Consider the following 72,089-nt stretch of genomic DNA (forward strand, 5'->3'; position numbering starts at 1 on the left):
ATTATAATTTTTAAATACCTATTTATATATTTTGAGTAAACATTTAAAACATTCATACGTACTCGTATTACGTTGTGTAATTTATTTCGGCGTTGACGTATTTTTTTTTTCAATTTTTACATTTATTATACGTTTTATAGATATATTATTATATTATTACTAGGGCAGTGAAGTTATTGCATTAAAAAAACATACTAAATTGATTGCATTATTGCATTAAAGTATATTAAAAATTGCATCGAAAAAATGTAATTATAATCAACAAAATCAATAAAACCAAATATATTAATACACAATAATAATAAAAATTAAATATGAATATTGCTTACATTATTGCATTACACTACAAATGATTTTTTTAAGTTAAATAATTTATTACATTTGAGTAATGGTGTAATTTTGTTTGTGCTTTAAACGTCAATTATTTTACATGATAGTATACTATATATATTACTTGTTGGGTGATACAAAATTTTAGAAAAATGAAAAATTCCATACAAGTTTTACATAATATTATTCAATGTTGATATATTTTTGATAACTAAAATTGCCCATATTATGTTTCAATATTACGCATTCTACACATTTATAAATAAATACATTTGAATAATAACTAACATTGGTAGGCATATTCTTAATTTAAATATTAATTATAGGAACATTTTAATATACTATAATATTATCCAGTATTATTATTAGTATTAATTGTTATAGTATGAGTAATTTAATTAATAACAGTTAATATTATACAGTTGTATTTAAAAAGGTTACTTTTTATTTTTATTTTTAGTTCTGGTTTTCTCACTGGACTCCAGTGTGTTGTCAATTTGCAATGGTTATTTTAAAATCCTATTTTCTTACATTATCTATACGTCTGAGATCATACCGTATTTGTTTTAACCGTTAGCTGTGTGTAATGTAGTTAAACTGTTGGGTAATATGTGGTGTTATCTGTGTTTATTATACTTTTTTTAACTACTGTTATAGGCAGGGCTAGCATTTCAAAAAAAAAATGTCGTTTTATGTTATTTACAATTAAAACGTTATACAATTTTTGCGTTTATCGTTATTCAGAATTAAAAGGTTATCCAAGTTTTGTGTTTATCGTTATTTATAACTAAAACGTTATATTTGCGTTATCGTTATTTAGAATAGTGTTAATACCTTAGCCGGATTCCCACGACTGGTGTACTTGTCAAATATGCCAATAATTGTAAATTTGACCAGTGCACGATTAGGGTGTTCACACAACTGGTGTACTTGACAAGTAGGTCAATACTTGAGCACTTGTACAAGTAGCCAAGTACACTGTTCCCACAGCTGGCTGTTATAGCAAATATTGGTGGTGGGGGCCACATTTTAATAATAATTTAAAATTTTATTTTTTATAATATTTTTACTTTTTTGTTTTTGTGAATTTTAAGTTAGAAATTTGTAGTCATAATCGTTGTGTGGTAAAGGCCTACTAAATAGTTAATTATTTAAATTTAAATTTAATCAATAATTTACCATGATAAGTAGTGCTCGAGTTGGGGGAGTCGGGGTACGTAGGGGGGTGGAATATCCCAACTAATTTTTCGGAAATGTAAGCTTACTCCTACTATTATTTTTAAGGGAAACGTAGGGGGCTTCAGGACACTTCATTATACTGTATTTTTATCAAAATGCGCAAGATACAATCAGAATTTTTCTTATGGAATATCGAATATGGATTATTTCATGACTACGGAATACGGATCTATAAACTAGTTAATATTAACCTATTATTAGTAAACTATTTTATCTATTAATCAATTTACTTTTATTATCCTTTTGAGTTTTTTTATTATTTATACTATAATATAGTATATAGAGTGATATTACCTATGTCTTATATTATCTTGTATTTTTTTTTTTTAAATGATAATTTATAAATATTTTTCATATGATTTCAAAAGGGTATTAGGGGTGTGTGGGGGCAATGGGGCATATCCTCCGTGGCCCAATAACGTTTAACAAGTGATGGGGTCTTTCTTTTTTAAAAAGTAAACAGTCCTCCTACTTTAATTTTGCCAAGTCAAGCACTCATGATAAGTGACAACGACAAAACACTAGCTAGTGTGTTCTTCGCATAAATTGTTATGTGTGGTAAACATTAAAAAAATGTCAGATGTCCAAAGAAGAGAAGGTGGTGGATGACGACAATACATCAAATTCGTATCAAGTAACTTCGTTGTATTTTATATCTATTTATATCTATATAGCTACCTAAATATGTAATAGAATATTAAATAGCCAAATAGGTATTTATGTATTCCTTACTCAAAAAAAGTTGTACTATCCAGGTATATTATGAGTTAAAACTGTTTACAGTTTTCATTCACCTATATTCTACATAGATACTATTAATTAATTAACTTATACTTATATTTTGTTTTTAATTATTTACAACATATGTCCATCTCCATTTAATACTTAAACATTATAACAGTATTATAGCAACCATACAAATATAAACTATTGTGCATAGATGATTTACTCTTATTCATGCATGTGAGTAGGTACTACGATCTACGGATCCACAATAATACATTGTACCTACAGTGTAGCTACTAAGTATTCAAGTAAAATAGGTACTTATATTATTAATAATATGTAACTACATCCAAATTTGAACTTAAAATATCAATCAAAAAGCTGTTTATATATTTTTTAGTTTTTTTAGTTACAGAATGAACTATATATACGTGGAGCATATTGCTTAAAATTTCAATCCTTAAAGTTATAAAAATAAATTCAACTTTTGAAATTTAAATGCTTATAAACATTTTTTTTATGCATTTTTAACTCAAAATAATTGGTATATATATTTGATTTTTACGAATTTTGACAAAATTCGAACTTCAGACGCTTATAAAAAATGACTGTAGGTATTTACGCTTTTTTCAAATTCTTAACTTACGAGAAACCTTGTATTACATTTTTAAGTTTTTTGACAGTGCAAACATTTTTTTATTGACATTATTTAAAAAAACTAATAATAAACAATAATTGAATATGCATAGGCATAATATGGAATTAGTTCAACATGAGTCATTAATTTTGAAAGGTTTTTAGGGATAATAATCTATGAAAATTTCATGTATCTATGGTTATTTTTTATAGAGTTACTCCAAAATCCAAAATCGATTTAAACTGATTTTGCGTAAAAATTCCCGTTTTTTCCATTTTTTCCGGTGCTTTTGGAAACTAGATAGGTACTTGGAGTTATAAATGTTTACCTCACGAATGCACCAACTAGATTAATTTTCACACTGGAAAAGATACTGAAGTTGAAAATAGAAGCATAATTTCGATCACTTATCATGTACACAGACAAGAAATATATTTTTTAAAAATCACCCACACATCATTATAAAATCATTACATTCATCGATTTGCTCAGAATCTAAAAATATATGGTCATATATAACTTTCTCTTCAAAAATTCACCAAATGGGTTATTTGATATCAAATATAAGGGAAGACAGATTATTTCTAGTTGGTACGCAGGTGGTTAGTTAGGTACCTATATTATGATACCAAAATAATGCTATTATTTTTTATTCATTTAATTTGTATATTACCTATCATATATTATTTGGATATGATACATTGTACCCATTCATAATAAAACGTGAATAAGTATACGTAGGTGGTAGGTCATATAAAATATGTAGTACCTACGTAAAATTCCAACAAAAAACGCTAATCGATCTCAAACATGTGCATTGTGCATAATATAAACATTGTCAACTATATAAACAAAAAAAAATTCTAACAATTGTTAATAGATGATTTATACTATATTTTGTAAATCGTTTTGTTTTGTTTTGCGGTAGTTAGTTATTTTTGATTACCTATCGCTTTCCGTTATAATTACGTTTACAAATTTCAATCGTTTTTTTTGTCAAGTATAACGTTATTTTAACGTTTGCTAGCCCAGGTTATAGATGGCATATTACGGTAACATTACTAACCACTGTGTGACGGGGAGTATAAGGCCATTCCCTCGGGGGTTTTTAACCTTTAGCCATATGTCGCGAGGGCAGCTCCTTCACGCCTTTTTACGATGCGGTCACATCCCTCCGACGGGTTTCGTCAGGGCGCCCAGGTGCCAGGCTGGCGGTCCCCCACCGGCTGCTCTCGTTCGAGATAGATCGGTGGGTTTCGTATAACCGCGTCAGCGAGCGCTGGATTCGACCCAGTCAAATAGCTCCCCTTCTACTATGGCGCTACTCCCGACAGCCCCCGCGGTAACAGTAAAAAAGTTGCATGGTACAGGTACTTGCATCACTGGTACAGGTACGTTGTGTCCGAAGTGACAGATTATACCTACTATAGGAGAGCATTTTTACAATAAGACATAGTTTACATAGTAGACACTTATGTAAACAAGTTATACAAGACACTTAGTTAAAGGTACTGAGTACAATTTAAACTTTAAAGTAGGTATATTGAAAAAAAATATGAATAGCAATATAATATAATGTATTTTACTTTACCGATGACCTGGAGCAAGCGATAAAATGAGACTAGTTCGGCATACGTGTATCTAGTAGACCGATAAGTAGTATAGAAGTGTATGTAGAAGTATAAACGATCAGTATTATATATTTTGTTAGTTAATCAAAATAGTTATACCTATATAATATGGCGGGGCCCCGTGATAATATTATACAATGAATGAAAGATGATACCGTCGTTACACAATTTAATATTAAACTATATAGTACCTATATAGTATATATTATAGTATACAGTATATAGTACCCAGTCCCTAAAATATCCAAATTTCCGTACTACACACATAATAGTCCCAAATCGGTCAAATCTAAATTATTTCTAGACAAACACTAGTATAATAATATATACCACCGTTCACTACTATAGGCTGATAGTAATAAAAATAGCTACTCTTAATACCTAACAATGAATAATAATAACCATGACGAAATAATTATTTAATAGTTATTTCGTCATAATAATAACTATAATAAGAGTATAAGGCGTAACAACACAAAATATTGTTTACTTTGTGTCTGTGTAGTAGATAATAATTAAAATGTGGTTTGGCAAAAAACCATTAAAATATAAAAAAAATGTGAAGATATAAAATTATACATTATATTATTATAAAGGTTTAATTAGAATAACACACTTTTCAATTTCGTACTACACACTATACACTTTTCGTACTACACAAATTGTGTCGTACTACACACAATTTTAGGGTCTGATAGTACCTATATAATATATATTTATTGTAAAATTAATGTGTTCCCATATAGGTACTGGAGAGTTTGACAGTGTATTATTATTGGATATAACGTTTTATTAATATTTGGACATTTAGTGGTGTATGGGTATAATTATCGGTAAAGTTTATTATAATATATTTACTTATATGTGTTGGAATTATTATATTATGTAAATTAGTTAGATCATCCATAGATAACATTTATTGAATATTTGATAGGTATAGTCAGTGATGTAAATTGTATAGTACAAATTGTATAATATTGTATTATACTAGCGTATTATACGTCATGTATAAAAAAAAACCAGTGATAAATGCTAGATCAATAATAAAGATGAAATATATGCAGTACATAATGGGCCAGAGATTTTGTATGGAATTGTCTAAATACTAAAACTGATGGTTATCATATGAACATAATAACACGGTGGAATGGAATTTGTTCATCTACAAATTTGGCAAAAGTTGCATCGGAAATTTGACAATGTCTACCTACTTCAGCTTCGACAGAGAGATCATTTTCAACTTATGGACTAGTGAAATATAGCTAAAAAGAATAGATTAACAACAGAGATAACTTCTAAACTAGGGTATGTTAAGCACAATCTAAAATTGCAAAAGAGTAATGATGGTGATTACTAATTAGGTATATTTTATATTTAATTATTAATATTTTTCTGATAAATTGTTTCAAAAAGTTATTTATTTATGTTTCTGTATTTTACAATAAAGTTGCTTTCTTTTTTTGTTAAAACTTTGTTTTTATTAGAACTATAATGTTTTGGGTCTACGCTTACTATTTGTGTAGCCAGTAGCCACAGTAAACACTGTAGTAAACCCAAAAGCCATTATACTATTTTAAATAAAAAAAGTAAAATAATAAATTATACATAGTATAATCGATGAGTAAAAACGTAGGTATTAATATAATTCTAAATAACAGGAAACATAGAGCAAATGTGAAAACAACAAGTTGTTTTACCGAGTCACAAAATAGTGCAATTCAACAATATTAGGGATGTATTAATACCCACAGCTATAATACGATATTAAACAATATCACGTAGAATAAATTATACATTTAGTGTAATTTATAATGGGTAATGTAGGTAGTAATATGCAATGTAAAATAGGCCTAAATACAGGAAGCGTTGATCAGAGGTGAAAACAACAAGTTGTTTTACCTACTCCCATCATAATTATTCAATTTGACATTACTAGGGAAGTAATATTAGAATATAGATATCACGCCACCAATACCGTATTGGCAATACGTCATTGTTAGAACCCGCATAAATACGGGTAGAGCACCTACTATTACTTAGAAGATAGTCAGCCCTCGTCGTAGGTCTATCAAGCTTACGACAGTGCTTATAGTTATTTTGTAATTCAAACTTGTAATAATAAAGTGTTATGTAATTGTCATATTTAAAAAGTCTAAAAAGTGTTATTAATTATTTACCTATCTTTCTCAACCACGACTCAAGACGACAACGAACGTGCTACGTCGTTTAAATAATTATTGTATTAGTGTTCAACGTGTCCTTCACGGCGATCACTACAACACTTACAATTAAATAATTGCATAGGTACTAATTAAAATTAATGAACTAATCTATTTCCATATACTTACTATTAGTTATTAATTTATTACCAGACTGCCATTACATAATTTAATAATCAAATTGCATCATTATTCATCAATAAACTGCAATATTATTATTGCACTCTGGTAGCTATATACTCATATTTAACATTAATCCAAACGCCATACGATTTTTGTAAAATACTGTATTATACACGTACAATATATGTATAATACACGTATTATACGATTGAAAAATAAAATACGGTATTTTTACATCACTGGGTATAGTATACGCCTTATACTTTATTGTAGAGGAATACAGTATAATAATTTGAATTTAAAATGAATAATTCTTTTGATATCTTCGAAACGACTAAAGGCAATCCTTTTGCTTACACAATGGTTATCAATACACCTGAATAACTAACTGAATTGATTGACAAATATGGTATTATTAAATTAATTAGGTGTTTAAAATGGTAATAATAATAATTATAACAATAAGCTAAAAAACACATCAGTAAAAAATACTGCCAATTCTAAAAAGTGTGAAAGGGAGTTTATGTATTTAGTACCTATACAGTATAATATAAATAATATAATTCCTTAGATTTGATACTCAGGTAGATAAGTTGACCTTCAACTGGCACGAAACTAAGGACTGGCCGCAAATGTCCTGACTGCATAACATTATGTCCCGGAACCAAAGAAAATATACTGAGAAGGATGTGAACAGACTATAACATAACTCAAAGTAATAATACTAATATTATAATGCATTGTAGAAACCCACCACCGACAGTAATAACAATATTATTCTAGAGATACGACCAGTTCTAACGCTGGCGAACAGATAAAATAACAATTACAACATAGCACTATATATTATTATCCACTCGTGACGACAGGAGTGGCTGTTTGCTGCCTGTGTGTCGCCACTTAGGTATCTCTGAGTTCTGACCCGTCTCGCGTTTATGAGAATATTGTCCAACTACTAACATAATACAAGAAAAAACCATATAAAATATATTTTATAGAAATAAATGGTCGTGATCGGTAAAGGTTCCATTACCTCGGGCGTATACAACAGTGAATAGCAGATAATCGTACCTACATCAAATGTAAAAGCAATTACCGAACCACAATCCGATTCATGTGGCACGGCCTGGTATATTATTTTTCTTTCCTTAAGCAGAAGAAAAAATACACATATGAAAATAATAATATTTTTTATCGCTCCACCCTATAACATTGATAGTAACTACGCGTTCGGATAACCGTCTGTTGTAGGTACCATAATGGCATAATATTTATCTTTTTCTATATTATATCACGAAAACACTTTAAATTAAAAGTAAAAAGGTGGATAAGTGGATATCGCTCTGCTGTACAGAAAAACGATTCTGAGCGAAAATGGTCAGTCAGCCTATGATATTATTAAGTATGTTTAATGATATTAAGGTCAATCAAGTAGTTTATATATAACCTATTTACGTGGAATCTTGTTTTAAATTTACAATCCTTAGCTACAACAGTTGAACATTTTATAGATTCTTAACTACAAAATAATTATTAAATTTCAAATTTGAAAAATGTTGTCAAAATTTGAACTTTAAAAAAATGTTGCCTATGTATTTATAATATTTTTCAACTGCTGTTGTAACTATATACCAGGGGCCTTGCATTAAATTTTCACGCTTTTTTACCCAACAAATAAAATTTTATTGATATTCATAGAAAAAAAACTAAAAAATTAAAATTTTAGATGGTCCGTAAAAAGCTCAAAAAGAGTCAAATTTACACAACACAAACACAAATTCAAACTACACAAACCAAAAAAACATATTGTATATACCTACCTATGATATATGAACTGATAAATACATACATATCAATATAATATTACGGTTGTCAGGTGTGTCAACTGGTAGAGGTAATCAAATAGCCACTTTCTTGTTTTGGTAATTCATAATTTAATGTAGCATACAAATACTAATACAGTTACTATATAATATAAATTAATGAATAAATAGATCCTCATTAAGTCATATGGTATACATGTAGGTTAGTTATTAATTGATTTTATGCTCGTGATTAAACATACCTATAGTATAGTCGACTCGACTCGAGCTAGGATATTTTATTATATAATTAATATTTATACGTTTATTTATTATAATATATACATGTACCTACTTACAGACCGATACAGTGGCTATATCGTGTATATTTATACCAAATCAAATGTATAAATACAAATACAAGGAAGCCACGGCGTGACCGAGCAGACGAAAGGACAAAATGCAGTCATAAATAATATAGGTAATGATAACGCAGTTTGTTGAATCAAAAAAAAACATGTAAATATATCAATATAAAAAATCGAACTTTTCGACGCATGTATTTATGTCTGTATACAGTAAACGGTCAGTCAGCAAATGATATACTTAGTATATTTGATGATATTATTGTGAATAAAGTAATTTATATATTATAACCTATTTACGTGGAGCCTTGTTTTAAATTTTCAATCCTTAGCTATAAAAGTTGAACATTTTATACATTTTTTAACTACAAAATAATTATTAAATTTTAAATTTGACAAATTTTGTCAACATTTAAACTTTAAATGCTTATAAAAAAAATTGTGCAAATGTATTTTTAATATTTTTCAACTACTATTGTAACAATATATCAGGAGCCTTTCATTAAATTTTCACGCTTTTTTACCCAACAAATAAAATTTTATTGATATTTATAGAAATAAAAACTTAAAAAATTGAAAACTGACTATGTCCATAAACAGCTCAAAAAGAGTCAAATTATTTTGTACATTTTATCGTGCATAGAAAATGCTAATATAAACATTCAGTGAAATTTTAAAGTATCTACAGTCATTCGTTTTTTAATTACAACAAAATAAGAAAATCGTTACATGAGAAATCGAGTGAATATCAAATGCTGTAAAAATATGAATTTCAAACGCTCATAAAAATTTAATTTAACTGTTTTGTAGACATTTTTTTTTTGATAAAGGTAGACAAACTTATGGATAATCTTGTATTAGATTTCAAATCAAAATAATTTGTTAATTTTTGCGATTTTTCCGTATTTTGTCAATATTTGAACTTTAAATGCTTATAAAATAAAACTGTGACTAAGGATGTGACTGAACATTTTATCGAGTATAGAAAATGCAAATATAAACGACCGGTGAAAATGTCATGTATTTACGTCCATTTGTTGTAGAGGAACACTAAAAACCAAAATCTATTTTGTGAAAAACTGATTTTGCGTAAAAATCTCGTTTTTCCTTAATTTTTATGTTGTTTTTCCCGGCGATTTTGAAAACTATTGGGTATTTTAAATGTTGACCTCCCAATGCACCAACTATATTCACTTTCCCATCGAACAGGATACTCAAGTAATATATCATAACTAATATTATATTTTATACCTATATTTGATGATATTATTGTGAATAAAGTAATTTATTTTACTATTAGGCTTTAGTACAACAATAGGTAAAATTAATTTTACAAAAAAATCTAATAAATTGATTTTGTTGTAAATTTCCCTTTTTTCCTTAATTTTTCTTTTGTTTTTGAAAAATACATGGAGTTTTCACTTTCTCATCGAACAAGATACTGAAGTTGAAAATCGAAGCATTATTTCTACTACTTATCGTGTACACAGACACAAAAAATAAAAAAAAACACACACATCATTGTAAAATCAATACATTCATCGTTCCACTCAGAATCTAAAATATTAATCGGAATATTGTTTACAATCTTAATAGTAGCATGATCGTTGAAGCCGCAACAATAGAAGTACGAACAATTGATTATTAGATGAAGAGCTGGAAACACACACACACTATCATTAAAATTTATGTTATTATATTTTTGTGGTCGTACAGAGTGATTATTTTATCATTGAACACTCATTATTTCAAGAAGTGTAAATGTTTTTGAAAATATTATTTTACATAGTTTCAAGCAGTTCATTAAACAATTTTATTTTTAAATATTTTTTTACCTGGAAACTGACAACATGTTCGCATACGATAAAAGCCGTTATAGGTCGTTAATACAAATTTTGAATTGAAAAATTACGACTAGTTTTTGGTAAAATTTAGATTAAATAACTGAATATATTCTAGAAAATTATGATTTACTTGACTATGATTTTCTTCCAGTTATGTAGGCAAGTGCTCCAATTAACAATCCTATGACAACGAATGACGTAGTTATAAAGTTCCCATGATCATTACAATATCCAAACTCGTACCTAACGTCCTAACTATTATAGTTATTGAAACAATATTATAAATTAAATCATAATCAGATTTAAAATGTAATTCAATAATTTATAAATAATAATATTAGATATTAACAATCGGTGAAAATACGTTATAGATAAATTACAATTTTTTGAAAAAATGTCTGAAAGGATTATTTAACAAATATATCAAATTATTTATATAAAAATATTTACAAACATGTTAAACTTTATATTTCCAGACAATAAGTGTTTACCTTTAAAAGAATCATCGCGTCTACATAAATACATAACTAGTCTAAAATGTAATAAATACGAAGACGACTAAATAAATATTTTGTCTATTTCTATTTATCATACTTAGACTACCTGGTATACCCAACTAAAAAGTTTTAAATTTAAATATTAATTTGTCGTCCTTTATTTATTTTTTCACACACTCAGGTACATCTTGTGTTTACCTAGTTCACCGACGATTGCCACCATTTGTGATATTGCTATATTATAATACTAATACTAACACAGCCTAAAGAGGACGCTACGTGGCCACTTGTTGTCTTCGTCTTAAAAGTGCGTAACATAGCAAATGTATGCTCAGGAGAACGCTTTAATTCCGTTAGTTTCAAAATTAGAGAGAATCGACGTAGGTATAATGAAATTTGATGATAAGTACAATATCTGTGTTTGTATGTGGGTTTTTTTTATGATGATTCAGTTTTTAGTAATAATATATGAAAACTGGAGTTACTATTGTTACGTGGTATATTTACGGTAACAATAAAAAAACGTTGTCTATCACTGGTATACCTACGTTGTATCCGAAGCGACTGATTATTACCAGACGGGGGTATAGGAGAGGATTTTGATGTTAGACAAGACACTAAGTTCTACCGAGTACAATTACGTAACGTATAGGTATTGAAATAAAATATCAATAATGTAATAATATATATTTTACTTTAACATGGAGCAAGCCATGAAACGAGACTAGTTCGGCATACTTATATCTAGTTAGACCCATTGGCGCAAATTGACTAAATTTTTTGGGGTGACTCAAGCTCCCCTCTCTATAGCCATATTGCTTAGTACCATAGAACATACAAATTAGTACTAATTACTAGATTTTAAACTGGGGGGACTTGACCGACATTTGGGGGGACTAAGCCCCCCCCCTATTTGTGCCAATGAGTAGACCGAACGATCATCATTATAATGTATACTATGTGGGTGATTAATCAAAAAAGGTATACCTATTATAGCAGAGCTTCGTGGACTGTGATATTAGTTCATTTTTGAAAAAAAGACTGTATTTTTTGTTTCAAACTGTTTTTTTCTGTTTAAAACGATGTTTTCTACAAAATAAATTGTTTGAGTTTTAAAAAGTTAAAAACAGTTTAAAACAGTGTTTTAAACAGTAAAAATAAATATTTAAAATTACTCATTTTTAATTTAATATGTAATTTATTTATATGCTGATATACCGTGTAATAGTATATGTTTCACTGAGTATTTATTAGGTACTTATTTTAAATCTTAAAAGTACTTGAAATGTATTTTTAAGTTTAAACATTTTCTGTATGTATGTTTCTTGTAGACATTATATTATGTATAATGTATATATTATTAACTATTAAGTAAAAACATTTTAAATTTAGTAATTTATTCAATACAATTTAAATATAAAATAAAAATGAAGGATGGTAATAGATATAATTATTTAATACTTCAACTTTATTTTCTGAACGATATCTATTATTATTTATTATTAATAATAAACCATAAAAAACACAATATTTATCTGGATTGTACACGGTTTTAAACATGTTTAAAACAAGTTGTATCCTAGACTGAAAGACACACGCATCTTTCAGTCTAGAATATATCATAAATATATTATATTAAATTCAGGGACACCATTTCATTGTTTTTTAAGGGTGTGCAAACAATTAAAGAGGCAACATTTTTCTCACCACCAGGCTAATCATTAAAAATAATATTTCTCGTGTTTTCACTACAGCATTTTTACTATCAAAAACATTCTAAGCTTTTTTACATAATATATGAATTAATAAATTAAATGTAAAATATTCAAATTTTAGGTAAGTACCTTAATAATAAATGCTGAATGATAATTATTATTTTAAATTTTTTAACGCATAAATTTGATCAAGTTACCTATATTGGAAATTAGGATATCAAACAGAATGGAAAATACACAATTAAAGATTGGCAAACTGAAGGCCAAGGCCATAGTACCAATGAGGCATAGGTCAATAATTGTAGATAAATAAATTAAAGTGTGTGCGATGCCCTTTTTGATGTTATCGCTCCACCAATGGACCCTTTAACATTAATTCGCAATCGGATAAACCGTCAGTTGTAAGTGCCATGATGGCATAATATTGTAAATAACAATTAGATAAATAGCTGGAAAAACACACAAACGTTTTATTTGTACTTACTAATATAATGAATTATAGTTAATGTTATCTTATTTTTATTATCATATTATATGCGGTATCGCCAAGTTGAATAATACGTTGATTAACAGGTCAAAGATTCGTAGTATCTCGCTACATACTAGTAATGTTTGAATAAATAGCAAAAAAAAAAATGCATAATATTTTGTAATAAATTCTAATAATTATTGTGTATTTACAACGCCCCAGGTTAATCATGAGCACGTCCGAATTTTGGGGGTGACATTCGTATGCGCACATTTTTTTACCTAAAAACTAACGACACGTTTGCGTACAATAAAAAACGTTACGTTGTTTGATTTTGCACTGAAAAATGATGACTCATTTCGATAAAATAGTGATTAAATCACTGATTATACTCTGGGAAATTATGATTTGCCTGACTCGTAATTTTTTCCAGTTATTCGGGCGCCAAGTGACAATACAAATACAACGGATGGCGTATAAAGTTACCATCAACATTATAATAGCCAAACACGTACCAACATATTATTATAGTTATTAAAACAATATTAAAAATGCAAATAGAATCAGATTTAAAACGTAATTCAATAATTAATAAACAATACTATTAGATATCAATAATTTGCGAGAAAATACGTCATGGATAAATAAAATTGTTTGGAAAAATGTTGGAAAAGATTATTGAACAAATATTATTATATTGTTTACAATATTTAAGACAAATAGATACAAAATACAATTAAAATTATACCACAGTATATTAGTTACCGACGTCCCTCTCACCTAAGATAAGGGGCTATATTTTAGCCGAAAATATTTAAGCCGAGAGACATTAAAATATTAAACTATTGCAAATTCTATAAATACTAATAAAATTTTATTTATTGGGTAGAAACGTATAAAAATTAAATGCAAGGCTCCTGATATATTGTTACAATTTCAGTGGAAAAATATTAAGAATAAATAGGCACAATTTTTTTTTATAAGTATTTAATGTTCAAATGTTGACAAAATTTATCAAATTTAAAATTTAATAATTATTTTGTAGTTAAAAATTTATAAAATGTTCAATTTTTATAGCTAAGGATTGAAAATTGAAAACAGGGCTCCACGTAAATAGGTTATATATAAATTACTTTATTCACAATAATATTATCAAATATACTTGGTAAGGCTGACTGACCGTTTTCGCTCAAAATCGTTTTTCTTATACAATGATATATATCAATGAATTCAAATTTAACACCGTCTTTTACAGTGACCCACTTGTAACCTACTGTACAGCAGAGCGACATCCACTTACTCACCTTTTTACAATTAAAATTAGATCTTTTTTTTTTATTTAGCTTCCACTACTAAGGTCATTTTGTCAAAATTCGAACTTTAAATGCTTATTAAAGAAAATGTTCCCTATGTATTTTTAATATTTCTCAACTGCTATTATAAAAATATATCCATGGATTTTCATCCAATTAATACAATTTTCATCCAATTAATACAATTTTATTGATATTTATAAAATAAAAAACTACAAATAATGGAAACTGAAAATGTCCGTAGATAGCTCAAAATAAGACAAAATATTTTGGTGTATAGAAAATGTTAATATAAACATTTGGTCAAAATTGCATTTAATCTACGGTCATATTATTTTGTTTTAAAGTTACACCAAAAATTAAAATCGAACAAAAACTATCTGAATTAAATCTGCTGATTGTAAATTTATATGTTATGCACTAATTGTAAGACGGAAACAACAAATATTTGTGTAGCGTCATCTTACGAATGGTATCTAAACGTTGGTCTTTGAACTGTTATGACTAATTTGTGTAAACACTTAAATACAAAATTCATTTTTTTTAAATGTATTTCAGTGGTTTGATAAAAATAATATACTATAACAGTACGAATATTTGTACACTTTTGTGTTCGATATTGTGTTTCTGTTCACTGGTGTGAACGTTCGATAAGTTATGAATATAATATATTGAATATATGGTCAAGTTTGTACAATAACGCCACGGATTATATAAAACAAAAAAAAATATTAATATTATATATATTTATACAGATTGTCGAATTTTACTTCTCGGAACAATTCATATCTACACGCCGATAAAACACACACAAAAGAGTAAAGGTCAGGTTGCGGATACCTTGAATCCCACCGGCCGCCTTGCCGTATTTAGGTATACAATTTACACGTTTATTTTAATTATTAATAATAATTAATTATCTATTATAACTTTCTCGGACTAAATTTATGTCCATGACACTCGCAAAGAATGTAAGAATGTAGATTTATATCTGTGAAAGAGTTTTTGAGTTTATTCGTTACAAACAAATAAATCCTCTTTATAATATTAGTATTAGTGATGTGAGTCTCGTAAATTTACCATGTAAAATTTTACCGGTAAAGTAAATTTACAAAAAAAATTTACAATTAACATTTTTTTTACCGCTCAACCAGTTGAGTGACCATTCTATTTGTATGTTATTGTATTTTTTATTAAGATATTAGGACTATAATACAAATCAGGTTTTTTATAAGATGATAATGACAGTTATACGTGATGCGAATTATTGTGATATGGTGTATTTGGTTACCACGATTTATTTTTATTTTATATTATACTATAATTAATAATTACCAATAGTTATTTTTAATAAAGGTATTAAATACTTATACTTTATTAGTTGTTTTATATTTATCTTGCATTCTTTACATAATATTCTGAAACAATTCATAGGTACACTATAAATTGAATTTTAATAGAAATTTACCAATTTTACCGTAAATTTGGTAAATTACCAAAAACATTTTTTACGTAAAATCCACATCTCTAATTAGTATAAATAATAGGTATCCTACTCAATTGTAAAATAGTATAATAATTAAAATAAATAACAATAAGCAACTTTAAAATAAAAAGGAATATTGGTATAATGAAGGACGTGTATACCTAACCTATAGGTAGATACTCATAAATTGAATACCGAGATTTTGAAACAAAAAAACAGAGAATCGATAATTACACTTGACCATTTTGTTTATTTGCGTTTATATTAATATTACACTTCTTCGTCCGGTATGTTTGTTAGATTTGGATCCCTGTACCAATAATAATGCGGAGATCCCTCCGACACGCAGATGTGTTGTTCCAAAGGTTCAGTCCCCTCTACCCAGTACATCAGGTAAAAATTGCACATTTCATCGTCGCTTGTCGTGCTATGAACAAATTAAATAATTATTGGAATATTAACCACAGTAACTGGATTATACTTGATGAGCCGCGTCGATCTTACCCAATTCTAGTGTAGGTGTTTCGCCTGCTTTCCATTGTACACCTGGCAGCCTATAGACAATTATGTATAAGTATACCAAACGTATAAGTTATATATAAAGGTGATCCATTTATCACGAAACACTCATTATTTCAAAAATTATTAATGTCTTTATTAAAAAATTATAATAATAATAATAATTTTTAACCTTATATTTTTTTAAGTTTTTAATTTTTTGAATGACAACAGAGTTTTAATTTCATGTTCCAAAGCAGAATATTTTTCTAAGTATTTTGATACATAAAAATCGAATTTAGGACGAGTAGTGTATGAGTTATAAGTAGCAATTTAAAATTTTGACGGGAGTAGTGGACAAACATTTTGCAGGGTAATCCCGTACCACTCCTCTCCGCCCGTCATTAAATATATTTGTAAGTTATAACTCATAAACTACTAGCTCTAAATTCAATTTTTATGAATCAAAATACTTAGAAAAATATTCTGCTTTTGAATATGAAATTAAAACTCTATGTTGTCTTTCAAAAAAGAAAAAAAAAATTAAAAAATTATAATGATAAAAAATACAATTTTTTTAATAAAAAAGTTTTTTTTTAACAAATTGAAACTAAGTAAAAATTATTTTTTCTCAAAAACGTTATTATCGGAAATAGGCGTTGCGTGGCGGTTATACATAATATTATAGTAAAATATCCAAGCCTGGGCATAAACGAGTTAAAAAGTTAAAGTTAAGTTAATTTTAACTTTTTAAAATTAAATTTTCATGAATTTAATTTTGAACTTAACTTATTTTAATTGATATAAACTTAATAAACAATGAGTTACTTTTAATCAAATTCAAGTTAAGTTAATTTATAATTAATTAAATAGTACATATTATAAATATAAAAATTATTATTGATGTTGCATATTATTTACATAACCATTTACTAGAATAGGAAATTATAAATATAGGTAAATTAATTTCTTGTTCCATTAACCAGTAAATACATATTATAGCAATAGCCATTTAGGTATATATTTTATATAAAGATTAGATATATACATACCATACCATACTGCGGCATACGAGCATATTGTTTTAATAATAATTAATAAATACTAATAACTAATAAGTAATATGATATTATCTTATTAGGTACAAATCACAAATGTACAATTCTCAAGAACATATAATAAAATATTTTAGCCATAAATAATTTATTTATTTATTTATTTATACTTAACTGAGTTTATAAAAATTAGGGTAACAGTTAACTTTAAACTTTTTAAAATGTTTTCCATAAACTTAACTTAACTCGATCGGTTAAAAATTATCATTAACTTTCCCAGGCTTGAAAATATCCATCACAGGTAGTTGACTTTCAAAAACTACTCACCAGTATATCACCAGACTCGACGGTAATATTGTTCTCAATTGGGTAAAACATTTGTGGAGTCATGGGATCTCGTTTTCCTAGCAGATCCCATTTTTGTACTCCGTTACTATTTTTCACTCTGTAACCAGCTACAATTTTACCTATATAAATAAAAAATAAATTGACATTTGTTGTGATATAGGTACATAGTATATAGTACACTGTATAACTAAATTACCCATACTACGGAGTACCCTATGCATATTTTTTAACTTTGTTTGGTAGACATATGAAACTAGACAATTGGATCATTGATCTTCCACAAACAGAACTTTAATATATGTATTGACTATTGAGTAAAGTAGGTAACTGAGTTGTATAGTGTACTATGTATATGTATTTTTAACATGAAAATAAAATGTGTACCAAGCACATATTGTGTAATACATACCAAGTTCATGGGTGTGGACCCTGTACGCAAACGGATGTATGACTTTACCAATCTCTTTGAGAGGACACGATGTTTCCATGTGTTCGATCGAATTTGGGGGGATTATTCCGTTTGTAGTTAGTAAGTATACTCCGGCTTGTTTATCTAATCTGTAGAAAAATAATCATTATATTCCTCATAACCATAAGTTATTGAAATAGTAGTTGAAAAATATTAAAAATACATACGTAGGAATTTTTTTTTTTAGCATGACAAGTTCAAATTTTTTTAAAGTTACGAACATTTGAAAATTATTTTATTGGTGAAATTGTATAAAATGTTCAATTTTTATATAGCTAAGGTTTGAAAATGTAATTAGGTTCTGCATAAGTAGTTCATACGGAACCAATCTATACAAGCACAATTTTTTTTCGTAAACATTTTAAGTCAAAATGTAGTTAAAATTAGATATTTAAACAAACAATAACAATGCAATTTATTATGTTGTAATTCAAAACTATATTTCATGAGAATTTAAAACTTTACGTATATTAATATATTTTGATACACATGTAATGTCACAATGGTATGTCACAATGATTAATTTTATAGTATTGCCTATTATGTACCTTTTTGCACCGTTCTACGGTAAGTTAATAATAATAATAATATTATATTGCTTAGATGTATAGGTATTATAAAAAATTTAAATAGACGTAAAAGAAAATATTATATTATCTTACTGTTGTTCTGTGTAGTGCAAATATATCCCAGAGTTGTCGGTTTCGTCATCTATAAATTAAATAAATTGTGGGTACATTAAAATTCGGTGTTATAGTAATGTGTCATTATGATGACGTATAAATGTATAATTCGAGCTAAATGTTTGTGATTTCAAACATTTAGAACAAATTGTGCTCACTCGACTATGGTCGAGTAATTAAAAAAAATTCGAGAGATTATAATATGTAATTCTGTTCTGCACATATTTAATACTAACTTTCAAACATCCTATGGTAGTGAATCTGTAAAACTAAAAAATTGATCTGTGAATCACCTCCGACTTTAAAGCCAACACCATTTGGAAGTTTCAAGGTTGGTGCATCACGAGCCCAAGCGTACATTATCTGAGGACATTATATTGTGTTATTATTATGTATCGAAAAATATTCAGTTGCAATATTAAATGCGAACATTAAATCCTGATTTGCATGGGTTTGAATGCATGTATCCTCCCTTATGTTTACTTGATGATGGCATTTCCATTCCTCCACAATTCCTTAAAAATTAAGAAAAAGAAAATAATATTTGATAATTATAATTTATAACAAGCTTGGAGGGTGTTATTTACCAAACACGATCATCGCTTCCGGGCTCTGAACACCCATAAAGTAACATATGGTGTGATGTATTACCTTGAGCTTTTGGCTCAAAACCGACTAAAAAAGGAAAAATTCATTGTACGTAAAAAAAAGTATATGAAACAAAAATAACTTTCAAACTTTTAAGCTACTGAAAAATAATTTCTGTTATAGATTTCAATTAATTATTAATATTATTAACAACTCCTATGTCCTATAACATATATCGATGAGTTAATTCAAAAATGTTGTAAGTACATTTTTTGACGAAAATGAGTCGAGTGCATAATAGTATAAGAATAGTAATAATTGTATGTTTGCACAAATATGTGGTAAGTGATATCGTACATATCTAAGTCAATAGATCGCGGACTATTATGTGACTAATAAATATTGTTATTTCTAAAATGTGTTAATTCCTATAATTGTGCACTAAGTTTTGCAATAATGTGTTCAGTGAGGAGCACTTACAACATTTTTACCGTCTATGAATTTTTTCCCGCCATATTGGGTGTGTGTTAAATCAATGTGTTAAGTGCAGTTTTAATTTATTTATCTTTAAAATGTCTTATACTCATAAATAGTTCTTATATACTATTGACAGGGTAAATAAGCAGTGCATCACAACTATTCAATTTGGTTTAGTTATTGCACAGTCTCTTCAGTGATACATACAAAATTAAAATCATTGAATTGGCTCTACTGTAGAATTCATTATTTTTTACATACGACATTTTTGAATTAAGCCATCGATATATATAATATGGTAGTTTACAGATATACAGAAAATTACCTACCATTGTTAGTAAAATAAATTAACTAAAATATACGAGTACTTTAATCAACGAGAACAATTAAAAACAAATAAAAAATATTAAATACAACTTACTATTATTTTATTGTTAAAATTGTTACACTTACCAATAAAGTAAGACTTGCTTGGATCTATCCTAATAGGAGTGCACAAATACAAGTCCATCTACAAACATATTATGAATCATTTTTAATTCGTCATATTAAGTAAATCTACAATAATAAATTATAAAAAGGTGAACAAGTTGGTAGTGGGTATACCGCTCTGCTGTACAGTAGTTGTTGAGCATGATTTTTTAATATAACTTATTGATTATCAACCAAGGTGTACAAATTACTATAATATATTAATGGTTATAAATCAAGAGGATGCTGCACAATTATACACTAATTGTTGTCTCCGTCCTTCAAGTGCGTAACATAGCAAGTTTTACACTTAGCAGATCACATTTAGCTCCATTAGTTTAAAAATTAGGGTGAATTATGACCTCTTATAAAATTTAAAGGTATGGTTATTATCTAGGACATCTCGTATGTTTTTTTATATTTTAATTTTAAAGCGAGTTATGAGTATTTTAAGATGAATAAACAATTCACAATTTTAAAAAACTCATAACTCGATTTAAAACTTAAATATAATAGAAAACCCTATTTCGTTGCCTAGATAATAATCTTACCTTTACATTTTATAAAAGGTCAATTCACTCTTAATCAAAATTAACTTTAAGTTTTCCTAAATTTAACAAAAAAAAAAAATACAAGGAATTCAAATTAAATTTTTACCAGTTTTAATTTGGACCCGTAATTTAACAAATTGCCATAAGATTTTCTTATTTTGTCATAATTCAAAATCTATTAACCAGTAGGTAATTGATATCTACATCAAATGATTATTTTATCGTTTTTTTTACGTGATAACATTTAAAATATTCAATTTTTATAGTTTTTTATTATATTAAAAATTATTTTAAGAAAAATGTATTTGTTCTATAAAAAAGCTTGAAAATTTAGCACAAAGTTCCTTATAAGTTGTTAAAATAGCGGTTGATAAATATTAAAGATCCATAAGCGCAATTTTTTTTTATAAGTATTTAAAGTTCAAATTTTGACAACATTTTTCAATTTATGAAATTTTTTTATAAATTAATTTTACCTACTGTTGTACTAAAGCCTAATAGTAAAATAAATTACTTTATTCACAATGATATCATCAAATATAGGTATTTAATATAATATAAGTTATGATATATTACTTTAGTATCCTGTTCGATGGGAAAGTGAATATTGTTTGTGCATTGGGGAGGTCGAAATTTAAAATACCCAATAGTTTTCAAAATCCCCAGAAAAAAACAACATTAAAATTAAGAAAAAACGAGATTTTTACGCAAAATCAGTTTTTCACAAAATCGATTTTGGTTTTTGGTGTAACTCTACAACAAATGGAAGTAAATACATGAAATGTTCACCAGTCGTTTATATTTGCATTTTTTATACCTACACAATAAAATTTTCAAAATATTTTGATTTGTTTAGGAACATTTTCTGTTTTCAATTTTATTAGTCTTTTTCTCTATAAATGTCAATAAAACTATATTTGTTTGGTAAAAAAGCTTGAAAATTTAATACAAGGCTCCTACTATATTTTTACAATGGCATTTGAAAAACATTAAAAATCCTTAGTCACAGTTATTATTTATAAGCATGTTAAGTTCAAATCTTGACAAAAATTACAAAATTATTTTGAGTTGAGAATTCATAAAAATTCTACTTTTAAATCTAAGATTTTAAAATGTAATACAAGATTCCTCACAAGTTTGTCTACCTTAATCAAAAAAAAAAAAATGTCTACGAGCAAATCAAATGGTAGACATACTTATGAAGAATCTTGTATTAAGTTTTCTTATATTAGATTTAAAAATAATAATTTTTATGAATTTCTAACTCTAAATAATTTGTACATTTTCGTGATTTTTACGTATTTTGTCAACATTTGAACTGTGACTGTATTTTTAATATTTGTCAACTGCCATTGTAACAATATATTATATTAAGAGGACGCTACACATAAAGTGAAACGTATAGAACGGCCGAGAGAACGCGCTGTTAAGTGTTTTCGCGATCCGCAAGTACGCGACGTTTTAACCACGCCCACTACTCTAAGGCGGCGGCCGGCAGACGATTTTACTTATTCGAAAGCGATGTTTATTATTGTCTGACCCTTCGTCTGTGACTGATTGCGTGAAATTCATATACGTTTTAATGCCGCTGTAATGTTTTATAATATCCGCGCGTAGGTACCTATGCAATTTGTATTTATTGCATTATTAGATACTATTACTTAATACAAAAAGGTATATAATATAGTAATTAATACTTATTTAATTTATAACAACAACCTAAACTAATATTACCCAAATAAATAAATGTTGGGTTTCTTGTAAGCAAAAATAATATGTATTGCGAATTTCCGTATATTTTACGTTATAATTTTGTATGACGTGTTCCTGTTACCACATATACTTTTTATATGACCATTTTTGTGTAAGCATGTATCATACACATCTATTATTTATAAAATCCTTTCTACCTGGTATTTATCTTATTTAATGTCGCTAAATAATGATGCCGCTTAAATCCTTTTATACCCACGATTTACGAATTGCAAAGAAAGGATTCACGCGAGCATCCAAAAATATATTTTATTATAATGTGTAGTAGTTGTAGAGGGTTATTATTCGAAATTTATGTTTCATAATATAATAAAATAATATAATTTAACATTGTTAGGTATTTAGGTAACTTATAGGTTTAATTAATTATTTAATTTTTAACAAATAACGTTTTGTTTTATTTTTTTCTTCCTGTGCTTTTAATATATGGAATGGTTCTCGTATGTCTGCTATTTGTAACCGCCTTCCGTACAATGGGTCAACTATTTCTGGCAAAATACATTCCAAATAAAACCTAAAAAACACACATCAATATAATAGGGATCAATCGATAGAAAATTAACACTTTAAAGTTTAAATTATCTTATATAATTCTTACTTTTTAAGTTTATTAACCATTTTAGTTTCCCAAAATTGACAATCATAAATAATTTTTTCTATATGTGTCCAGTTGTTTGTATGAACTACAAAAAAACAAATATTCCTCCCGGTTATCCGTAACTGACCAATTATTTGATAAAAGTACGGATGCTCTTTTTTTAATTTAATGGTTCCGTCTTTATTTATAATACAGTATTGCAACTGCAGGTGTAACAAATATGTAAAAAATATGTTATAATTTATAACTAATAAAAATAAAAATGTATTTAAAATATAATTATTTTCATAACATGTATTACTTACAAGTTTACTTTCAATTGCTTCTTTTGCATTATTTGTGTCTCTCGCCGTATACGGACATTTAATTTCAACAATCGCGTTGTCATCAATTAATCCGTCTAAAAATGTTCAAAATTTTATTTAAAATAATAGTTAAATTATTAAAGGAATACCTATGTCTACTTGGCCAAAGAATTCTCTGGGTATTTAAATTTTAATAAAAATGTAATATAAAATAATGTATTTTACCTGGACTTGCAGCTAGATATGGATATTCATTGTCCGTAAAAAGTCCACATAATTTTACGGTCATTCCTGTCAAGTCCTGAAACCGTGTTCTCGCCAAAGATTCATTTTCAACGCCGTGTGTCATTTCTTTACTTGTTATCGATGACTTGTATAACATGTTATGAACTTTGACCTTGCAGCTTGTGTTTATTCTCATTCTGCATACATCGCCAAATTTTGAAGCTGTAAGTCTCTTCTTTCGCTCACTAAACCATTTTTGACTGTGGTTTTGTTCTCTCGTCAAATATTCTAGTTGGTCTTTGTCTACTTTATATAATTTTTCGAGAAATATATCTTTTTTTTTTATTAGTTCTTCATCATCTATTACATCAAGCAATGGCTCGGCTAACCCATAATTATTGTCAGCAGCACTCGACGAAAATTTCGTTTTTGGTCGCTTTATACCTGACGAGAATAATCTTTTCCTTCTGTTAAAAGTATTATCTCTTATTCGTTGTATATTACTCATATATTTTTTGGCAAATTTCCCTGTAGTAAATAAATATTCATTGTTATATTAATAAACTATATAAAAAAAACAGTGTTTATATATTATTGGTGTACATTTCAAGTACCTAAAATTATTCGTTTTTGAATTACAACAAAATAGGAAAATCGCTAGAAGAGAAATCGGGTGAATATCCAATGATGTAAAAATTTAAACTTCAAACTCTCATAAAAAATCTATGAATGATCTCAACTTTTTTTTTAATTTCCACAGACAAAAACTTACAATGAACCTTTATTACATTTTCGAGTTTTTCGACCAATCAAATAGGTATTTTTTTATCGCCATAAATTAAAAAAAAACTAATGAAAATTGAAAATGTCATATGCCTATAAATAGTTCAACATGATTTAAAATATTTTAAAAATTGTAGGGTTTATAGAAAATTCTAATTCAACATAGAGTGAAAAATAAAAAGTTTACAATTACTTGGACGTAAAACATGAAGTATTTTGTAGAAAGCAACCACCTATTAATGATACTTTCATAAATAATAATAAAAAAACACAGGTCATATAGACCATTGTATCAATACATTTTCATTGCTCCGATCAGAATCTAATAAATAATAATATAATTTTATTTAATAATTATTAATCTTACCTGGACTTTTAGTTGTAATTTTTTTTTGTATCGTACGTAAATAGTTTTTAGAATTGAAAGCTACAACTGCAGCTTCTATTCGTGTTTGATAATTATGACTTTGTGTAAAGTTAATTCGCTTCCCACCGATATACTTGTTAATCAAACTGTTTAATTGTTCACAAGGGTTATTATCAACGTCTTCAATTAAACTTTCTGCATTGTTTGATAAGCGATACACAATTTTTCTAATTTCTCCCATTAAACCACTCTCTTCAGCACCTGGGACCAAATTAGGCTCACCACTTTTGCTTCCTTGACAAAAGTAGTTTGCACATCCATTATGTTGTCCTAGCCGATGATACGGACTATTAGAAATATCCTGTTTCAGTGCTAATAGAAATAAAAATAAAAAGTTCATTATTCTCATTAAATAATAATTAATAACTAAAAGGGTAATTTTTGTAAATTATAACAATAAAAACCTGCAACTTTTTGATTGAGCGGCAAATCACGTCTCTTTTGATATGAAATAGCTTTAGTTATATCAGACCGAAAACGTAATATTTTTGACTTTATGAAGTTACGAATAACTATCGGGTAACTAATATTTTTTGTTAGTGCTGTTAATTTAGTAGCAAAATTACGCAGAAGGTGATTTCTGCATTCAATTTTTTTAATCGTGAAGTCGTTTCCATAAGGTAACGTCTCATTTAACCGTTTGGTTACACTACTATCACCGTCACCTAAAATGTTTTCATAAATAATAAAACTACATAATTGCAAAACTATTAAACTATCTAAATATTGTAAGTGTTATTGGTTACCAATTAATTTATTGAATTTTAACCCATGCATATTTATACTGTTCATAAACCCTTCTACGATTCCATCAGCTTCCATTGATGTCGATGTCTTACTCCAATTTAAAAAACAGTTGTGTTTTGATGGTTCTTCCTTTTTTGTGCGGGCTCTCTGACACACAGAACAGTATTTGTTTCGTACACCCACAAATAAAACTTTTTTAGTCTTATAACCAATTATTGCAGCCTATACTTAAAAAATTATTTGATTAATACAATATATTTTTTTTAAATAATTATCATGTTATCGTATTGATAACAATAAAAAGTAAGAATAACATAATAAAAAGTTTATTACCGCTCCCGAAAAAGCATTATATTTTGTTCGGTAACTTCGCTTAGACCACTGACCATCTGCAATTACAGTACACATGGGAGTACCATCCGTGTCTAAATTATTACTGTCTATTGCTAATTGCCGCTCTTCATTACCTGCCATTATCATCTCTTCTAAGGCAGAATCTTTTACATCGTCACCAAGCATCGAAAGATGTTTGATATAAGACGTCGATGATATATTTGGTAACTCGATTGCAGCAGAGAGTTCGCTTAATTGAGCATGGCCAATTCCTACATGATTTAGAATGGTACAATGTTATGGACAATGTTATATTATAATATTTAAGTTAAATATTTAAATAATGTATTATATATGTTACCAATAGCTAAACTGCCATTTACAATAGCTTTATTTATTCCTAAAGAATTTGACTGTACTGTTCTCTCTGAATATATAGTGCATTCAAAATTACACATTTTACATTTAAATGTAAACACTGATGTATACCCTCTGCGACACTCATGCTGGAATACCATATCTAAGAAAGAACAGTCAAATTTGTCATGACGAATACTTTGTATTTGCTCAAACACATAGCTAATATCGACTATTCTACGTCCTTCAAGTAAACTGTAAATAAAATTAACATAGAAATGTGTATAGGTACTTTATTTTATTTTTTCAAAACAACTTCTAATCTTTTCATACTTGGAAACAGTAGTATCGTTAGAAATTGAATAATCAGTTTCTAAATTATGAGCCATGATTTCGTCTGTATCGAATGTTTCACTCAAACTAGTACAAGACAAATTATGTTGTGGAAGTTCAATTAAAAGTTTCGGCCTGGATTGATCAGAATTTGGTGTATCTAATAAAGTTGTTCTCCTAAATTTATTTAAATATAACATAGTTTAATAGATTACACTTTTTGTTAACAAGTTAGAATAACTTAAAAATGTGAAATGTTCCAAGACAAATCAAAACTATTCGTTAAACACTAAAACGTATCACGTAGGTATCCTAAATAATATATATAATAAATAGTTCGTAGTTTTCATATTTATTTATGGCAATTATTTAAAAAATATCTATATAGCTATGGCCTCACTCAAAAAATAAAAAATAAATGTTTTTGTATCAGATATAATATAAGTCTTGGTAAATATTTCATTTTATATTTGAATTAAATAAATTAGTTAATTCACCTCGACGTTGACGGTGAGCTCCAAATAAAAGATGTATCGTTACATGTATCTTCGACGTGAAAAGTTAATTTTGACTCACTAAAACGTAATTATTATTTTCAGGAAACAATTTTATATGTATTTGTAATGTAATAATGTATAGGTACTCAAAATTAGAAGATTCTAGAGTTCCGTCTAAATTGTCCGTGGCAGGATTTTCAGGCATGTCATCTAATCCATTAGCTGGTAGTAGTAATAGACGTTCACTAAAATAATTACATCTAACAATCATTTAAATATAACAAAAATAATAATCTCCTGATCCCAATCCCAATACTATAATTATTTACCTGCAAGTATCTAAACCTGGTACTGAAATAAGTCATAAGACGGATTATTATTAATTAAAATGTTTTACTTACGTTTTTTTGAGTTTAATATTTTTCATACGCTTACTAACTGCTTTCTTTCCAGTAGCTCGTTTTTTTGAACGTAATTTTGTTGGTGACATTATAAATATTAGTCAGTTGCAACCAAACATTTAAATACGTTAACACACAAAATAAATTACACGAAAACGCACATTAAAACACTAACACTTTTTTGTAATTTAATTAAAACAGTTAAAAACAATGACTAAAATTAAATTGACAAGTTTTGATGAATCAATACTGTTGAATAAACAAACACCCAAGACCCTACTAAAAGTAATTTGCTGAATATTGCCCGCACATAGTAGGTAGGTACCTAGGTATATTATAGCAATTAGGAAGTGTGCTTATATTTGTATTGTACGATTACCTATATACCTAATATTATAACAGTATCAGTGTGTATTTTAATTTTAGAATTATCCAGCAATTACGTATTGGAAACACGTAAAATACAATAAATTAAATTAAATTATTACATAATATCTAAAATATTCCTGGAAATTATTACGCGCGCGGGCGCGCTGATCGCCGATATAGACAAATATAATTTTAGTTTATCATGGAGGGGGAAATCGTATTCGATGTCGCAACGACCGTAGGCAGCAGCACATTACAGCCAAAATTATTTAATAAAATTGAAATCTCTACGTGAAAACTGTTTCGCGCGGGAAAGAACCAAGAAGGCTACAGTCATAACTAAGAAACGACATTTTCATCACATAAAAAGGAGACATTTTTCTGTGAAATATCGTTTTTATTTTTTCGATATCGGAACTACAAAAAAAGTTATTCAAGTTTTAAAAACACAAAAATAATGGATTTTGAAATAATGAGAACTTTTTTCGTATAAGTGATATTAAAAAAATAAAAACGATATTTCACAGATAATGTTCTCAACTATATTGTATATTAATTTGGAGTCTTAACTATCGCTACAACTTGAGTGGTTCTATCCCGCGTGAAACGGTTTTTACGGACGAATTTATACATGTGTAGCGTCCTCTTAAATGTTTAATCTTTAAAATGCAATTGACAATTATAGAAAAAAAAACTAAAAAAAATAGAAACTGAAAATGTCCGTAAACAACTCAAAACAAGACAAATTAATTTGAAAATTTTATCGTGTATAGAAAATGTTAATATAAACATTTCGTGAAAATTTGATGTATTTGCGTAATATATTTCATGTATCTCCCACCCCTGAATCCGCGCCTGGCTGCCACAATTATAAATATATTATAGTTTTAAATAATTATGAAACAATTTGCAATATTAAGTAGGTACCTACCTACCTAAAATATTAAGAAATAAATAAAAAAAAACCTAAAACATTTTTTTATGCGAGTTATATAACATGCTTATGATGTTGAGTTAGCTTATGAGTTTGTAACTTAAGAGTTAAAAGGCTATGTTTAAATTTGCTATAGGTATTATAGATTTGTCAAACAACTTCTACATTATATAATAATATAACTATAATGTTACCTCCATAATATTTTCATTGTTTTATATAATAAATTAACTTTTAAAAATGTTCACTTGCAAGTTGGTGACTACCTACAGACTTTTAGATATAATAAACATTTTTTTTTCCATAGAAATGAAATATTTCATGGAAATTTCATAAAATTTTAAAATACTTATTGTTTTATTATTTTTGTCTACTGACATGTGGTTGGAGAAAGAGGTGAAAGATAGGACGCACTTAATATATTACCGTTATTTAGTATAATTACTAATTTATTGCTTAGAAATTGGGGCCCATAATTTTGTCTTACATTAAGGCAGTCAAAAAGTAATTTGCGTCATTTACCACTGCTGCGGCCCTAGTTTAGTAAAACAGCAGTTTAGGAGTATAGTAAATTAGGCAGTACCTACCCAGAATTATGACCGTATTGTTTTTGTGCAGTGGGTCATAAATAAATATTGTGTATAGAGGTTGGTATGTCTCGTAGTTCGTAAACTTATTATGTATTATAATTTATATTTTTTACAGGACACACTTGAATTGGTGAAATTTTGTAATATTTACTTTACTTATAGTATTGTGCGTGTTTCACAGTTCAAATCGAAATTGTATACCTAACTCATTATTACTGTGGCCTGTGATACTCTAATATTGTAATATCGTTTATTTTATCTTTCATCGATCCACAAAATATGTAGATAGGTACATAATGCTCACTCAGGCGCGGAAACAAAAATTTTTTTTCGGACGTGGGAGAGTGGTTAGGTTATACATTTTCCCACGTTTACTCCTATAAAATCATAATTAATAATTTTCGGGGGGGAGGGGGTTTAACCCCCCCCCCGCCCGTTTGTTCTTGCCCGCACCACCTACTCACCTTTTTGGGCCGGACGTTGGGCATTAGCAGTGAGTACTTGTCCACGCGGTACGACTCGGCGGACGACCGTATCATAGTGGTGAAGACGACAACGACCAGCAGCGAGACCAAAGAACCCGAGTACGGTACCGACGACGGCAACGGCATGACGCTGCTGCGGCGGTGGCGTTGACGTACAACGGACAGCAACGGCATGACGGAAAATGTCGCCGCGAACACCGGATGTACGCGTACGAGTGCGGAAGACGGCGACGAAACGCTCGAGTCCTATAATACTGACCGGCCGCTCACCTGCGAGACGGTGACCGCGTGAACAATGCGCGGGCGGCAATCACCGACTATAAAATACTTACGCTGTAAACGGCGGTGTGCGTCAGGACGTGCCTATAATAAAATTATTCGACGCGTATAATAATGATATAGTGACGGTTTATAGTACGGTGCTGTTGAGACGGAGGTCGCAACGAAATACTAAACGGCACCGTGACAATAATACCTAGGTACCTACCTACGTCACTGTAGTCTGTACACGCGCGCACAAACTGTTGTGATGTAAAATAATATTTTTTCGTTATATTTAGGCGCTATGTGCACTATAATAGTCTCGGAGCCAATGTACTCATACGCGCCTGAACCGCGACAACCGGTGGTGTGCACAACGGACGAGGACTATAAACTCTTTACTTTTTGGGAACCCCTGGCGCGCCCCGCTCGTATAGTTGTGTTTGTGTGAGTGTAATTATTGTTTCCTCAGTGCACCGGAGCCTGCACCTGTCCCGTGAGTCCAACCGGCGCGCCCGTCGGCGGTCCCCACTACGCCCGCACTGGACTGGTCTGTCACCGCATACCTACGCCGCCGTCGAATTCCTGCGTGAGCCCGTCCGTGTAAAGATTATTATTATTATTATTATATGTTATTAGTTATTACATTTATAACACTATATAAAATTGCAAGGGGTTTTCTACGACTTTTAAACGATAAAATTTGAATAAAAAAATTATACATATCATCGCCCGGAGGCAAAATAAACAACCAATCACGGGCGAAGCTGTGACGGGTCGGCTAGTATTATATAATATGCCAGCTCGGGTAGGAAAACTCGAGGGTAGTACCACTCGATTAGGGAGTCACCGTAACATATACGGTGGGAAATTTAGGGTATAACAAATAGCAGATGCAACTCGTTGTCCTACGAACTTTTTTCGTTAATTTTGTTCCAAATAGTATTGCGGTTCTAATCATAAACCTTCAACTAGGTAGTATAAGATCTACAGGTTCCAATGCACTCGATATTGTTACACCTTATCACAGGTGGCTGGGTTTTCGGGCATCGACTATAGGGGTCGCCACTAAACGGTACCAGTTGTCTTCGCTCCGATAGGCCGAGATGAACGTGCGCGCGCATTTCGACAGCGGTTTCAACAGAGCGCGCGCGTCCTTGGGTCGCCACCGTTACAATAATATTATATCGTTCGCCGTTGCCACTCGTCGCCATCAGAGCAGCTGCCGCCAGGTACCTTGTCCGTAATATTGTCAGTTGTCGTTGCACGTCGGCCACACTCTGTAGACAGTCATTCAGATATCAGATTCGGTTCACGATAAAATAGGTAAGTGTTAAATGTTAATATGTATACGTAAATCTATTAAACAACATCGTTTGTGACATAATACTACAACGATTTCATTATATTTCGATCGTTTCGTGACTTATCATTTATTTTTTCGTGAATTTTTCGTGTATTTATCATCTATTGGTCTCTCGAAATAGTTGTAATCCGTCGGTATCGTGATTTGAAAAATATAAGGATAATAATTTGTAGCGTGCGTACACCCACGTACAGGTTACGATGACAGGACAGGACAGGATAGAATTGTTAATAATTACAAATTAGTAATAGGTACCTAACACACGATCTCTTGAAAGTTTTTTCGGGAGATGGTATTTTTTACCAAGTGTATTACTTGTAATTTTCTCCACCAATAGGCACATTTAAGTGCGTATGTAATTTGCGCCAAAATATAAAAAATATAACATTTATTTTGCTTCACATCTAAAAATTAATTTAGGTAATTTGAAGCACTCCAGAAAACTAAATGAAATATGTAATCTGCGCCACACTTTCAACTTCAATTGTTGGAATTTATCAGCTGATAAAATTTATAGAAATAGTTTATCTTTAAGTTACAACTATAAAACAAAAGCTAATAAGTTAGGTAATGAATAAGAACTTATGAATACATAGTCAATGCTATTATCTATCAAACATTTATTTTATACAATTTATTTGTTTTAGGCATGTAAAACATGAATAACATTAAAAAAACAATATATTGGACAACGAATAATTATAATATTAGGTATTGATTTGTATAGGTATTATTACTCATCGAAATATTTTACTTATTTGATATATATAAATTACGCACTAATATACATTTATTACTTTACTTTATGTATATTTTAATCGTTTTCTAGAAATGTAACCATTAAAATGAACTTGATTGATCAATGGTTATAAGCGTAATAATATATTAATCTGTTAAAAAAAAATTATTTAGTTATTTTAATGTGGCGCAAACAACAACCAATTGTCACAAATTACCAAAATTATTCTAGATGTGCCGCAAGTTACATATGTATATACATTTTTTTGGGGAGTTTTTTTTGGCACAAATTATATGCGACTGTTTTTTCACTGTATTTTATGATGCTGCACAAGTGACGTTAAATTTGTTTACAACTGCAAGGAGTAATTAAAATATTCGGATCAACGAATAATCTAAGTGTTTATAGAATATACGATTTAACTAGGTTATTTTCTAATTCAAAAATATTACTGATCGAAATATTCTTAGTACAATTAGTAAGTTTAAGACATCGCCTGGCGTGGAGGTACTTACACTATAGCTTTATAAAATGCCACCTGAAAATTGGCCGTTGAAGAATCTCTTATATAGGAGAATCTATACATAGATTTACATAGATTTTCTCTACATAGGGAATTCTCTCTACTTCTCTTATCCCTTACGGTAAATCGATAAGTGGTGTCGTTCACACGGTCCGTGGGGGTCCTACATGAATGACCGTGTATTTGCATCTGTATTCGTGGCTTAACACGTATTACATCATTTAGCTGGCCTGTTCTGTGATCAATGCAGTGTTTCCGTTATACTTGTAGTTTTGTCATAGTTCCAAATCAGACTATTAAGATATACTACGCCCGAGGACCTTCCCACTGTATATATTTTACCCTCGCATCGAAATTCTCTGCAGTTGGCCTTTTTGCCATCTGTGATCTATACTAAAATGTTATAATATTGTTAATATTATCTATTTGCTTTCCCAAGGGTCTGTTATATTGACAAGACGATCCTTAATATTATAATTATATGTAAAGTGAAGTAGCCCTGTGTGTAGCAATAATGATTTAAACAATTACAACTTGTAACGCTCCAATTGTTAAAACGAGAAAAACGTAACAATAAAAAAATACAAAATAGACCTACCATGCTATAAAAATGGGCGCGTTTCAATAATACCTTGGGAAATATTATAATGTATTAATGTATTTTGCAGAAAAATTTCAATTTACTGGTTTACGTTGTGTGGACAATAGCAAAATAACCCAGAATACGCTGGCCTAGAACCGGTAGAAAAGATATTTGTGGTGTATTCCGTTCTATTTACACCGCAGTCCACAGTGCTGGCGGACTCGTAGAAAAAGAATAACTGTGTGCGAATTGTGAAGGTAACAAATATAAATTATAATAATTCCACATGGACAACGACAGTGGCACGTCCAATATAAAATCGCCGGTGTTCAACATGGAGTCGGAGTGGTTCGAATTAGATACAAACGCTGCCGAAACACGTTCTTCCTGCGTTGATAACTGTTGCCTGGACGATATATTTAATTCAGCTGGTTCCGATGTGTCCGAAGACGAGTCTCCCGAATTCCATCAGAACGACCAGGGATTTGAAACGACGGAACTTAACTATAAAACTATGACTTGTTTAATAGACGTCAAAGGTAAAAAAAACGCGTGTTTAGAATGTAAGGCCTAATGCTCATTTTGTGTATTGATATTTGATGTCCTCTTCAATGTGACTATATCTATACAATATACATACAGATTTTTTTTTCATATTTGAATTAAATATAACAAAAGATAATAACTATATTCTAAATCATTTTTTATGTTAATAAAATTACTGTTTATCACAATTGTATAGTTAACTTAATACTAATCGTATATCCGTGTCTGTTTTCAGGTATCGTGAAAAGTTGTGTACCTATAGAAGAAAAGGAATTTGACACCGAAAAAATAGAAGATTTGGCTACCGATATTGATACAATTGAAAATCGTTTGCGATCGTTTTTAGGTGATCATTTTTATTACCATGACTTCGATACCAGAGATCAAATCCTATGCACAATTGATTTAATAAAGGTATGTTATTAATTAATATATCTACTTTAATTTTATACTAGCTGATATGGCAATGCTTTGCTATTGCTAGGTTTTTGTGATTGTTCAACTCCTTTTGGGTGTAAACGCTGTGGAAGCAATGTCTTTTTTAGAATCTATTATATTTTAACTTAGAGCCATCCCGACCGGCATTGTCCGCTTCTGATTATGCGAGCACCATAATATTATCAGGTAGGGAACCTAGATAGATAGATAGATAGATAGATAGATAGATAGATAGATAGATAGATAGATAGATCGGGACCCCGCGTAGTGCGTACGCAAGTTTATAATTTAACTCTTAAGTATTAAAAAATTGCAAAAAATGGGTCCACTGAAACCGTGGTTCAAACTTTATATTATATTCAGTACTAAAATAAATACACAGGCCTATCACATTAATAATAATAATAATAAATAATAATTATTAAAACCAATATAGAAACCATTTATAAACAAAAATGTCCATCGTAAATCTCACAGTTTGAGAACCTCCCCGCATTGGACTTCTTATTTACCTTTTTCGCGAAAAAAAATGTGGCCTATCTTTATTCTGAAGATCTAATCTATCTCTGTACCAAATTACATTGCAATCGGATGAACGGTTTAGGAATGCATAGAGGACATAGCTAGGTAGGTAGAAACATTTTTTGTCTTTTATATACCTATATTATACTCGTATACAGATTATCGCAATATTCCAAATATTTGCATCCAGTGCCTGACATGTTTTACATTTATAATTTTAGAAAGATATATCAAAATTGGATGATTATTGGAATGGTCACTACCTGGTGATCGAGGAGTTAAACAGACAAATCAATGAGTTGAACCATTCAAATACTCGTTTGTGTCATATGAACCAAGAAGTTGCAGATCTGTATTCTATTTATGTTGACACTAAATTCAGGCAAGTGTACCTATATAGTATAAGACACCAAAGGTTTTTCTTTTAAAAATGTAAAAGAAATTATAATAAGTAATTATTTTTATTGTTTGTAGAACTAAAAACAAAAAAATGCACTACCTATATTGTAAATGCTAAGAATGCATTCTAATGATTTGTTTTATCCAAATACATATCGATTTAAAAACAAAACAATATATTCGATCTTAACATCTTAATTTCCACTGTCAGTTTTCGCGGAACAAGTCGTCCAGTTATATATTTGACTGTCGGTTTCAATTAATTTAATGACAAAAATCCTCACACAACCAAAATATTCTAAATTGCACATTTTGTCTTATGAGACACGTCAATTTATTGTTGCCACTTTTAATATCAACATTGTTTTTAAATAGTAGCATGAACAATCTTTTTGTATGCATATATTATATCTTACTCTACAGTTTTTATGAACAGTAGACGTTTTATTTACCTAATACTGTTATCCATTTAATAAAGTAATTTATTGTCGGCCTGTTTGATGTTTTTATACTTATGCCATAGATTGCGCATTGTTTTTGGTCCCAAAGATCGTAATTAATTTCGATAAATAATGTGTTTTAATAGAGTGTGTTATTAAAGAATGTAAATAATATTAATAATAAATAATATTAATCAATGTCTTATTAAAGAACATACTAGGAATTCCATTGCATCTAATTTCAATCAAATCATGAATACATTTTTAGTTTTTACTTAAAATTTTTGATATCTAACTTAACTACTTTAATCATTCTATTAGTTTTGTTTTCAAATTGTGGTGTGTATAAAGCTTGAGCACGATACTTTTGTTGCAACTTTGAACCTTGCAATTATTTGTTCTGATTCATTTGTTTTTGTCCTCATTTGTGTTTTAATTTTTAAAATAGTGTGTAATATTATGAGTTTCTTTATATAATATTAATATATTAAATTAAAGGGTGTTTACCCATAATATAAAAAACTATACAGGTATATATAAACGACAGATCTATATTATTTAATTGACTAGAACTATTTTAAATGTAATTACTTTTATAAGCTGTTTATTTTAAATTTCTTACCCAAATTTTCTCAGTCAATATAAATCTATAACTTATTCTACTGACATAACAAATTAGTATTTCTGACAGATCTGGATGCTTTTCAAAAATTCTGTACAAGTATATTTTTGAAATCCAATGGGTAATACTTAGTTGTTAATGTATTTGATAACATTTTATAACTGCTCATATTTTTTGATACGCAGTAAATAAAATTTAAGTAAAATAATATTATACTATTTATACTGTAGTATAACATAATTATTAGTAATTATCTACGCTACTTTCCATCACTACTTGATTAAAAACTAATATTATTATACTTTGTCTTATATTATATTATACAATTGCATTTACATTTGTGTTCGTGGTTACAGATTGCAATGTATGATAACATATCGGAAAAATGAATTGGTATCATATGACAAGGCCGAGGAATTTCTAACGAAGCTTATTAATTGGACGCCACCTAATGGACCAAATTCTGAAAGTGTCACGTCAGATTCTGAAAGTGTCACGTCAGATTCTGAAAGTGTCACGTCAGATTCTGAAAGTGTCACGTCAGATTCTGAAAGTGTCACGTCAGATTCTGAAAGTGTCACGTCAGATTCTGAAAGTGTCACGTCAGATTCTGAAAGCCTCTTTAATTTGTAAGTTTGGTCTTTCATGAATAGAAAAACACGTGTGTGTATCAGTTCACGCAACAGAAATGAATACTTAAATGAATGCCAACTGTGAGTTTTCCACGTCACTAATGTACCTATTCTTGTATCTTGTCCTTTGCAGTGTCAACGCGGACGTGGCAGTGGAGGAAATTATCGTGGAAACTTATCCTATCAACAACAACGCGCATTTCAGGCGTATAAAATGGATCGCAACCACGTTCGGCTTGATCGTCATGATCCTGTTATTGGCTGGCTGGCAGTGCTGTGGCATACGGAACTACTACAAGTGTTTGTTAGAGTTTGGTCTCCGGTGCTTTTTCTGCATAGATCTTTTATTTTTTTGTACATTTTTACTGATGTTTTATTAGGTAGTAATTTTATCGGAGATCGTTTAGAACAAATAACTATTTGCGGTTAATGAAAACATTATAAACACTAATTTAACATCATCATAATACATGCTTGTATAGGCTATTAATCAAACGAGGTCGACTTTTTATTCGATCGTTTCGATTCCTTTTTTATGGTTGGTTTCCGTTTTGTTTTAATGTAGATCTGTTCTACTTTAGTGCGGTTGCTCTTATTTAATATTGATGTTTTTTTAAGTTAAAAATTATTGTTAAAAAATGTTATGATGTTATGATGCCAAATCCGTTCTTTAATCAATCTCTTTTTCAATATATAAGTACCTACACCAGCATGGTGCAGTTTTCAAAATGTTATTTTTTTTTTATACTCCACATGTTGGCAATTTAATTTTAACATTATAATATTATATACTTAGGGTGTGTAGTTATTATTGTATATTATTTAATCATTAAACCGGGTAAATATAAATATATTACAATATGGTATATGTGCTCTCGAGTAAAACCTTTTCTGTAATATTTATATTTAAATTTTAAATATAAATAAATAATAATATCAAAATCGTTTTACATTGTATGAACATTGCTACGATATTGACGTTCCAGTAAAAAGATTTTTTTTACGTAAAATGTCATTAATCTTTATTCAATAAAATTAAGAGATTGTTTTACCCAACCAGGGCCATATTAAGGAGCTGGCTGCCAGTAGGCTAGGGTTGGTTTTGCGCCCCTACGATATATTCGGAAGCAGGAAGCACGTAAAAAAGTATAAATCAACAATTTATTGTTTAAAATAAAATGTTTTTCAGATTTGATAGGATATTAAACAAAGAAATTAAAATTTTCAAATTTCTGTATGAACTGATTATTTATTAAATGTATAAAAATTATCTTTAATTTTTGAAAAATAGTAGAAGTTAGACTATTTACCTATGATTACATATTACAATTTTTTTTTTTTGCAAATAAATGGCTAGTAATTAATTTGTATTTAGTGGTAATATTGCTGTATATTTATCCGTTTCATAAAACGATGTTCTAGAATCTAGATGCGCGATAATACTGGAAAACGATGAACTTACCTATATACAAAATAATTTAATAAATTTTCACGCTTTTCTAATCAGCAATTACAATTTTATTTATATTTCTAGAAAAAAAAACTAAAAAAATTTAAAACTGACAATGTCCGTAAACAGCTCAAAAAGAGTCAAATTATTTTCAAATTGTTATCGTGTATAGAAAATACTAATATAAGCATTCGGTGAAATTTTCAAGTATCTACAGTCATTCGTTTTTTAATTACAACAAAATAAGAAAATCGTTACACGAGAAATCGAGTGAATATCAAATGTTATAAAAATAAGAATTTTAAACGCTCATAAAAATTTAATTTGACTTTCTTGTAGATATTTTTTTTTTGATAAAAGTAGAAGAATTTTTCTGGAATCTCGAATTACATTTTCAAATCTTAGATTTCAAAAGAAAATTTTTTATGAATTTCTAACTCAAAATAATTTGCAATCATTTTTGTCATTTTTACGTATTTTGTCAATATTTTAACTTTAAATGCTTATAAAAAAAAATTGTGTCTATGGATTTTTAATTTTTTTCATCTGACTTTGAACTATTATACTAGGAGCCTTCTATTAAATTTTCAAGATTTTTTAACCAACAAATAAAATTTTATTGATATTTATAGAAAAAAAACTGAAAATATCTGTCAACAGCTCAAAATCAGTCAAAATATTTGGAAAATTTTATCGTGAATAGAAAATGCAAATATAAACAACCAGTGAAAATTCCATGTACCTATATACGTTCATTTGTTTTAAAGTTGCACCAAGAACCAAAATTGATTTTTTTGAAAACAGATTTCGTGTAAAAATTCCCGTTTTTCCTTAATTTTTCTTTTGTTTTTCACGGTGCTTTTGAAAACTACTGGAAGAATTTTACTTTTGACCCCAAAGTACCAACTAGATACACTTTCCTATCAGAAAACATACTGTTGAAGAAGCCAAGCACTTTTACTGTCCTGAAAGGTGATGATAGGCATAAAAAAAAAAAAAAAAATTAAAAAAAAACACACATCATTGTAAAATCAATACATTTATCGTTCCACTCAGAGTCTAAAACTAACTTTGATATACATGAATATTTTCTTAAAAATGTATGCCTTTCTTTCTTGATTTTGAGGAGGCAATATTAACTTTAAGCTATATTGATATTTTAAATTATGCATTTTAAATGCTTTAGCTCTCTTTCATTATAGAAATAGTGTTCACGGAAAAAAAAATTAAATACTAATACATCCAAAATATATAGTTGATATTTAATAGTAATTTTGTATTTAAATAATAAAAATAAAAACTATTTAAGTTTTAAAATATGACTTAGAGGTAAACAGTTTATGAGTAAGTACGTACTCAATATAGTGACATACGACAATATAAAGTTGCCAATTTACAAAATATTTAATAATTTTTAATTAATAACATAAGGACATAAAGTTAAAGACTTAAAATTTTAAAAAGTTATAAGAGTTCCCAGAATAACTGATGCGTTGTATATAGGTACTCTGGTACTTACTAGCTACTTGTACACCTTTACTAACATCTGATCTGACTTCCAAAAATAAATTTATTTAAAATTATATTACACTAACACTTTTAATTAAAAACATTACTAATTAAACTTCGTAAAACGTCACAATAAATATACACTTTCTAGTATCTTAGTAAAAGTATAGTTTGTCGTTTGTGTATATATTATGGAAAACAAAATAAGAAAATTGTTACTTGAGAAATCAAGTGAATATCAAATGTTGTAAAAATATGAATTTCAAACGCTCATAAAAATTGAAATTGACTTTATTGTTCCAATCTTAAATGTTTTTAAAAAAAATTGTGCATAAATATTTTAATATTTTTCCACTGCCATTTAAAGAATATATCAGGAGCGTTGTATTAAATTTTCAAGCTGTTTTACTCAACAAATAACATTTAATTGACTATTATAGAAAAAAAAACTTAAAATATTAAAACTGACAATGTCCGTAAACAGCTTAAAAAAAGTCAAAATTTTTCAAAATTGTATGGTGTATAGAAAATGAAAATATAAACATTCGGTAAAATTGTCATGTATTTACGTCCGTTTGTTGTAGAGTTACACCAAAAACCAAAATCGATTTTGTCAAATTTTTATGTTGAATTTTGAATGTTTACCTCACCAATGCGCCAACAATATTCACTTTCTTATCGAACAAAATACTTAAATTGAAGCATTATTTCAAAAAAAAATTAAAAACACACATCATTCTAAATTCAATACATACATTGCTCCGTTCAGAATCTAAAACAAGGAAAAACGTTTTACGCAAAATAGGTTTTTGACAAAATCGATTTTGGTTTTTGGTGTAAGTCTAAAACAAATTACCGTAAATACGTGACATTTTCAGTTGTTACAATGGCAGTTGAAAAATATTAAAAATACATAGTCGCGATTTTGTTATAATCATTTAAAGTTCGAGTTTTGACAAAATATACTTAAGAACCACGAAAATGTGCAAACTTTTTTAAGTTAGAAATTCTTACAAGATTCCTCATAAGTTTGTCTACCTTTATCAAAAAAAAAAATCATTACCGGAAGTCAATATAAATTTTTACAATATTGGAAAAACTCGATATCTTATGTAGTGATTTTCTTACTCTACACATAAAATTAACATCATACGTTTATTTTATCAATTTCTATGCTTCATAAAATGTTTTAAACATTTTGCCCCGGTATCGGGTAGTTTACTGACATTTAAAATTTTACAATTTTTTTAGTTTTTTTTTTCTATATAAATGTCAATAAAATTGTATTTGTTCGGTCAAAAAGCTTGACAATTTAATACATATAATATAATATATTGTTACAATGACAGTTTAAAAACATTAAAATATGTATTTTGCGTTTTTTTTTATTAGCTTTGAAAGTTTAAATGTTGACATAATTTTCAACTTGAAAATGTACAAATTTTTTTTTTTTTATTGGGTAACATGCGGCAATATAGGCCATTGGGTGAGGGGGAGGGCACTGTAGGTTTTTAAATTGGGTAGGTTGGTACACGTGTGTGTTGTGTTTTGGCAGAATTTCTAATGGGGCACCCGTAAGGTTTCTGGCGTGCCCCGGGTGGGGGGATGGCGGCACTTGTTCTATTATTTATTAATAATACAGTACCTAGGTTGATTATTAAAATCAAGTCAAATTTGTTAAATAGGTATTTATAATAGGTATTTATAATTATAATATTACAAAGATTATAAAGACAATATTGATGTACCATACATGTAATTGTATGAATATGTTAATAATCAGATATTTTTTCCTAAAAACTTAAAAAAACTTAATTGTGTACCTATAAGTACAAAATAATAATAAACGGAATTCGGAAAATTATAATTAAATTTGTAACTATAATTTAAGTCCCACTCAAAGCACTTTTTTTTTATAACTTTTATGAATTATATATTTTATAAATCAGTATTATAAATTATTTTTGAGTTAGATATTATTGATTAATAATTTATAACATTGATAAATAAAAATAATTTTTAAAAAAATGACCGTGTTAATTAATGGTACTACCATCGGGAAATCGGATTTCCTGGAGAATGGGCGAAGTTGCAAAATAATCTTCAAAATAATTTTGTTTTGTTTCTTAATAATATTTAAAACATAATCATAATTCAATTTTTAAAATATTATACTGTTAACAATGTTTTAAAAATATATGATAAAATGTTGTATTTATTTTAAAGATAACTTAAAAATATTTATTAATTAGTAATTACTTAAACATTTATTGATTTAAATGTATGATTTAACCCTTTTTAATGGTACATCATACTATATTATATAGTTAATATTCTAACTATAATATTAGACTTATGACTTATCATTAAAACCCAATAAACTTATTGTATTATTCAACCTGCAAGGACTCTAAACTAAATTATTTATTTTGGTTCATTATATACTAATTTGAGTTCTCAAAATATGTTGAATTTGTTGGGTAAATTGTAAGTTATATTTACTGAGAAAAATAAATTAATTTTCAGTTTAAAGTTCATTGTGGTTGTAAAATAGGATTTTGGATTTTTACGGAATAAGTGTAAAAATAATACAAGTACAAAGTCCTGTAATTTACATAATATTAAAAATAGTATTTTGAATATGAATAATAAATAATAATAAACAATATTAGAATTTAAAAAAATATTAAATAATATTTTATAATTAATTTACAATTTTATTTTTAGTATCTATACTGATGACAGTTATCTTATTGTTAGCAAATAAAATAAAACATTTAAAATTAATTTATAACTATGAATAACAACAATTAAAAAGAATGATTTTTTTGTTGTTTCTTTTCTTCCCGGAATTTAGCATTTGCTATGAAAAATGTCATTGGTTTTAATACTTCTTGGTCTGTGCAGTTCCGAAGTTTTTATACACTTCTTACAGTTTCTAAAATATTAAGTATATTTTGTTTTATTAATGTGTAAACAGTATCATATATTATAAAACATCTGGGTTGTATGTAATACCAGACTGGTTCAAGTTAATGTAAAATTAATAAATAATTTATTTTCTTATCTATAACATACAAAGCAATTCTTTCTTATTCTTATTATGTACTGTTACCAATCCTTATTAGTTATTAGTTAAATATTTAAGAAATTGTTAGTTGTTTTAGTAATTATAGAACAAAGACAAGTTTTAACTTATATAAATAGGTATATAATAAATATATTAAACAATTAAAAAACAAATAAACCAAATCATTTAATCTTTATAGGTAATGTAAATAAAATATAAATGAATTGTATAAATAAATAATGCATTTTAAAAGATCTATACATTTTTAAATAAATAAATAGCTAAATACCTATTAAAAAATGTATTATATTATGTAATTAAATATTTAAGGTTCATTATTGTTTAATTAACCTATTATTGTATTATATAAATTAAGTCTTAATTATATTTAACACGTTGAATGCGTACTGACGCCATTTGGCGTCATGAGTATCATTCAGCAACGCCATTGACGCCATTTGGCGTCTAATATACATTTAAAATAAATGGTTTAATATTCCCTATGGGTGGCTGAATGTTATTTTATTATTATTCAGTGTGGATTAAAACGTATATGTTTTCAAATATGTATACATACATCATTATGAGCAGTTTCTTTATTTTTTTTAAAATTTATTTTGATTTTACTTTTATCATACGCACTGGTTGAAAACTGCAAAAAGATATATGCGTATAGTTTGCATACTGTACCATATAATCAGAAAACTTCAATATTAAGCCCTTTCTCTTGGATAATTATATTTATGTTTTTCTTCATCATACTTAACATAGCAACTCTGGCACACATTATTATATTTATAAACATTATTTAGTATACTATAACATTATAACTTATTATAAATATATAGAATACAAAAAAAAAATTACCAAATATGATGGAACAGGAATGAAAAGTAGCAAACACCATCTTATGTTTCTGTCCTGCATAAGAAAATTGTGATAGCAAATTATTATGAAACATCTTGGACATTATTTGGCGTGTCATATCTGAGACACTATTGCTTCTAGTCTACTCAAGTAATGTACCTGCATAATAATAAAAAAAAAATTTATAATATTTTTTAGTAAAATTATTATCAAATGTATGTCAAAATTATTGAAGATTTTTTATTAAGCCCACCACTTTCTGCCGAAATTCAATGTCACCTAATTTTTCTTCAAATATATTTAGCTCATCGATATTTGTCATTGGGAAATTATAAATACTTTCATTGACTAGATAATTAACTTCTTTTGAAGAAGACTTGTTTTGATTTGTATGAATATCATTTTTCATATCATACTACATGTTTGTAATGGAACAATTCAAATTTATTAAAGTATTTTTTAAACCTGAAACATTATTAATAATTTTCAATCTTATATACATTTCACAAATCAGTTATAATGGTTTTAAAAAAAGATGCAAATTATTTATTTATTTTATTACTATCGATAGCTAAGACCCATTAGTGTAAAGACTACAAGACATGGGTGACGTGTTAAAATCAATTAGAGTAGTAGCAACATCATTAATATTATGATTAAAGACCGGATTCCCGTGCAATTGCATCTTTCTATGGCGTATTCTAAATTCAATATAGAAACAAGCAACAAATCCAAATTAAGAGATGTAGATTAGTTTAAAGAAAGTTTTATGTTGCACAAAATTGCACGTTTCGGGTTTTTTTTATAAAAATGTACTTTTGTACAAATATTTTTGTATTTTTGTATTATTTTTATCGGTTCTATATTATGTTGTTATACAAATGTATTGGACTTTTTTATCTAACAATATAATTATGTATATAAATATATAACGATATAATACAACGTAATTAAAATAATGAATAATAGGTACTACGATAGTCGATAGATTATCGATTACATATACAGTATACACATACAGTACTACAGTCTATCCGCAGCCGCCGTAGTCAACTCATGTTCTATACAACAATTTTATAGTTGATACTTATTACTTGATATCATTTAATTTAAAATGCCAAAAATTAGTAGTAGTCATTGTTTTAAAATAAAGTGTTGGATCGAAAAATATCCAGAATTGAAATCACAAGTTGACGCACACTGTAATTCAAGTACATACCTACGGCAACACTAATTTTCTGCTGTAATCAATAATTATTAACATTTTTTTTTATTGTTTTTGTTGTTATTAGATGTGCATCAACAAATGACTGCTGCTAAAAAAAATAAGCGTTATCTGGTACAATTGTTAATACCTGAAACCACCTCAGCTATGGCTCGTCAAAATGAATTTTTAACAGACATGTGTTATGCCACAAATTGGTAGCCACAAATATTCCTTTCAATAAACTTCAGTCGATGCCATTTAAGAATTTTTTACAAAATTATGTTAATCAGAATACAGTATTAAAATTAAAATTTGAAGTACCTATATTGGAAATTTTGTTTTTCCACATTTTAACATTTTAATTGCACATTTTTTAGATTTTAGCTGCACAAAAATCCGGTCTTTAATTATGATCATTTAAGCACCAGTTTCCTGTAGGGGACTTGAGCAAATCTGTGTTTATATTTTTTGAAAGTAATAAGTTAAGTACAAAATTAATTCAAGGAAACTTTTTTTGATTTATATTTTATACAAACAGAGATTCGAAATAAATATATTGATGTATATATATATTTTAATAACCTACCAAAATGTTTTGGAGACTGACTGACATGGTGATTACTATTATGGCTCCCATTATTTTTTTGGGACATTGAATCAAAATTTAGCTTTCTTCTTAAAGAATTATTTGAATTATTCTTATCAATTACTTTCCATTTTCCTGAGGATGCAGGTAAGTTTTATTTAATAATATTTGAGCTTGCTTCTATAATATAATGACAAAAATATAAATAGGTGCATTAATATAAAGTTATCAAACACAATAGTCTCTCTAGTTATGTGTATTCATTGAAATGTAACGCTTTAATTACCATCAACAGATAGTTTTCGAGAAGGGAATCGATAAATATTGTTTTTTGACATGATGTTTTGTTGCTTGTCACTCATTTTTACTTCAAAATATTTTGTGGGAGACTTTTTCATACCTAAGAAAAAATAAGTAAACATAATTAAATGAATAATACAGTAATAATAAATAATAATTGTAATTAATTTATATTTTACATGAATTCATATTCGGAAGAGCATATGTATGGTCGGTATAAGAGTCATAATATGAATTGTCTAACATAAAAAATTATAAATACTACATTATATTAAAATAACTATGTTTAATTTTACTTTTATTGTATAGCTGAATCACCAATTAATTTAGGAGGATTAGATATTTTTGGCGGTTTTAAACATATGGAAAGATTTTTTCTTTTTTTTTTAATAAATACCATTATTATCAGTATCATCAAGTATTTTAAATTGAAGTTTTCTAGTTTCTTTATTTTCATTTTCTGATAAATCTGAGGTAAAAGTTGCTTTACTACATTTTGTTTTGGCATCTTTTAAACTTACTGAAACTGTTTTGAAGCAATATTATTAATCATAATAAACAAACTATAAATAAAAATATACCTAATATTTGTTTGCAAATTAACAATATTTTTACTTACCAATATCTTTTGTTAAAAAACGAACATCATACAAATTGAAATCTGATGTATTAGGATAAAAATTTTTTTCAATCTGTTTTTTTGGATCTACATTTCGATGTGGCCTAGCACAAGTAATTCCATCTTTTTGCAGCCAATAAGATGGTACAACTTTAACTGCATTTTCAAGTTGAATGTACAAAATATAACTGTAAACATAAAATTAAACTAATTTAGGTTAAGTATAAAAAAATATATTAAACTAGGTAGGTACTTTCCAAAAATGTTTTTTTTTTCAATAGGTTTAACCATCATTAGTTTAATGTATAATAGGCAAAGCTATTTTTCATTACATTTTTCCAATAGCATAACCTTTTTTTTAATTTTTCAATGGAATCCAACATAGTTCATTAGATAAATTATTGTCAGTATAAATATTAAAAGTATGCGAACTTAGTGGTTGTTTATAAAATGGTCTTTTAGATTGGAATAATTCCCAATGAAAACCACTTCATTTGTATCTTTAGTATGAGGTATGCTTAAGAATAAATTCTGGTCACTAACTAAATTTTATATAATTTTACTTAATACAAAAATTAAAACAACTTGTATAACTGATCAATTTATATTAGCTATAGGCAATAATATTATGAAAGTCTTAATGAGTGGTGGAGTTGATAAAATATTAGTTGTTATGTTAACATCTAACACACTACATTTTTATTGATTAAATTAAATTAAATTCTTAATTGGAACAGACAAGATAAAATTGTTAACTTGCTAACAAAAAATATTTTAAAAATCAACTGGGTTACAATAGATTTAAGAATTGAATGAAAATGTTTTAATTTTATCTTAGTTATAATACCTGTTACACCACAAATTTAACACAACGCACTTTTTATCAAACACTACTAGTCCATGAACATTTAACGTTAAATTTATTTTCAACTAATTTGGATAGAATTCTTCTAACAAGACTTTTCGCATCAACACCAACAAATAAACAAAGCATATTTGTCTATCAAATATAAGTTCATAATAATTAATAAGAAAACCAACATTTTTATGTCATTATTTTTATATGATTTCAACTTACAAATGTTTTAATGGTATAAATGTATAATTAACTTATAAACTTAAAACATAGGGCTGGAAGTGGTTAAAACTATTTAAAAAGTGACCAAAAAGTGACCTACATTAATTTGTTTCATAACAACTTACTGTTATTAAACATTTTCATTTGAAACCCAACATACCTATAATTTAGTTAATTCTAACTTACTTATTTTTGTAGAAATTACAGCAAATAATGATTATAATAAACACATATTTTAATATCAAATAATTAAATCGTATTAGGTACCTATTTAAATATAAATGCCTATAATATAGAATAATACTCAAGATCATTGTTTAGGAACTTTCTTCATTTTAATTGAGATAATAATAATGATACAACCAAATTTTTTTTTTAAACAAGATAAAATCAGAATAAAAATATAAAATTACAAATGCATTTATTTTTGTACTTGTACAAAGTAATTTAAATGTCGGTAAATTTAGAAAATAAGAGACCTAAGTGACTTATTTTCTAAATAAGGACTTAAAGTGACTCAATTTAAAAAAAAGTGGCTCTTAGTTAAAAAAGTGACTTAGTTCTTCCAGCACTGATATAGCAAAAAAACTGAATTTATAATCTAAGTTAAGGGGCCTCACCAAAAAATTAGCTACGAGCCCCAAAATTCCTAAGTAGATCTTTGTTCTCTGTGAATAGCAGCAGTCGTCGATAGATCCATAAGTTTTTTTCTTCCGAGAAAACTAAAACCGTTTAGTGTTTAGACTGCACAGATGTTATCAAACCTCACACTGTAGATACTGCAGTAGGTATATAATATTATATGAGTATACCTGCATCTGTCCTGCTCCTCAAGGATATCGATAATTCTTGTATTCGCATTAAAACTCACCCGGGTAAATTGTCACTTGTAATTGGACTACAAGTACTGGGCCTGTGCTTTTATATATACAGTGCATTGGAATATAAGTTTATAATTATTGTACATAATTAATTATTTTTAAAGTATATTTGAGGTAAATGGGATTATGGGAAGGTGGTCGTATTGAGGGAACGCCACATTCGCATGTGTTGTATCTGTCTTGCACACGTACGGCATAGTCAAAATGCGTTTACACAGTCCGAGACCCGAGTAGAACTCTCTCAATTTTGGTTTTAGAATAAAAATAACTATTATAAAATTGAAATATAAGAATATTTCGGTGTGCAAGTTTTTTTAAAAAGCTACAGGTCGTTTAAAAATGTTGAAACGGTCGTTAAACAATATATAATATTATTGAGCGCTATATTCGGAATAATGAAAAAAACTCACAGACTTGCACACCGAAACGTCCTCATATTGGCTCTCCAAAATATTGTCATCTTTTCATTTTAAAATAGGTATTTTTAGTCTAGAACCAAAATTGAACGAGTTCTACTCAGACTGTGTAAACGTATCATTTTGTCTATCCGTACGTGTACAAGACTTTGACAACACGTCATGCGGGGGTGCGTTCGAATATGAATAGTTAGAACTTAGAGTAGAGAGTTGATTTTGTTATCTCCGTAGATAAGCATTATTATCAGTGGAGTTAAAACAACCTACCTATTTTTGGGGGGTCAAAGAGTTAACCCGGAATATAAAAACTCGGCGTTACCGAACGGTAGTACGGAGTTAACTCTGCGTTCCCGAACGAAGTTGGGTAACTATTGTTTCATAGAGTTAACTAGAGTTGAGTTTTCAAACGCACCCCGGGTGTGGCGCCCCCTCAATACGAACACCTTCCCAAAATGCGCTTTTTACGCTCAACAATTATTATTGTATGCGCTTGTCAAACAGTAAGTTGAAACGCAAGTGGAATCGAAAATCGAAAACGAAAATGCACTAGACGTGTGGACATACCGTAAACGTGTACGTTTCGCTCGAGTGCTTGACGCAGACGAAACGAATATTCGGAACGTTTTCGCCTTATCAGTTATCATTTACCACTTATCACTTACCACTTATCACTAAGTGATTTATCATGCAACCGGCATAATATTTGTGTTCGCGCGACATTCGTCGTGTCGTTGTACGACGTAAACAAAAACACATTTTTTCTTGTTGTTGTTTTATGCACGATAATTAGTTGGTTCAGGTTTTAATGGTTGCTTTATATTTTATGGTTTTATCGTCACAGTTTCCTCGTCGGTAATTTACATTGTGTCTTGTGTGTTATTGAGAACAATATTATTGAGATATTGAAAACCAGCCCGGACTCAGTGGCGCATTTAGGGGGGGGGGGCAAAGGGGGCAATTGCCCCCGGCGGCAAATTCATAGGGGCGGCAGTTTTTGTACCTAAATAATTATTAAAAATTATAATAATATAAAATTTATAATTTTGTAATTTGTTCTAAAGTAATGTTAGCCGCTAGGTACCTAACAAAATATGAAGCAATTTTAAAATAATATGTAATTTACATAAGTCGTTTACACATACGAAATTGATCGCTAAACAATCTCAGGTTTGTTAAATGTTATGTTATAAATACAGACTACCTATGGGCTATGAAAACATAAATCTATTATTATTTATTACGTTGGATGCCCGATGCGGGATGGCAAGAACATTGATAACGTAGACGGGTCCTCGTACCGGCTTATCTGTGTTTATTATGTATTCTAAAAATAGTTGTTTCTTTGATTGTCCGTTCTTCGTATTGAAAATATTTGATCATTCCTGGTTTCATATTGCATAACCGTCGTCTGTCATTCGTCTGTTATAAGATATGATAAGATTTTCTTATAATCTCTGTGTTTGAGTTTTAACTTTTAAATTTTAAGTACATAAGTTCATTGTGTATTGTTATTTGTTCGTACGTCGTACCTAAACTAAGTCTTAGGTATCTTTACATTTGAACTTTGAATTATGGACGGTCGAAAAAGGCTAAGTGGTGCTAAGTATAAAAATAATGCACTAATAAAAAAACAGAAACATACTGTTCTTTTAAACAGTTGTATGAAAATTCAAGAGATGTTTAAATCTTCAACATTAACAACTGAAGGTAAATTGTTGTTTATTTTGCTATTTTATTTATTTAGTATAAGTATGAAGTATATAGGTATTATATTTAAAAGCTAGTCACTCTTTTTTTAACCAAATAAAAGTTTGTTGTTTATTGATTTAATAAATGCAGTAAAAAACTACAATCAGTGGAAATTAATTTGGGTACAGTCATAGACATTTATCAGTCATTAATTACTTATGTAAATGACCTTCGTACAGATGAAGAATATATACGTTATTTAAATCTGGCAATTTCAATTTCATCTGGACATTTTAAAAACACAGTAAACAAGCGCATAAAAAAAAGGAAAACATTCAGTGACGAAAATATAGATGATGAAGCCAGCAACAGTGACATAAATTATAAGATAAGTACATATTTTGTTATCTTAGATAGAATCAAAAATGAGCTAGAAAAAAGAAAAATAGCCTATGATCAGTTATTTGAAAAGTACTCGTTTTTCTTTCAATTGGAAAAATTGAACAGCGTAGAAATCAGAGAACAGGCAAAATGTCTTCAAAATATATATGTTGATGATTTAGGAAGTTCTTTTCCCAATGAATGTGTTCACTTTAAGTCACATATAAAGAACCTCAAAGTTGATGAAAGACCGAAAAATATTCAGCAAATGCTTATATTTATCAAAAATAATGATTTTTCTGAAATGTATCCTTACATTGTTATTGCGTTAAGAATGTTATTATGTACACCATGTAGTAACTGTTCCACTGAACGGTCTTTTTCAGCTTTAAAGAGAGTTAAATCATACCTAAGATCAAATATAAAAGAGGAAAGATTAAATGCGTTGGCAATCCTAAATATTGAAAATGACATTACAACAAAACTAAATTATAACAATGTTATTAATAGTTTTGCTACTAGACAAGCACGTAGAAGATTTTAAAAGCTGAAAAAGACCTTTTGGAGGAAAAGTTTTTAAATAACCTCAATGTTTGAATAATGTTTAATAAAATTGCATAAATTATTATTATTATTTTTTTTTTTTTGGGGGGGGGGGGGTAGGGGCGGCAAAAATACGTTGCCCCGGGGCGCATATTTTCCAAATGCGCCCCTGAGCCCGGTCCACCGATATTATTGTCAACATTCTGAAAATCTGAAGCGATGTTCATACAACCAGCTCCAGTTCGTTGACGTGTGAACTGCGAAGTGCCATATCGTCCTCTATCCTACCAGCTCCGGTTCGGCTCTGTGAATGCGTGAATAGATCAAGTGTTACGTCGTCAAAATCCTTACGGTACCGTTTCTACATTTATTATTATTAGGTATCGTTTGTATTACACAGGACGTAACGCTACCTACTATGTTATATATTTTAGTAATATTATATTTCATTTAAAAAAATATTATTTTTATGATGCTCGTTTATTTAATTATGGCTAGCTTAAATCTCTTACCTACCAGATCTTTCCACCGAAAGTCTGTATTGTTAACCGTTTGTATGTTTAACGTGGTATTAAAAGCCTTTTTTTTATCCTCATGATTTTTAACTGGCCATTTTGGTTTTGGATAGAAATTCAGCTGAACCTCAAACTGTTTATCATATTACTATCCTTCGCTCAGTGCAGCAGCTATTGTTTTTCTGATACGGTCAAGTTAAACAACAGTGTACACTCATGTGTTTAAATTTGTTTGCATAAAATTGCGTTGTCTGTGTCCAATTTAGTGAAATATTGCGAGGACAGCAAACACAGTATATAAACTCAATTTTTTTTATAAGTTTAAATTTGGAAAAAATTAGATATTTAAACAAATTATAACAATTTTATTTTAGTTATTATTACTACTTATTTTATATTGATTACACAATAAGAATGTTGAAATTATAAGTTTTATACTGATCTATGTTTTTAATTTGTGCCATTTGTCCACTAGGGATATATGTAGCTACAAGGAGTAGGAGATAAATCCAAGATATCTTATGTTCAGATAATCAGTCGTGATTTATCAGAGCTAGTGTAAGCACTTCCACGTCCTTGTCGACACAGAGGATCACAATTTCTCAAAATTACCATGAAATCAGCCTTAAGTATTGTAAAAGAACTGTTTTACAATGTACGGAAAATAATAAAACTAGGTTAGTTTTACAGTGACATCTTTTACTATATAGAATTGTATTTATAAATAAGTTGATTTATTAAAAATAATAGTAATTTTTGGGAAAATGTTTAGGTACCCTACTGCTTGTATTTGGTCTACTGGTGATGAACTTGAAAGCACTAATAATCCACATGATGGTCATATCAGAGACACTTATTCTGATATCATAAAACAAATATTGGAGCAAGTCCAACAAGACTTAACTATAAAGCACTGATATTCATATCATATGGAACTATACAAATGTAAATATGTGTAATGCATTTTTATTTTTATGTTAATAAAATTATTTTGTGCTATTAAGCTGCGACAACCTTGGCAGATAATTTGATTACGCATTTATCAATGTGGATATAATAGTAACCAGTGGAGGTATAAATGGGCAAAAAACATGTATGTGCTCGAGGAACAGTTTAAATGTCAAATTAATTTTTCAAGACTAATATGAAACCTGGGTAATTATATTAACAATTAGTTACCTACCTATATGTGTAAGATAAAAAAATGTTGACACTAGTGTTACAGAATCCCATTTATCATTGTGACTCTTGATTTCAAAGACAAAAAGAAATATGTATTTTATTTGCTTGGTAATCCAGGCAATAAAATTATAATGATTTACTAATGCTGTAAGTTCATCTACGATGAATATGTATAATAGATGCTATTTTGAGACTCAATCCTTCTTTTTTAGATATATTTTTGTCGAATCACCTACATAATGATTCTACTTCATTTAAATAATATATTATACTCTCAACTTCTAATTGTTTTTTTATTTTTCATCGGTAAGTTATCTAAAAAATTCTTTGTGAGCTACCGGTTCAAATTTTAATCTAAATATTTTGTCTATTGTTTCCCGTGTTGAGTTGTCATATTTACTTTCTAAATTTTCAAAGAAAACTAAAGCCGTACTTTCTGAGTATATTGGTAAATATGTTACTTTTTATAGTCCGTTCTTTTGTTAATAGGTCTAAGCTCTAAGCATTTTTAAAAATTCATTAACATGTTCATGACATTTATCCCAAAACAGAATTGGATTACTGAATGGAGTTTTTTTTTTTAATCTCGTTATTTGGAATTTTTGTGGATTTAGTTAATTTGTAGTTTGTCTAAAATGTTACCATTTAAATATTGAATACATTTTTCTTCTGATTATATTTTAATATTATTATTTACACAATTGAAACTTGTTCCCGGTTCATTATAATTGTTTTTACTATTTAAAAATGATTACAAATGTGAAGTCTGAGGAGGAAGCTTGTATGTACAATAGTTTTATTATTCAACTTGTGTATAGTAACTAATATAATAACTTACCTATTGGGGTAATGTTGATAATATTATGGCATAATATAATGTATATAATATCTTATATTCTATTGTCTTTTAGTAAGCAAACTAAGAAATAGATGGATTGAAGAGGAAGGAGGAGAAGTAGATTAAAATGCAGAGGAACAAATTGTCGTTGTCCGAGTGTCAAAAAATGTATTTGATAACCGATCGATAATAATATAATATGTGGATGATTTGAAATTCAATTATTACAAACCTGAAGTCCGTAAAGGGAGTTTGTATGTACTATAGTATTATTCTTCAACTTTTTTATAGTAACTAATATAATACCTAACCTATTTAGGTAATATTTATAATATTATAATATTTATATCTAATATTATAATGTCTTTATAGCAGGGCTTGCAAACGTTATAATAACGTTATGATTATAACGTTATGCTTGATAAAAAACGATTGAAATTTGTAAACGTAATTATAACGAAAAACGATAAACATAAATAAATAAATAACACAAAACAAAACGTAACGTTTAACAAAATATATGATATATCATTAAACAAAACATAACGCAAAACGGTATATATTGTATTCCATTAAACAAAATAATTAATTTCCAATTATTTAATAATACTTAGTATTATTCAATTATTTATTCGATCCAAGAATTAATTATCCGGCCTATCCGGGAGATCCCGTATTAGATTTATTTTAAAATTTAATAAGAAGGTATTAATAGAATAATTTAATTACCAATAGCTAATAATAGTGATACTCTGATAATATTGTACTGTACTATCTGTACTACGGTCGGAATTTATACCATTCAAGTTATTCAACTATTGTGTTCGGTGATCATTGGTATTTATTTTGTTGTTTGTGAATGTTCTATTTAATAATGGTAATATGGTAATAAGTATAATTTAGATAGTATAAATTATACTATGTTGTCTACAGTCTATAATATATTAGCTATTTACACACTTTTATATTGCCAATACATATTATTTAACTTTTAACAACATAAATTATAGATTCTGATTATTTTGTCAATTGTAGGAAGGTATAAAATAAATGTTGACAAAGTATGTCAAAACAATCAGAGTAAAATATGTTTGAAACATAGATTCCTGCTTAAATGATATTCTCAAGCACAACATTGTAAAACTTACTAAATAATTTTAACATTTAAAAACCTAATAATACGTTCAAAATTTCAAAATAATGATCATGATTTTTTTTTTTTATATTTATTATTTTATAATAAAGTCCTTAGAGCCTAGGCAATTTATTAAATTCAATAATACATTATCACTTATAACTTAAGATTAATTATCATCATACTGTTTTATCATTTATTTTGTTTCCATTTCTTTACTAACTATGTATATTGTAATTTGATCTGTATCACTGTACTCTAAATTTTGTAAATAATATGTAATTGGGTTATCTAACCCATTTAATTAAATAAATACAATTACACAATACCTACTTAAAACTCAGAATAGGGAAATTATGTCCCCAAAAAAGGTCATAGTCATATACTTTTAAATTGCGGCCTGTGTACTTTTAAAACAGGTATCTAAATACTTTTAAATATTAAATAACGATAAACGCAAAAATTATATAACGTTTTAATTATGAATAACGTTAAACGCAAAAATTGTATAACGTTTTAATTCTGAATAACGATAAACACAAAAGTTGAATAACGTTTAAATTTTGAATAACGATAAACTCAAAATTTGTATAACGTTTTGATTGTAAATAACGTAAAACAATATTTTTTTTTCAAATGCAAGCCCTGCTTTATAGGTATTTAGTATGTGAACTAAGAAGTGGAGGTATTGGGCAACAAGAAGAAGAGATATAAATTTCCGTTGGAAACATATTCTTTGATTATATTTGTAAGTTTGTATGTACAATAGTTTTATTCTTTAACTTGTATACAGGATGTAACAGGAAGACCTGACAGGTGAAATAACTATGTTCTTATCAATATTTTATTTTATTTTTTTTTATACATAGTTTATAGTCTTTTGCTTTGCACATATAATATTACCCAAAATATTTTTCTTTTTTAAAACTGAAAATAAAAAATAAAATATTTTGTTTTGAATTTTTTGGAAAAATTCAAAACAGCCAATTTGTAAATCTGATTATAAGGACAATCTTGATAGTAAAAACATTTTTATAAGTCAACTGGTTTATTAACATTTTATACATTGTAATAATATTTTTTTTGTTTATTAATTAATTTAATCATCGTCATCGATTAAAACAATCAAACAATAAGCAATAAGTGTACATGGTACCCCTCCAATAAGAGTAGCTTGTTTTTGATACATGATTTTTTTATAAATGTATTTATTATCTTATGTTAATAAAAAAAAGATTTAATTATAATACTTATCATAATTAAAAAATATAGATTTTAATAATTATACTAAGATATTATTATCTAAGTTTAAATTCTTAATGTCCATTACAAGCATTTCCTTATTATTAAATTTTTTTAAAACCCATGTTCAATTTTCTACAAAGATCTATTCCTACATGTATTTATTTGCCAAAATGTTTGTTAACCTTTTTAATATTTAAATTTCCTTTAGTTTTATTTTATTAATCTTATATTATACTTGTGTTGTGGAATAAATGTCATAACATCTACTTTTAACATATTTAAAATTAAATTATTATAATATTTTCTTGAACAAAGTGTTGCAGAGTTAATTATTTCATCTGAATTATTACCTTCAATCAAAATAACAGTGTCATCAGCATGAGAAATAAATTTAAAAAGTAATAACTTTTTTTAAAATATTATTTTTGAGAATTTCCTGACATGAATATATTTCTTAAATTATTTATTTACCATAATAATTGTATCAATTTTTATCATACGTTTAAGTAGAATCTTTTTTTTTTTTATCAAGTCCTTCTGGTAAATCCTGTATAGTAATAAAATAAATATTATAACCTACCAATATTTCGGTAAGAATGATAATATGACATATAATGTATATAACTTATGTTTTATAGGTGTTAATTGTATGCAAACGTAGAAGTAGAGGAATTCGAGAAGAAGAATAAGAGAACAAATTGCTGTGGGAAACATATTCTTGGATTCCAGGAGTTCACAAATGATTGATTATATATGTGGGTAATTTGGGATTCAAACATTACAATACAAACAAGAAGTCCGAAGAGAAAGCTCCTATGTTCAATAGTTTTATACTTCAACTTGTTTATAGTAACTAATATAATAATCTACCATTATGAGTATTGATGATAATTAGAGCCCGGATTTATATGCATTCAAAAAGTGTCAAATATGTTGCAAACATGCAAGAAAAAAGTCGGTAAATATAAAATTATATGCAATATGTTAAAAAATGTGATTTAAAAAAAAAAAACTATACTTTTAAACTAAGGCAAGTAGGTACTAGATATTCTATCAGAAACAAAAAAGTATTTAAATAATTAAAAACGTAATACTTTAAAAATCAAAATTCCATATTTTATAATCTTCATTTTTTCTTAATCAAACATTTGCAGATTGTTTAAAATACAATGTCTAAAACTCTCAGAAAACTTAGAAAAAGACAGTCAAAATAATAAAAAAATTTATAAAATTGAGTTGCTGCCTTATTTGCTGCGCACGTCGAAGTAACTACATAGTATGCACTATGCCGAAAGTAGGTGTATGTGATTTATTGTTGTTAATGTCTTATCTATACGTGCTCCGATCTCATGAAGGGATGCAAACATGACAATATTTTAACAATATTCTTCTAGGAGTTCTTGTCAACGATTTTTTTCTCCTTTAGAATTACTAAAATGTGTATATTTTAAAATAAAATAGCCAATTTACTAAAAACCCATTAAATATGCAAGACATTCAATATACAATTTGGTGTAGTATGAACCGTGGATATCACCTAAACATGCATATTATGCAAATCCATATAATTCCGGGCTCTAATGATAATATTATGACATGACGGTGGAAAGGAAAATGGCGTAAACGATGTTTTTGATGAAAATTGTTTTTTAGGTAAGGTGTAAACGACATAATTCTGTATCGATTGTGCTCACCCAATTATTGATATGTTTATTATTGTCAAAGTTATATTTGATAATAAAATAATCGATAGTTGTAAGGCGTAAACGCCATCTATCAAATTAAAGAGTAACCACCAAATAACAGGCTTAAGCGACAAAACAATATTTTTGAGCGTATCCACCACAGCTTTTTCTAAAAAATTTTTATATTTTTTATCGGTTTTAATTAATTGTTGGTCATTATAATTATTGATAATATCTATAAACTTTGTTTTGTTCATTTTTAAATAAACAGAGTAAAATTAAATTATGATAATATTATTATTATTATGCTGGTTGTAACCACCAACAATTCAGGTTAAAAACAAAATGTTAGGCGTAAGCACCAAAAAAGTATATAAATTAATATTACTGGTAAAAAAATAACAATTCTTAATTTATTATATTAGCAACTTATTTAGAATATAATTATCCAAAAATATTGTATAGGTGAAAAGTCTATAAAATTATTTTAAACGGCTATGAAAATTAAAAAAAACTGCTGTTGGGCTCTCCTGTAAAACTTATAAAATGTCGCTTACGCTCTTTTTCCTTTTTACCGTCGATATAATGTTTTATCTTATGTATTTATAGGTATTTAGTATGCAAACAAAGAAGTAGCAGAATTGAAGAAGAAGACGATGAAGAATAAGATTAAAATGTAGAGGAACAAATTGCTGTCGTCAGAGTGTCAGAAAATTTATTCTTTGATTCCTGGAGTTCATAACCAATCGATGATATACAATTGAGAACACTCAATATCTTTCTGTAGAGCCCTGTAATTTGAATTCTGCTTTCTTGTTGGTTGTTATGCCATAAAAATACACCTTTTTAAAGCCTTTGAATTTTTTTAACTTAATTAGACTTGCAAATGCGCAGTACAACTTTTTTTTCTTAAATGGCAACCACTTATTTTTTAATGCAGTTTGGTGGTTTAACCAACTTTCTAAGTCCAAAATTGACCAAGTAACAATCAATCAACAAAATTACTGCAAAACGGGTGAAATTTTCAGATTTTTTACACTTACTCTGAAAATAATTATTCTAAGACTGTTTAGGATTTTTACCCCTACGTATTTATGTGATATTTAGGTGATACGTAAATAAATATGTTGTTTATTTTGTTACATGTATTGCATTTATTTGAATTTATTAATAATTAATAACAAATTTAATTCTCATTTAAGTTATAACTTATAAGTTATTAATTGAAGGTAGATACCTAATGTTTAATTTTATAATGACCAATAAAATACGATTAGTACCAATTAGATTAGGTTTCTATTTCTATTTAAAATAGCAAAGGTAATTTTTTATGATGGAACACTCAATGGTACACAATATTATATTTTTTTATTAAACAAATTGCAGTTTTCCGATGATGCTTGTTGATATTGCTTTAGTTCTAAGAAATAATATTATTTTTTAACACAGTGGTGCTCCAATACACAATACTTACATAATACTATTTAAATGCACAGTTTACAGTTATACTTAAAAACACTTAAAACAATAGTGTATGCCAATCTTACTATAAATCTTTGAAATTTAAATGATAAAATAACAGCAGCGTGCAATCAACTGACTGAAGAACAAATTACAACAGGTAAATAATTTATGCGACGTGCTGAATCATGTTTTGTTCACGGTGTACAACAATTTAAACAATTTATACAATAAACTAATTAAAAACTAAATAACTTATAACTTAAATGAGAATTCAATTTATTATTAATTATTAATAAATCCAAATAGATCTATTACATGTAACAAAATAAACAACATATTTATTTATGTATCACCTAAATAAGTATGGGTGAAAATGTTAAGCCTAAACAATCCCAGAATAATTATTATATCTGAAAATTTCACCCATTTTGCAGTATTTTGCTGATTTGCAGACTTGGTCAATTTTGGACTTAGAAAGTTTGTTAAACTACCAAAATACATTAAAAAAGTGGGTAAGTAGATGTCACTCTGCTGTACATTAGGTTACAAGTGTGTCAATGTATAATGGATTGTATTTAACTTGAATTCAATGATAAAATATCATTGTATAAGAAAAACGATTCTGAGCGGAGACAGTTGAGTGTTCTCAGTTAGCATTCAAACATTGTATGTGGATAGTTTGGGATTCTATTTTTACAAACAAGATGTCTGAGGAGGAATCTTGCATTTATAATAGTTTTATCCTTCAACTAGTATATATAGTAGAAATTGTTTATAATGACGTTGAAGGGGCCAATGCAAATAGGTCATAATAACCCGATAGTCATAACTACCGATAAAATGTACCTATAAAACTTACCTGTGCATTTACTTTAAGGTCATAAAACCCAATGTCACTACAACCGATGTCTTTATAAAAAATTTCTACTGTCATAACTTATAACTTATACAATAACCAGAGATGTAAAATGTCATGTTTTTATTGGCATGATGAAACTTAAAAAAAAAAAAATTGAATCTTTTCATTTCGCTCTTTTAAACCTTTGATTTGATTTGTATAGCTATTCTACAATTAAAATTGTTTATTATACTTTACATCTCATCACCTTACCAAATTATATAATAGTGATTTATTAGCTGTTATTGATTTATTTATTGAAATAAAATTATTATTAAACTTTTCATTTCAACAACCTTTGAAACTTTTCAGCCTTACATCTCTGAGTTAATAACCTACCTATTTGGGTAATTATATACGCAAGATATAATAAAAAAAGAGTTATTGTTGGCCAGATGATAAAATATTTAATTGACGATTCATATCCTGCTTATACATTAAACCTACATAGATTTAGAAACATCACGAACTACATTAGGTAATTAAATGTGTATAATAATAGTGGCATGGTGAACTTTTTTTTACCTATGAGACCTAAAAAATGTAGACACCTACCACCTATAAAATAAAAACTGCTTGTTTTGAGAGGGCTTAGGGAGCCAAGCGCCTCTAAAGATTATTGACACTCACAAAAATATTTGTAATATTTAAGTGACAAGACTAAATCTTGTACTGAAATTATTTAGATGACAGCCCCACTAAAATTATTCTTTAAATTGCTGTTAAGTTGGAGTGATGTTAATAGGGTATACATTATTGAAATACAATTTAAGATAGCAAACAAATATAATTTTAATAATGTTTAAACAATTTTAATTTGGAATATAGGCAGTACAGTTAAGTATATTATTTTATCACACATTATTTCTATAATTATAGACTAGTGTGTGAGCATATGTTTTTAAAAATAATATACCTAATAAAAAAATCAATTAAAATAAATAATACAATATTAATTACTAAGGGTCTTTTTTATTGATTTTTAAACGTTCACTAAAATTAACAATTATCATTTATTATACAATTATTACAATATGGAACTATTGGAAATACTAACCTATATTATTCCATTAAGAAGTACCCTATCAGTTTATAAAACATACCTACTTAAATATAATATAATATAATATAATATATAATACGTAAATTACGTATTAGACATGACATAGAATTTTATTTTATTATGAGTGGTTTTGAAATTAAGCATCTACCTTTAATTTTATAAATGTATTGATTTTACAATGATATGTTTTTTTTTATTAATTTTTAAATTTTTTTTTTGTGTTTGTCATCACCTTTTAGGACATTAAAAATGCTTAGATTTTCTTCAACCGTATCTTTTCTGATAGGAAAGTGAATCTAGTTGGTACTTTGGGAAGGTCGAATTCGAAATAGTTTTCAAAAGCGCTGTGAAAAACAAAAGCACAATTATTAAGGAAAAACGTGAATTTTTACTCTAAATCGATTTTGGTTTTGGTGTAACTTTAACAAATTAACGTAGATACATAAAATATTCACTGATTGATTATATTAGAATATTATATACACGATAAAATTTTCAAAAAATGTTGACTTGTTTTGAACAGTTGACGGACATTTTCAGTTTTAATTTTTTTAGTTTTTTATTCTATAAATATCAATTACTTTTTATTTGTTGGGTAAAAAAGCTTGAAAATTTAATACAAGGCGCCTAGTTTATATTGTTACAATTTATTTTGAAAAATATTAAAAATCCATATTCACAATTTTTTCACAAGTGTTTAAAGTTCAAATCATTACAAAATAAGTAGAATGCCCCGGGCGCTAATCATAGAGGGACCCAAATTTCAAATTTTAAACTCATAATTTTTATTACATTTAAATTTTTTTTTAAAACAAATTTAATCTTTTGTAGTCAGATTATTATTACACAAGTATTTGAAATTAAGTAGTTTTTATTCGATATAGTCACACTAGTATTGATTAAGAAAAGACATTCGTCATATTATATCATAATATAATAAATAATATTTTATTGGCAATTAAAAAAAAAAAAAACTAAAAAAAATTGAAAACCGACAATGTTTCGTAAACAGTTGAAATAGAGTCAAAATTGTATAGTGTATAGAAAATAAAAATAAGAACATTTAGTGAAATTTTCATGTATCTACAGTAACTATAAATCTTTACAATCTTGTAAAAATATGACCTTCAAACGCTTATAAAATGTAATTTGATTTGCTTGTAGACATTTTTTTTTTGATAAAGGTAGACAAACTTATGAATAATCTTGTATTACATTTTCAGATCTTAAATTTAAAAAGAAACATTTTTATGAATTCTCAACTCAAAATAATTTGATAATTTTGGTGATTTTTCCGTATTTTGTCAAGATTTGAAATTTAAATGCTTATAAAAATACTGTCCAAGGATTTTTAATATTTTTAAAATATCATTGTAACAATGTATTAGAAGCCTTGTATTAAATATTCAAGTTTTTTGACCCAACGAATAAAATTTTATTGACATGTATAGAAAAAAAACTAATAATTGATAATTGATTTTGTCCGTAAACAGCTCAAAATGAGTCAAAATATTTTGAAAATTTTGCCGTATATAGAAAATGCGAATTTAAACAATTTTTGAAAATTTCATGTATATACGTCTATTTATTTAAGAGTCACACCAAAAACCAAAATCGATTTTGTCATAAACAGAGTTTACGTAAAAATTCTCGTTTTTCCTTAATTTTTATGTTGTTTTTCCCGGCGCTTATGAAAACTATTGAGAATTTTAAAATTGTACCTCCCGAATCAAAAAACAGCTGATCTGTCGCCGACGATTCGTTCAGATAAGATTTCTTTTTGAATAATAATATTATTATTACTAATGTGTTGGCGTGATTACTTCTGATATACCGCCGTCTCTGATGTGACCTATAGCAGCGGGCTGCGCGCTGCTTGCGCAATAGGGCCATTACGTGTTATTAACTTAAATCATTTTTTTGTTGGGTATAATCATATCCCTTGCACCTGTATGTTTATATGAATTTTAACTATTATATTTGTTTTGTGGTACAGTGTACCCGTCTCTGAAACTATGCATTAATTTATATTGATTTTATATATTGCCCTGGTTATACAGTCGGTCTATTTTAGAAATTACATTCCCGGTAGTCGTTGCCGCTAACCGCTACACACGTAGGATCGGTAACGGCGAAACAGGTATTGGTATATAGGTAACCAGATAGTCGATATCAGTCACCACTTACCACCAGTGTTCGCGCCGGGTACGGACAATAATAGACCATGCGCCCGGTCAGCGTATACTTATGCGTGATACTCACACACCGACCGATCTGTGTATTTGTGTGTGTCAGGTATAGCGACTCGAGAGTTGTAGTGGACGGGTTCGCCGATCAAAACTCCGAGTGCTAGTATGCGGTGGATGTGTAGGTGTGTATATGTGTGTGTGTGTACTTATAACTAAGATAGATAGGTAACTCAAAATGGTAGTAAAGAATGGTACTAAATTGTGTAATGCACTAGATGATAATGTATTGTTATAAAATAGCAATTGGTATAATTGCTTAACTTATTAGTTGCAGGTAGCAAGACCGTTGGTTGAGGATTTTTTAGGTAGGTTGGTAAAAAATTAGACTTTTGAAAAGTTTAAGTTGTATAATATTTAAAATGTAATAATAATCAAAACATAGCGAACAACTATTGTAATAATAACAATAACAAAAATATAAACAGAAACAATATTCCTATATGATAGGAATACTAATAGGAACCAAAATCCGAGGAACAACAATTTTAATGTTAGGCGTTGTCATAAGTACATTTCCCCAGCCCCCCCCACCCCCACCACAATTTTGAAATTTGATTTTTTTTTTTACCATTTGTTTATAGCCGGTTTGTATTGGTTTGTAATCTATTTTTTTTCGTTTGTAGGGATTTGGTTTTTTTTAAAAATCACAATCATATTTTGTTGGTTATTAATTAGTTAGGTTTTAAAGGCTGTGATCTATGATTTGTGAAAATGTTATAAACTAGCAGTTGGGTTAATTGCTTAGCTTATAAGTTGCAGGTTTACGCCACCCGTTAATATTTAGATACTATGCATTATTTATATACATATATTATAAGTAATTACCATAATATTATATCATATTCATATAATTATAATGTAGGTATGATTGATTATATTTCGCTACTGTAGGCTTTTTTTTATAGTTGTTCAGAAATGTGTATTACGTTTTAATTTTTTTTTTTTTTTTTTTTATTAGCTTTTAGTAAAATACTATTACAGCTCGACAGTTACAATAATAGCGTTTTAATTAATGTAGGTATTTAAAATAATAATTATGTGTGCTTGGCCATCTGGTTACTATTTTCTTAACCTGTTCAGGTGAGATTGTAGGACCTATTAAAATTCGGTTCCAAGATTTCATCGCCCTCTCGTTGTATTTCCACAGCGTATTTTAATAGGATTTATAACATTGATTTATATATTTAATTTATATGTTAATCTTTTACCAGGGCCTTGCACCCGATTTAACCCGAACCCCTAACACCCCTAAACACCTTTAAAAAATCAAACACCCGAAACCCGTATAACCCGAATGATTCTGTTTTCAAAACACCCGCGTTAACCAAAACCCGAATAAATATTCGGGTTAACCCGAAATCCCGAATAATTTTTTTTTTCTCATTCTTCATGCAACATATCATTTCGTACGTATTTCTTGTGGCGAGTTCGATTTTGTAGAGTTAAATAATCAATAATAATAATAACAGGAACAATCTAACAAACAATCATAGGTAATTTCTTGAAAATAAAATCCATTAAAATGTTTAATAATTTAATTGATTCTGATTAAAATACGAAGTATTTAATTATTTCTTATACCTATTATATGATATAATTTATTACTTTATTACTTTATTAGTAAAATAAATCCAAATATAGCCAATAGCAATATAAAATAGACGTGGTCTCAACAAAACTGAAAGTATTGACAGCCGTGACCAAAATACCAAACACTAATAACTAATAATAATTAATAACTTGTGTTATTTCATTATTTGCGACGAACTTCCAAAGCGGAATTACCTATGTCCTATAATATCTAATTTAGTAACTCGAATATCGTAATACGCGGCTATATTTATTATTTACCAGTGTTTCGGTAATCACGAAATCATATTTTATATTTTATTTGTCTATGGCTCAACAGTCAGCGCCCCTATGGACATCTATTTTAAACATTTTAATATTTTATTATTTATTATATCCATCGACTTGGCGTTGGTATGTGGGAAATTGTACATTTGTAATTTGTATCACATTCGGTCTACGAGTCTACGACGCGCCTCTCACTACGTACCTACTCAATTTTCATTTGTATTATTATTTCATCGTACAATTTATATTAAGTACCTATATATTATTTATATTACCTTTTAGTTATAGTATAATAATATTATTCATAATATTTATAAAGATTAATTATTTTTATTTTTAAGTCATCACAAAATAATCAATACGACAATACCTATTCTGTTATATAGGTACGTAACATTATGCAAAATTAAAATATCAATCTGTTGTAACTGTTGATTTTGTAAAATATACCTATTCATTATGTTTTTGTATTTACTTTTAAATGTGATTAGGCTCTAGCAAGTTAACTATTTTTTGACCACAGAAAGCCTTGTAAACATTTTGATTTTTGATGACTGTTTTTTGTTTGCTTATCAAATACAATTTTTCTGAATATTTTTAATAAGTACAATTTTTTTTTTGAATTAGGTATGCTAGTATGTAATTAAAGTCCAGTACCTATTTAGATTTTAGACATGTTATATAGTAAAAAAAAATGAGTTACGTGGACTCTAATGCCTATAATAAAACGAATAGGTAGTTAAATAATTAGTTTCCCATTGTCTTATTTCTTATAGTTCATAGAAAAAGGTAACTACTGTACATTGATTAACCTAGTTTAGTTAAAAACAAACGTTGCGAATTTGGGTAAAACTTTTATATTTTATTATAAATAACATAAACATGAACACTTACTGTTTTTTTTTTGTGGGGGGGGTGGGTCATCAAAAGTTCTGTTTTATCCAGATTTCTCAGCACCCCTATTAACCAATATTAATCCGAATAATAACGGTTTTAAAAACCCAAATGTTTGTTTAAATTTTTTATTCGGGTGTTTGAACACCCAAATACATCCAGCACCCAAAACCCGAAACCCGAATAAATGATTCGGGTGCAAGGCCCTGTCTTTTACTATACTTTATATTATCTAATATACCTGAAGACGAAATGGATCACAATAATATAGTATCGTATATTATTGGGTTCGTTTCAATATAATAATTAGCAAAAAATGTATAAACATAATAATAATATAGTAGCCCTCTGGCATGACAAATACTTGTACTTATATAATTTTAGCCCTTTTGCCTCAACAAATATTATAGTATAGTATTATTAATATAGGATGACCATAAAAATAAAATAATAATACGGGACACTTAAGTTACTTAACTAAATATATTAATATAAAAACAAATTAAATGTATGCTGTATAATAGTTTTTAAATACAAATAAAATATTAGTATATGTACACAAAAATCCAAAAAAAAATTATTTTGATGAAGATAGCAGGTAAATTTCTTCTTGTGATTTGTTTGTGTACTTTTGTGCTGAACTGATTTCATCGAGTAGGTAACTTAGTTTCTTTTAATAGAATATTATAAAACTCATTACAAGATAAGTTTTTTAAATGTTTTTTTACAATTATAATTCATTTTTGATAGTTTCAACCAAAAAACAATTTTTTTCATCTGTCCACAACACATTAATGGTTGAAAAATCCGTTTTACTGCAGCATTTGTACCCGGTATTGCCAAAGAATATTCTACAATTTTGGATATTATGTTAGTTGTATCAATGTTATGAGCTTTAGTGTATTCAAATATTTCACACCACTTAACTTCTACTTAAGCTACATTTTTTTGCCATTCATGAATTCGTGATTTAAAAATTTGTTCTACATGACTGAATTCATCAAATAAATTATCTTCATCCAATTTTAAGTTAGAATTATTTTGGTTGTTTTCCATAAGAAATTTAATACATTTTTGAACATTTTCCCAAGTAGGACAGTTTATTAGTTGGACCCAACGAAATATTTTCAACTGGTCAAAGTGGCAACCCCATTTTCTACGTAAGATAAAACATTATTATAAAATAGATCAGTACTTTTTTTGGATGAGTCTTCATTATACATATTATTGTTTTTTAAACCATTTAAAAAAGATAAAATATTTGTTGTAAGGAAGTTTGGGTTTTTTCTATTTTTTTATTTTTCCAACTAAAATTTCTAATTCCTCTGCAACTTCGCAGGCTGATATTTTATCACCTTTTATTTTTGTTAAAGTATCACAGACAACCTTTAATTGGCTTTGCAAAAAATGAAACCATACTATAGACAATAGACATAGGATCATTAAAAAACGATTTTAATTTTGTAGGACACTTTTCCTGTTTATCGAATTATGATTTTAAGCCCGGATAAATATCAATAATTCTTGTTATTGCAGGTAATAAGGATAGCCTTGGTTTTTACACTTCCAAGAATATTTTTATATTCAATATTTGCATATTCACAAAACTCTTTCAAATAATCAACTCAAATCGTATAGATATGAAAAAATTGAAAAAATTTGTTAACTATGATTTCTACATCAACAGGTAACACATCAGCCCTTGATTGCATTGCGTCGTCCAAAATATGAGCAGCGCAACCTTCCCCAAAAATATTCATTTAAATTGTTATTTAAAATTGAAAAAAACATTATTTGAACCTTTTCTTAAAACACCTCCAAAGTTAGTATTGCAATTATCACCAGAAAATACAATAATTTTATCTGAAAACTTATGTTTTTTCAAACTTTCAATTATATAAGTTGATAAAATATTTGCTGTTTCTCCTTTTAAATGTGTTAGGTACTTCAAAAATTTTGATTTGTATTCCCGAATTTGGTTTGAAATAACGTATTAAAATGGGTACGATTTTTAGGTTATTATGGTTCGAAGTATCTATCATAATTGTAGCAAAATTTATATTTTATATTTCCTTACAAATTTGTTGCATGGCGAAAGGAGCTAACACAGCCTCAGTTCTCGCATAAGTACATTTTTTATTATAAATTTGTTCTAAAAGAGATGATGTGCAGTCCATTGATCGAAATGAGTGATTGTGTACCACGGTATGAAATTCGAATATCCCTTCTTGTGCTGCGGTACGTCTACTTTCGTCAATGGACCCACTTGGATAATTTTTTTTTTAAAAATAAGTTACCTTTTCATGTTTTGATGCAGCTGATAATGCCAGTAAATGTTTTTTTTACTATTGTAACATGTTGTGTAGTTATGTTATGTCTGAACGTCCACCATGTTCTATAGAAAACACTGACTTACATATGGTACAAAATATTTTTCCTACTTCGTCAGCTTCTTGTAAAAAAGGAAATTCTAATTTTAATTGTGGATTGAAAACGCACCGTCTTATGGGCATTTTGAAAACAAATTAGGTATTATGGTGCACTGAATTTTAAATAAACCACACGTCACTACGACTACACTGTGAATGTCATCGTGAAGTCGACACTCACGCATAAATATTAATAACAAATTATATTTATAATTTTACATAGATATAATATTATAGATATTATAAAATAAATATAGACATTACATTTGACAACAAACTGGTTGTGGCGGATGAAATTGTACTTATTTAGTAGACGACGTCGCCACATATAAATATAATACTAATAACATTTTATACGTTATTATACGTACATAATTAGTTTTCTATTTTCTACCCGCTGCAATTTTAATAATTTATTGTCAAGACAAGAATATAAAAATTATGCTGATAAGTATAGATTTAAATGTTTTATTGAATATTGTGATTTAAAATAATCGTAAAAAAAAAATAGTTATAAATTAACAATAAGGAGAAAAATGGGATTAATACAGGACCTACTTGAAAATACGTGACAAAATGCGTCTCGTATAACTTTTGTCGTTTTTTAATTTGGCGGAAACGGGGGATGGCGGAATAGGTCATTTCATATTTTGGCGGAAACGGTACATGCCCTAACCCGGAACATCTCTAAGGCATATTATAAAAATGGATTTGAGTAGTGAATTTAGTGTTACCTCAAGGCTGTAAAGATGTGTTTGGTATGTACCTCCCCAAAGTGGAATACCACAAGAAATGATTGATTGCACAAGTTATATATATGTTAATTTTTTGACCTTCAGATAAAGAGGTGTTTCTTATTCTGAAATTAATATATTTAGTTATTTCCATGTTAATTTATAAAGCATTATTGTCCATCCAATTATTAACTGTTGCAAAACTATACTCAGACATTGTATATAAATCATTAATGTTATAAGTTTTTACTAGAATAACAGACTATATCGTCAGCATAGCAGATTCATTTTGCCTGTGTGCCTATACATATATTGAGAAGGCTATTAATATAAATGATAAACAATAACTGTCACTTGGACAGTACCCTGTGGTACTGAGTAATACATTTTAGCTAAGTCATTTAATTGATTATCTATTTTAACTTTATGTGATCTTCCCTTTAAGTATGAGTCGGTTATGTTTTCATAAATCAATTTAGTAGTATTATATAAAGTATTGTTAGTTGACAAATTATTCCTAAAGCCAAATTGGTTTTAGTGAAACAAGTTGTTTATCTAAGAAATTTAACATCATAACCTTTAAACGTTTTTCCAGTAATTTGTATACTGTAAGAAGTAAAAAATATAATGTTATAATTAGAACATACTTTTTTTTGGCCATTTTAATAAATGGGAATAACAATTGATTCTTTGAATGAGCTTGAAAATACACCACTACTATTAATACAAATATTGAATATTAAAGATATAGAATTTGCCGTAATTTCCAATATAATTTTTGTTAAAGAGTTATTACAAAAACAGTTAAAGTGTTTGCATTTAATACATTATTGTACACTATTGTGTATTAATACAAATTAATTACTAGCCATTTATTTGCAAAAAAAAAATTCGAATATGTAATGATATGTAACTAGTCTAACTTCTACTATTTTTCAAAAATTAAAGATAATTTTTACACATATAATAAATAATCAGTTCATACAGAAATTTGAAAATTTTTATTTGTTTGTTTAATATCATATCAAATCTGAAAAACATTTTATTTTGAACAATAAAAGTTTGATTTTATACTTTTTTACGTGCTTCCTGGACTCTCAGCTCCGAAGGGTTAGGTTAGGTTAGCCTAACCTAACCTAACCGTAGGGGCGCAAAACCAACCCTAGCATACTGGCGGCAAGCTCCTTAATCTGGCCCTGGTTGGGTAAAACAATTGCTTAATTTTATTGAATAAAGATTATTAATGACATTTTACGTAAAAAAAAATCTTTTTACTGGAACGCCAATATCGTAGCAATGTTCATACAATGCAAAACGATTTTGATATCATTATTTATTTATATTTAAGTATAAATATTACAGAAAAGGTTTTACTCGAGAGCACATATAAAATATTGTAATATATTAATATTTACCCGGTTTAATGATTAAATAATATACAATAATAACTACATACCCTATGTATATAATATTATAATGTTAAAATTAAATTGTCAACATGCGGAGTATAAAAAAAAAATAACATTTTGAAAACTGTACCA

The 72,089-nt window shown here is 27.9% G+C and overlaps 3 protein-coding genes, 1 long non-coding RNA gene and 1 pseudogene across 4 annotated transcripts; 1 reads left to right on the plus strand and 4 right to left on the minus strand.

Moving 5' to 3' along the window:
* Nucleotides 1-16,666: 16,666 nt before the first annotated feature.
* Nucleotides 16,667-30,867, minus strand: LOC132953094 (peptidylglycine alpha-hydroxylating monooxygenase-like). The gene is made up of 10 exons (XM_061025680.1): nt 30,673-30,867; nt 20,968-21,025; nt 20,037-20,124; nt 19,880-19,964; nt 19,686-19,812; nt 19,429-19,477; nt 18,707-18,855; nt 18,277-18,416; nt 16,901-16,950; nt 16,667-16,823 (listed from the first exon to the last, which is right to left on the minus strand). The coding sequence occupies exons 1-10, from the start codon at nt 30,865-30,867 to the stop codon at nt 16,667-16,669; spliced, it is 1,098 nt and encodes a 365-aa protein (XP_060881663.1).
* Nucleotides 23,691-25,625, minus strand: LOC132933471 (uncharacterized; the record flags this gene model as incomplete). The annotated part of the gene is made up of 5 exons (XM_060999743.1): nt 25,588-25,625; nt 24,438-24,965; nt 24,213-24,307; nt 23,908-24,110; nt 23,691-23,823 (listed from the first exon to the last, which is right to left on the minus strand). Coding segments are annotated over exons 2-5 (939 nt in total), but the record flags the coding sequence as incomplete, so codon positions are not given.
* A 3,584-nt stretch (nt 30,868-34,451) lies between the features above and the next one.
* LOC132934212 (uncharacterized) lies at nt 34,452-36,099 on the plus strand. The gene is made up of 3 exons (XM_061000488.1): nt 34,452-34,704; nt 34,947-35,125; nt 35,893-36,099. Exons 1-3 carry the CDS (start codon nt 34,452-34,454, stop codon nt 36,097-36,099), a joined length of 639 nt encoding a protein of 212 aa, XP_060856471.1.
* Nucleotides 36,100-44,680: 8,581 nt separating this feature from the next.
* On the minus strand, nt 44,681-46,811 carry LOC132933531 (uncharacterized). The gene is made up of 4 exons (XR_009662897.1): nt 46,740-46,811; nt 46,454-46,633; nt 44,914-45,125; nt 44,681-44,819 (listed from the first exon to the last, which is right to left on the minus strand). It is a non-coding gene; the product is annotated as an uncharacterized LOC132933531 (long non-coding RNA).
* A 21,151-nt stretch (nt 46,812-67,962) lies between these two features.
* LOC132953191 (uncharacterized) lies at nt 67,963-69,898 on the minus strand (annotated as a pseudogene).
* Between the last annotated feature and the right edge of the window lie 2,191 nt (nt 69,899-72,089).

This window comes from Metopolophium dirhodum, chromosome 1, assembly GCF_019925205.1.
Source record: "Metopolophium dirhodum isolate CAU chromosome 1, ASM1992520v1, whole genome shotgun sequence".
Taxonomy (NCBI): domain Eukaryota; kingdom Metazoa; phylum Arthropoda; class Insecta; order Hemiptera; family Aphididae; genus Metopolophium; species Metopolophium dirhodum.

Coding starts and splice junctions, on each gene's coding strand:
- LOC132953094 (XM_061025680.1), bottom strand. CDS start 30,867: ATGCCGTTGCTGTCCGTTGTACGTCAACGCCACCGCCGCAGCAGCGTC. Junction 21,026..30,672: donor CCAACGTCCGGCCCAAAAAG/GTGAGTAGGTGG, acceptor ATATGTTTGTAG/ATGGACTTGTATTTGTGCAC. Junction 19,478..19,685: donor CTACCATAGGATGTTTGAAA/GTTAGTATTAAA, acceptor TTTAATTTATAG/ATGACGAAACCGACAACTCT.
- LOC132934212 (XM_061000488.1), top strand. CDS start 34,452: ATGGACAACGACAGTGGCACGTCCAATATAAAATCGCCGGTGTTCAAC. Junction 34,705..34,946: donor TTGTTTAATAGACGTCAAAG/GTAAAAAAAACG, acceptor GTCTGTTTTCAG/GTATCGTGAAAAGTTGTGTA. Junction 35,126..35,892: donor GCACAATTGATTTAATAAAG/GTATGTTATTAA, acceptor TTATAATTTTAG/AAAGATATATCAAAATTGGA.